At 39.9% G+C, this 62,169-nt stretch overlaps 2 protein-coding genes across 3 annotated transcripts; one reads left to right on the top strand and one right to left on the bottom strand.

Annotated features, from left to right (window-relative positions):
- The first annotated feature begins 3,727 nt into the window (after nucleotides 1-3,727).
- TXLNG (taxilin gamma) lies at nucleotides 3,728-31,765 on the top strand. Of its 2 annotated transcripts, none has more exons than XM_064646685.1 (10): nucleotides 3,728-4,039; nucleotides 12,732-13,044; nucleotides 13,729-13,820; nucleotides 17,115-17,285; nucleotides 18,030-18,224; nucleotides 19,655-19,774; nucleotides 20,772-20,846; nucleotides 23,476-23,568; nucleotides 24,129-24,224; nucleotides 25,216-31,765. In XM_064646685.1, exons 1-10 carry the CDS (start codon nucleotides 3,743-3,745, stop codon nucleotides 25,534-25,536), a joined length of 1,773 nt encoding a protein of 590 aa, XP_064502755.1. In that variant the 5' UTR covers nucleotides 3,728-3,742; the 3' UTR covers nucleotides 25,537-31,765. The 2 variants fall into 2 exon arrangements, with proteins under 2 accessions (XP_064502755.1, XP_064502756.1); XM_064646686.1 differs by lacking the exon at nucleotides 3,728-4,039 and adding an exon at nucleotides 5,344-5,629.
- Nucleotides 31,766-34,577: 2,812 nt separating this feature from the next.
- RBBP7 (RB binding protein 7, chromatin remodeling factor) lies at nucleotides 34,578-42,930 on the bottom strand. The gene is made up of 12 exons (XM_064646687.1): nucleotides 42,780-42,930; nucleotides 42,358-42,502; nucleotides 40,290-40,432; nucleotides 39,665-39,838; nucleotides 39,238-39,353; nucleotides 38,513-38,673; nucleotides 37,957-38,083; nucleotides 37,790-37,867; nucleotides 37,135-37,211; nucleotides 36,642-36,699; nucleotides 36,019-36,129; nucleotides 34,578-35,220 (listed from the first exon to the last, which is right to left on the bottom strand). The coding sequence occupies exons 1-12, from the start codon at nucleotides 42,793-42,795 to the stop codon at nucleotides 35,152-35,154; spliced, it is 1,275 nt and encodes a 424-aa protein (XP_064502757.1). The 5' UTR covers nucleotides 42,796-42,930; the 3' UTR covers nucleotides 34,578-35,151.
- Nucleotides 42,931-62,169: the final 19,239 nt, after the last annotated feature.

Here is a 62,169-nt window from a genome sequence, read left to right on the forward strand (position 1 = left end):
AAACCTCTGCAGATAAACTTGGAAGGTATACTTAATTCAAAACTACATGGGCAGATAGGTTATTTCGTCTCTGTGATTTTGGCAAAGTAGGGAAAGACAGAAGAAAAATGCATTTAGTTCAGGGTAATATATAAAATTAGAAGAATAAAGATTGATGCATGCTTTGATACATGATACTCTAAAGAAAACCATGCTTAGTGTGGAGGTTTTTTACTTGTATGCACGCACAAAACTGTAATTATGCGGTTGCTTTTATTTATTTGTTCTCTTGACTATGGTTTCCATACAGTGGAAGTGTGAAGGTTTCAGAGCCAGATAAAACCACTGCTTTTCTGCATTTCCTCTCTTTCCCAAGGAGAAACGAGCCCCATTTACCTCACAATCAAATAATGGCCAGAGAATTAATTGATTATACCCAGCTTCTTGTCCCACTTACTTCAGAAATGTTTTAATGATGGCCTTATGCCCATTCATGACTTTGATGCCTGCAATTTAAACATCAAACAGTTTTGGATGAGCTGTATCATCACTGCCTTTCATCCTGTATCATGTGTAACAAGACTTTCAGGACCATCGTGTTGGGTGGATGAAAGGTGCTGCTCTAAGAGTGATACTAGGAGAAAAGGATAGGATATTTTAATATCATATTTTAAGGGGGGCATTTTTCCATATACCACAAAATTCGTGGCAACTTTCCTTAGAGCTCATTCACGTTTGGAGTTTGTTTTCTGGGAGGGATGTGTGACATGCATGATGCATGTTAAGAGAAAGCACCACCCAGCTGACACATCTTGGTTTCATTTTCTGTATTACTCCTCATCCCATTCCACATGTACCCTGGCATCTTGTTTGGTTTTATTTATAGCTACATGGTATGTTCAGCCAAGCACATGTTTTCAGTATTGTCTACACTGGGCTCCAGGCAATTTCCCTAGTAGCCATCATTGAATTTTAGAATCCTGTGAAGTAGAAGAGTGGTGATTTGAGTTGGATCTTTGGTTTGTTTGCTTTTTCTCTTCCTGCCTTCATTTTAATTTTTGATTAGTCATTCTGTGAGAAGTTCCATTGGAAGAATTACTGTTCCTACTCAATGTCATGGTTTCACCAGGAGGGAAGTGTTCCAATTCTGGTAGTCCAGAGCTTCTTCAAACTTTCAGTAAAAGCAATTATCATAATAATCATGGGAAAAGGACAATTTGTTACTGCATTTCAGTATTCCCTGACTGCATAGCATGTAAGAAAAGAAATAGTATCTTTATTTCACAGTTGCTCAATTGTCATTGTTTAGAAGTTTGAGCATCTAGTTCTAGTTTTCACCTTACTAATCTGATTAAAACATAATGAAGGAACTCATTTTTCACCCAGTTGCCTGGGAGTTGTCATCCACCCCCCCAGTGAGGGTGGTGAAGTATCCAAGAGAGGTGTCAGACTGGCTAACACATGTACAGCATTCATGAAGTCAGACTACTCTTGAGTATGGTGATAACCACGTGACCTGGATGTAGTTCATAAAAATAGACTACCCAAAAAATTTGTAAAAAGTTGATGACTAAAGATTTTTACTAAGGGATACTTAACTCTATCTTAAATAATAATTAAAAAGAGCTTATTTTCCTAAAATTTCAGCTTCTTGCCTGTCAAAACATGAGACCACTCCGCCTTCTTGGCAATGGCCAGTTGGGTGGAACACCTACTTGGCAGCTCCTAGTGTGTAGGATTGCACAAGCAATCTCCAGCAAGGTCATTAACAGGGCACAACTGAAAATATGTTCTCAACCTCCTCTCAATACATGTACTTACTTGCAGGAGTGGAATACAAATTTCTACTACTGTTGACATGCACTTCCTTGGTAAGTGCATTTTTGAGGGAAAGCAGTTCACAGAAACACAAAAAGAGACATAGGGATAGCACCATTAATGCAATTGAAAATACTAAAAGTAATTTTTTTTCATTCAATTTCACACGTGTGTTCTTGAGAGGACAACAGCACAGCAGGCAACCAGTGCACCAGAGATCTGTGTCTGAGTTGTGAAGCTGATGGTACCTCTCTCACTACACCTTCATCAGCTATCCTCAAAAAAACCCGAACCTTCTAGGAAACTGACTTACCAGGAAGAGTCTCTTTCTTCACAAAGCAATTATAATTGATCTGTGTCACTGTATCAGAACCCAGACAGTTCATGTGTGAAAAGAATTACTGCTGGAAATATATTCTCTCACATCTGATAGTTTTTGAAGAAAACTCCCCCTTGACAGAATGGCCTCGTGTTTGCTTCTGCTGCATAATGTACGCTAACCTCCCTGGCACCCAGACTCACCAAAATAGGCCTCACAATGAATTTTATTACAGTAAAGGCTTACAGCCAGCAACAGCTCTTTGTGTCTTTATTCCATTCTCTCTCAAAGTAGCTCAGATTTTTAATTAATCTTCCTTCTATGCCAAAAAGTGCCTGAAAGGGGGAGAGTACAGAAGTAATTTATATTTTGCTACATATATATATACTTTCAAGTAATGCTTGGGAGATATTAAAAGTAAATGTTAAAGCCCTATTTAAGGATTGCATGAGCCAACCTGGGATCAAACACAGCATATTTGAATGGATCTCTTGCTACTCTCTAATGAAAAGGATGCATGGGGAAAATCCCAAAACACCAAAATTCTGCTGGGGAAGAGGAGGGATCCTTCTTTATTTTTCCAAGAATCATACCAGTATTATGCATGTTTGTAAAAGAACAAGTGTTATTTTGTGGAACAAAATCCCCATCTAAAGATCAGGGTGATACCCAAAAATGTAAAATTATTTTGCATCTTGAAACAAACAGTTGAATTGTTCTGGTAAGTATGGATTTAGGATGTAAGGACAAAATCATTTAAGTAGGTACTGCCTCACAGAAGTTACTTTATTCAACACTGACACTTGACCTATTTTCTGAAGTAACAAGTGCTTAGGGAGGTTTAGTGTGATATTTTTTTTCAGCAACTCTAAAGTTCCCGCCACATACGACATGGGAAGTGGAATTATTTCCCTGAAAGGCAGGAACATATGTATTTCTAGGATGCTTGCTTGCACCAGTTTTAAGTTACTCCAGAGCAGTCCCCAACAACCGAGGCCCACGTGAGCACATGGCACGGCCGGTGGTTCGCAGGAGTGCAGGTGACCCTTGGCAGCTCCATCCTCCCCTCCGTGTGTTGAGTCCTTGCTTCCACAGGCGCGATCCTTAAACCTGGAGAGGAGCCCCGTGGCGGGGCGGGCTCCGGGGGCGATGGGCCACACCCACGGGCATCTCCAGGAGATACGCTCCGTGCAGTCTCGGCTACCCCTGCAAAGCGATTTCTGGCAGAACTTCCTTGCGCACCTCGCTCCCCCCGCACACACGCCCTGCTTCTCCTGCAGGAGCAGCAACTCTGCTGAGTATCACTGAGGATCTCCAGGAGCCTCATTGGAGATACCCAAGGACCGTCTGGCCGCGATCCCGTGCCGTGTGCTCTGGGATGACCCTGCCCGAGCAGGTTGGACCAGAGGCCCCGCTGCGGTGCCTTCCAACGTGCGCCACTCTGTGACTGCTGACCCCGCCGCCACCCCAGGCCGTCCCGGGGGCACCGCCCCGCGCCCTGCCCCGTCACGGCCACGCCGCTGGGCTGGCCCCGACTTCAAAGTCGTGCCCAAGGCAGGAATACCGACAGGGGAGGCGGGACACAGGGCGGGGACCAGCCCCCACTGACGCCGCTCCCCTGCGGCCATGCCGCGCCCCCGGCCCTCCGCAGCGGAACTACAACTCCCGGCACACCTCGCGGCGGGGTGGGGCGCGGACTCCCACGTGGTGCGCAGAGCTGCGCGGCGATTGGCCGGAACCGGGAGGGGGGCGGTTCCGCGGGGAGCAGTTCCGGTGCCCCGCGCTCGGCACTTGTTTGGATGCTGCCGTCACATCATGGCGACGCGCGGGGGCGGCGGCGCGGCGGGAGCGACCCGGCGGACCCGGAGCCCGAGCGGCGGCGGTGGGGACGAGGCGGCGGCGGCCCCAAGCGGCAGCCCCGAGGTGAGGCGGCTGCGCGGTCGGGGCCCGGCGGGACGGCGCTCCGCCTCCCCTTCCCCGCCGGCTTGCAGCGCCGCGCTCCCCGCCTGCCCCGTCCCCACGCGGCCGCCCGGCCCGGGCGCACGGGGCAGGGGCGGGCAGTGCCCCCGCCGCTCCCGGCAGCCTCAGTCCTGGGCTGTCCCCGAGGTCGGGCGTGTGTCGGGGAGGTGCTGGCGGTGGCCCCCGGGGGAGCTGCGCTTACCCCGCGGGGCCGGGGGCGGCCCCTCCGTGCCGCCCGGGGGGCGCGGGGCGGTCCCTGCCGAGCGCGGGCCGCTGGGGGCGGCAGCACGTGGCGGGTGCGGGGGCTGCGCGGCCCGGGGGGAGCTCTCGCCGCCTCCCTGGGGGTCCCACCGGAGGCCCCCCCGTGTCCCCACCTGGTGGGACCGGAGGGTGGCTCTGCCCGCGCGGGCGGAGGGAGCGTTTTCTTACCCCCGGAATAGGTAAAAAAGGCATTTTTTCTCTTTTTCCGTCCTCTGCCGAAACCACACCGAAAGTAGCGATGTCCCCAGTGATTTTACAGTAATTTCTAGTTGCGCGTCCGCGTAGGAAAAGCATGAAATACAGCTACTTGGTCGCGGAGCGGCAAAAACTTAAAATATGCTGCAATTCAGTGGCTGTATGTAATATCACCCACTGGATGTTTTCCGTGACAGAACTGCCTTGGTAATCTCATGTGCTGCTTAAGTATCTCATCCTGTGTCCTTACACAAATTCAAATGGCTTTTTGCAGTAACTTTTTTCTGTGGTGCAAAGGATAACAGCATCCCAGAAATAGTAACTTCGTGGTGCTGGTGGTTGTTTACTTTGGCTGCTAGAGAGAGGTCTAGGAGACTTCAGAGCTAGTTTTCCCTCAATGAAAGCACCATCTTTTGCTATGTGTTTTCTGAAGATCTTTACTAAGAAGTTACTTGTAAGTAACTTTATTGTCTGTTATGAAATCAGATGATGATGATGTTTAAAAGAAAACAAAACCCCAAAAAAACCTGCATTCCATATTGTTTCAAATATTCACAGTCAAACGGAATTTCATTTTTAAATGCGGTGAAATGTGGCAGGCAATGTAAAGCAAATTTTACTTTGAACTTTTTTCTCTGAATTAAAAATTGTTCAGCACTCTCTTGCAGATTTCCCTCCCCCTGCCTTGATACACAGGAGCTTCTTTATTTTTAGGTTCCTTGTGACCTGTTTGCATTGGGAATTCAGGACTTGTCTACCCTGCTTTTTCCAGAATCATACTGTGGATGACTAGAAAAATACTGGGTTTATAGCAAGGAGGAAGCGAAACCTCATTGGCGGAAGTGATTCATGCAATATTAAATGTTTTCTTAATTAGCACCTGTCTTAGATGCTTACATTAAAAAAGGGTTGGTGAAATTCATAGCCCTTTGCCCTGCGTGTAAATGCACTAAAAGTTTCCGAGTAAATTTTGGGTTCCTGCAGTGAATTTTTTGCTAGAATTACAGGAAATGTTTGTCACGAATTTTTTAGGTCACTCAAAGAATCACCAGCAAAAGCAGTTTTCATATAAAAGTGAAAGGACGACAGAGTTCATTGGTAAGGTTCCCTCTACCACTTACTACATGGTTAAAGCACGCAGATTAAAATTGCACTAAAATCAATCAGTCTAAACTGAAATGAACCAAGAATTGTCTACTTGAAAGGCTTGGGAAGGGGGGAGAAATGAGAAGGATTGGAAAGAGTAAGGATAAAAAGGAGTAAGGGAGACCCTCCTGTTGAGCCACAAGGCTCAGAGTGGACCCTCCTGCCAAACTTAGCCCTGGACTTGACCAACAGTTTAGGCCAAAGGTTTTAACAGCTTAATCAATAGTTTAAGTTAAACAATCTAACAAAAGATTCTGTAGCATTTACTATAGCACAACAGTAACTCACTTGCAGGCCTCACTTACTTACTAAAGTACTTCAGAATCTCAGAGATTCACACGTTCCCAGTACAGATACTATAGCATATTCACATTTCCACATGCACAGACCTGAAGAGTATGTACCAGGTATATAGCTGGGAAAAATTCCCCTCAAATCCAGGGAAGTACTCACGTCAAATGCCTTTCCGTCTTCTAAGGGGGCAGAGAGTTGATCCTCGGGGAGTGGTATCGGCCCAGGCTCCATCAGCCTTCGGCAGCGGTCCTCCAAGGATAGCAAACTTGGGGGTTTTGCTGACTCTGAGAGGTGCCCCCTCAGAGGGAGATGCTGGCCACAGCCCACTGTGGTCCAGGAGAGCTCAAGGGATCTCACCTAGGACCGCTGTTTATAAGGTCTCAAGAGACTGGGCTTTAGTCATAACAATTTTTCATCCTAGCCACAGTTTTGGTTGGTAACTTTCTTTGAAAGTTTGGTAACAAAAATATTGTTCCACTTGAGTTGTTATTCAGGTAAGAAAACTAAGTTTCCAAGGCTGTTTGTTAAAAACCAGAAGCTTGTTAGACATCCCTAGTTCCTGGGAGCAGACAGTGTTTCTGATAAACTCCAGAGGAACTCAACCCAGGTGCAATTCCTCAAGGACGCATTTCTGAGATCATGCTGTGGCCTGGGGCCAGGGTGAGGGGGTGAGAGATGCGCCACCACAGTGTTCTAATGTCTTAAGCTAAATGAGGGAAGAGATCATCTTTTTTTTTTTTTCTCCTCCCTTTTGTGGTTGTGTTTGAGGTAAATAAAAAAGCTTTCCTTAAAAGTAGGCATGCCATCTGTGTCATGAGGCCACTGAAAGAGGAAGAAAAAGAAGTGTGGTAAAGGTAACAAGAAAAAGTAAGGACCATAAGCAGGGGTCATATGAGAATGTAGGTGTCTGAACCAATATCAAAGAGCATATCTTGAATTGTGCAGTATTAATAGTGGAATTCTGTTAGCATTGAGTCCGTGTTGACTTTTATAAAGGTAAAATAAAAATTTTGAAAGCAGGTATTTCTTAATTGTCCTCCTGCTGTGTTGGGACTTCTAATCTTGCAGTGCTTTGAAACTAGAGATGAGCAATACTGCAGGTGCCTCATCCAGTGTTTTGAAAGTAGATAAATGAGTGCATAGAACATAATTTTTAATGTAGTGACAGAACAGGGTGAAATGTTTGCTTGAGATGACTTTCAGATCTCACAACTAAGATCTGTGTTCAGTGGGGAAGCCACCTCAGAGGCCATTAGGTTTTCAGAAAGGTATAATTAGACTGCATGATCATTCAGGTCAGTGAGCACAGTATAGAGAAGTATTGCAGGGAGAAATAACTTAATAAGCTAGTCTTGTGGTCACATGCTTCTGAATAATTGTGTCTGAACCAGTGGATGAAGGTGTACCTGCTATAAAATTCAAACTTAAATTCTGTGGCATCCTAAAATGGCAGTTTTCCTGCAGAAGTTGTAAATAAAATTGCTACCAAGAATGACTGATTTTTCGACACAGTTGATACAGTTATGTTAAATAAAGACTTCTTGAGTATCTGCGCTGAAGAAAAGTCTATTACATATGTGTTTTCAAAGTAAGCTTTTCTCTGTTAGGAGGGAAAAGTAAATTGTTGGGATGCCCACAGCCTAAAATTTGGTATGAATCATAAACATTTATGAGAGATGCAACATACTTTTTTGCCACAATATTTTTTTTTAATGTAATTAGTCAGGATAAGGGATGTAAACCTTTTATGTCCAGTTGCATGTGCAGTAAGTTTGAAAATTTAGTCAGCTGAATAGTGTTGTCCAAATTGTCTTTTTTGGAGCCTCATGCTGAGCAAATGATTATGTATTTACTTGTGTAATTAGATGGTCTTACAGTTGTGAAAATCTGGTTTATGTACACTTGTTTCTTCCAAAGCTTTCAGGATATTTCTTGAAAGTATTAGCAATTACAAAGGCTAAGATTGTAAGAATCTTTTCACAGCACAGGCCAACTGCTACTATGGGTATGTAGGAGATGTTTTGATAGATTAATGCTACTGCTTATATTTTTTAGGATAATTGGCTAACATACAGGAGAAAAAAGATGTTGGTGTAGCTACTAATTATGGTTTCTTTTAATAAAAGGTACGGAGAAGTGTTTTTAGGTGGTTTAGGGAAAGATTGAGTATGTGTATACATGCAGGAGTATGGAATACAGGTGCACATAGAACTGACAGTAAGCACAGTATATTTTAGGTAGCATTGTGTTACAGACTTGTGTAGGTAGTAGAACAAAAAAAATTATGGTTTGATGCATTTTTGGCATGGTGGTAGGACAAGTTCCACCCAGGTGTCTGTTCTATCCGTATGTGCAGCGCACGTTGCTGAAGCAGTACTGTTTGAATGAAAGCTGGCTTAGGCTCTTGTGGTCATAGCCAGTTTCATAAATAGGATATCTGTCTTGTACTCTGATCTTTTAGGTATGAAGTGAGTAGAGTTTTCCTGATGTGCACCTTTTTTGATCAAGGTATAAGTTGCGATAACAGAGCAGAAGACTGAACGAAAACTCCAGGGTGAGCAGGAGCATTGTTACCAGTAATTTTCTAACAGCCATCCTGAAGTTGATTGTCCTATAACTCTGCCTTAAATAGCTTGAAGATGATATGCTTTTCAGAAACGTCAGCATCTTGTAATAGCTGGTTTCACAGCTAGGTAGGTAGGAAATATCTTATTTTTTAATGGTAAAATTTTGATAAATAATTTTTGATCTTATGAAGTTGCACTTTTCCTGTGCAACATACCCGTTTTGCCTCTCTGAAAATCTTTCTAGGCATATAATAATCTGATTCTGTTCTATCAGAATTATGAGCTACCTGAGGCTCAAGCTGACTGGAAGCTGAGAGAGCATGGTAGCAGCTAGAAAAGGTAGCAGTGATTTCAGTAGAAGGACTTTGCTGGGGTAGTTTTGTTTTTATTCAGTCAGTACTGAATCAGCGCTATTATACAATGTGCTGTGGGAAGTGCTCTGTTCTAGCTGGAATGTTAAACTGAGAAGTTCACTGATGAGCACACATTTGAAAAGATAAGAGGTAAGAGTTGGGGTTTTTCAAAACATTGCCTCAGTAAGGAGGGAGCACTTTCAGTGATATGATATGATACCATATGATACCGTGGCTTAGTACTTAAAAGTTCTTGGTGCGATGTTTATTATTGCTGCAATTTGAAGCTTGATACAGACCAAATCTGACACTACCTGTAGTTTTAGTGTTTTAATAATAGCATTGAGTATATGAAGGCTGTTTAGACTTTTGGTTAGTGTTTTTAATATCTAAAGTGACAGCTAATGTAGAAAATCCTTTGTTAGTCATAATAAGGAAATCATCTAGCTATTAGTGTTTGTGGCCCCTGTCAGGCAATAGCAGAACTTCTGTTTTATAAAAGAAAAACAAACCCTTTCTGATATAGGTTAAATAAATTAGAATTTTAATATGCCATGCCACTACTGTCAGATTTGCTAGAACTTATGGACTACAACTCGATAGATAAGAGTTTAACTAAAGAGGGGGTTTGGGGGGGGGGGCTGTGGTTTGGTTTTGCCTTTTTTTTTTTTTATGTTATCAGATTGTTCTAGCTGCTGGTAGAACCACTTCTTTAAATACAGTATTCTAGCCTGTGGTCAGTAACTTGTAATTGTATTTAAGATAAGAAAACTGGATATTTTTACAAAGCCTGTCTGATGCTACACTGAGCTTTGGTTTTGCAGGGAGCATACGTGCTGGTCAGTAAGCTTGGATTAGTTCCATGTTCACTGGAAAACTGAAAGAAAGTTGACCAGTTCTGTATATTTTAACCATCTTTACAATTTTCAAATATATTGGAGACTTGAAGGACACTTGTACACAAACATTTTTCTTCAATTTAGTATTCTGATAGGTTATTTCTAACTTCTCTGTTAAGACTTCAGAGAATGAGTCTGAAATTCTAAAAATCCTAGTGGGTTTTTTGACAAAGGATAGAGAATATTCAAGAGTTTAGAAATAATTATTGTCAGTAAAAAATTGAACTGACACCTAATTTGACTTCAACAAAAAGCTCTGCTGAATTAATGAGGCGGTGGTGTTCACTTCGTCAAACTTCCAGATGCTGTAGAATATGCATGTGAATTGCCAGCTCTGAATTGATGTTTAGGTTATTATGATGGTTTGCTAGAAGAGAGATGGGCATATCATGACTTACTGGTCACATGTATGCCCCTGCCAGTATTTGTTCTTTTTTTCCCCAGAAACGACAGAATTTTCTCAGATGAAAAGCAGTGACAATTTTTCGGTTGTCTAAATTTGAAGCAATGCTTCTCATGAACATCATCTTCTCAACGGTGTTCAGTAGCCAGTGTTTACTATGTACTTGTGGTGAGGATAAGGTATTTGATGTTTAGTTCCTTGTGCTTTGACTGTGATTAGATTGACTTTTATTTTTTAGTGGCTCTCATGCTTTGGCTTCTTTCCAGTCATCCTGCTCGCACTTCTGGTTGGCAGGATTTGCCTATTGCTGTGCAGTGAGCTGGGGTGAGGAACTGATCTGGCTGTAAATTGTGTTAGAACAAGTTGCATGAATGTTGTTGCTAGCACAGAGGAGGTGGGTATGAAAAAGGGGAATGAAATGATAGCAAGAGCTGCTTGGGCAGTGCTGCTGTTCAGTGTGTAACCACAGCCAGTCAGGCCTTGTCAGCTCCTGTTAGAGCTGCTGGCAGTTTTGTGCTCTGCTTTCAAAAAGAAACTCTTAAGTCTGTTTATGGATATTAAAAAGTGTGGAAATGCTGTGCCAAACCAGAAACTTTTGAGTCTAGAGCAGACTCCCTGTGTTTTGCCAGACTTCTTAGGCACATCAGTTCATGTTCTATGCAATGGAAAAACTGCAAGTTTCAGCTGTTATGTTGGGAGTGCAGGTGCTCTGGTATCATGTTGTGTTCAGAATACTCAGGTCTTTCCTGTCTTGTCAATTTAATGTGGCACACTATATTTGGCTTCTGTATGAATCATGGTTTTTAGAGAACATCTGTGCCATCGTTTCAACCATTGGCTTGTACAGAAAGGTTAAGTAAGCTGTGCTGTTTTCACATTTCTTGTCCATTTTTGTGAAGCATCTTGTTTATTTAGCTGACCCCAAACTTGCAGGGGTAAACCTTTTGCATGCCCATGGAAGACCCACAGTGTAAGACAAGGAAAAAAAATGCCCATTTTACAGTTGACTTTTTAGAGGTGTAAAACATTGGAATTGGTTATTTGTCACACCAATTCAATTACTGCATGACCTTTTTAGGCATCTATCAAGTGTGTTGTCTGACACGACTGGACAGTAAAACTACAGTGCATTTATATTTGTCCATAAAGCATGTGCATGATTTCCACACTTGTAAGGAGCTGTGCAATGTGAATCTTCCTTGGTAAGTCAGAAGTTGCTCCTTAACATCTATACAGATTATTTGCAGTTAAAAAGCTTATTGTCCTGTGTGAAAGGTACTGTGTGAATTCCATCTTCTCAAGGATGGATCTTACCTTAAGATAAAGTCTAAAGCAAGAAACTTGCTTTGAGAATAGAGAACAACAAAGCTGTTATGCGTGAACATTGCAAAAAGGATATATATTTGTTTAATGATTTTTAAATAACTCTTTCAAGGATGCTGAACAAATTGGAAGTCAAAATATATCTCACAATATGTTATTAGTGTGGCTGCGTTCCTTTGATGTTGGCAAATTCCTTTTGAAGAAAAAACCAGTCCTGTGCAGAATATAAAACGCAGTGTAAACTCCTGGCTTTAAGAATTAGCTCTTTTTAAAATACGAAAATGTAAGATAATCTGAAATTAATTTGTGCTTAAACAGCATAACTGCATATAAAGAAGCCCTGTTTTTATAATTCCTTGTGATTTCAAGGAAATTTACTTTAGGGTCACTGAAAAAAACGAGAAGGATCCCTTTATTTTGGCAGTAAAGTGAGTTCAGCTCTGATTATCATACTTTTAGCTATCAATGCACATTGTATAGCAGGGTTTCAAATGGACAGGAAAAGAATACCCAGGCACCTCCATATAGTTCCAAGCCTCTGCAGTGTAACAAAATGAACAAAACAAAACCACACCCAACCAAACACCCTTGAAGTTCTCATCAGCCTTAAATAAATTTAGAAATTGAGAATGCTGTTCAGGTGATTGAGAGAGGGTCTGTAGCTGCTTGATAAGCTATAGAGTGTTATATCAAGAACATCAGGTATTCTGCTCTAAAATATGAACGTATCACTGCAACATTAAAACAACTGGTGACGTTTAACTTTTTGGTTAAATGATTTTGCATTTTCAGAAGTCTTTAGAGAAAGTGGTGTTTAACTGAGCAGAATTAATGAATTGTTAAATACCATAGGTAATAGGACTCCAAATCTGACACCAGTTAATATTCACTTCTTGGATGATTTCACAGATGAAAATTTTACCATTTCAAAAACAGATATGCTTCTGATCCTGCTTATCATTTGTGTTATAACAACCCATATTCTCCCGTTAAGAGCTACCAGTCATATTTGGCATTGTGATTGAAGTCGTTTGAGCTCTTGCTCTCTGTCATTGAAGCAGTGCATTAATGTGTATTTCTTCAGACTTCCTAGCAAGTGGTTTTGGTTTTTTTAAATTTTACTCTAATTTGTCCATGCAAAAGAAGGCTGGAAGTTTTCATTTTAAACACATTTGCTTGACTGTTTACTTCCACTTCCTCCTTTCTGTTCTAAAGGTGGTTGGTGCTACCATGGAAGAAGCTGGATCTCAGGAGATGGGAATGAATAACCAGGATCAGCTGGTGAAGAGCAAATGCAGTGAATTGTCTGATACAGCACTGCAGCACACGCAGTCCAACTGTTATGGCCTGGAAAACACAGGCACATTGGAAGAGGCTGAGTATATCACAAAGAACAGAAAGCACCTGGGATCCACATGCTGCTCCCAAGAGTCTCGTGAGGAGACTCCTGGGAGAGAAGAAGCCCGTACTGATCCACCTGATGGCCAACAAGATCCAGAGAGTGAAAAACACAAAGAGAAAACTTTGGGTATGTTCTCTTTGGCATTTTGATTTTTAAATAGCTTTAATATTTTTGTCAAATAGCTAAACGCATTTGCTTTGTCTCAAATTTACTCTGTAGCCAAAAACTTGTCACCTTCAACACGATACTTTGAGAAACTCTGCACTTCTGCTTAGGAGAAGATAGTTCTTAATGCATATGTAAGACTCCTTCAGCTGTCAATGCTATTTTTATAGGAACTTTAATAATAATAACAACGTGGTAATTGCTAATCAACTTTTTTAATTTTCTGGTTTGAATCTGGGATTGTGGTGTTCAATGCTGCCAAAGCACAGCTGATAATTAAATTCCAAAAGCTTATTAAAAAAATTTGTGTAATTATCCTTTAATAGCAAAACTTAACCTTTTAGATTTCATTTTTTTCCATTTTTTCTTTTTATCTGTGCTATCGTAAAACTGAAATATTTTTGTGGTTTTAAGAGTAAAGTAATTTTTTGCTATGGAAGATGTTGAATGGCACATAAGCCAAGACAATTTTATTCTTGCTCTGATGATTTCCCATTTGTTATCAGTTAGGATTATGCAGCTATCAAACCAGAGAACAACTTAACTCACTAATTTCTCATGGATTTATATTTTACTTCTAAAGACAGGCTGCTTTTCTGGTATGTTTTTTTTCCTCAGTATCATTGTCTTTCATCCATTTCATAGGAAAAGAAGTGTTATTATTAATGCAAGCCTTGAATACACTTTCTACTCCAGAGGAAAAGCTGGCAGCTTTGTGCAAGAAGTATGCTGATTTGGTAAGTAATTTGTAAAGATAGCAGGAGTTATTCATGTGTTAATATTAACTGTGGAATGCAAGCACAAGTAATACAGGACAGTTAATGATTTTGAATATTTTTAATGTTGGGAAAAAAAATAGGACACTCAGGCTGACTATGAATATTGCTTTAGCCAAACTTTTTCCTGTAGTCATTTCACTTCTATGTGATTGCCTAAACCCAAATTAAAAATAGGTTTTGATATCTTGGTGTTGAAGCATACTATTAGGATTAACAGAAAAGCTAAGAGTTCTTTTGGAAGTAATAATTTTCCTAGTTTTGTCTGTTGATTAATGCTTTTGTGCTAATGTTTTATAGGATAATGTTTTATTTAAGACAAAGAGAACATATTGTCTTACAGAGATTTTGGGGGAAAAATATTCAGTTATGTTTAACTCAGTGATTTTTGGGGAATAGGGGACGTTGGAAAGATTTTGCTTTGTGCTTCCTGATCATGCAAAGGATGGATAGAAAAATATACATTTCTTCACTAACAAACCAAAAAGAAGCAGTTAATAAAGTGCATTCCTACTTCAAGTAGGCGAAATGATAATTTATTCTCTAAATTAATTGATCACAAAATCAGAGGGGTAGGGGAAAAGGCTCATAAGTTTCACTTTCTAGAATGTTCCTGGAGACAACAACGCTTGACTTGTTTGTCTTGAGACAGGGACAGACAGGAATGGAAAGACTGGAAATACAGTGTGTATATGCTTTCCCACCCTCTTTGTAGTTATAAAATGAATATGAACTAAAGACATAATTGAAAAGCTTAACAAAAGCATAAGATTATCTTTCTGTAGATGTCAAGTGTATCATATGCAAATGTTTCTGAAAATGACATAATGGCTGCACAACATGACATAATTTTCCTGAAATAAATTTTTTTCCTTTGAGATTAATAATGTCTCCAAAACTTTGAAGGTGATCTAGTGGGTAGTCTTTTTACTCACAGAGGCAATATTAATTGCTTAAGGACTGACTTACATTAGTTCTGTTAAGGAAATCCCAAGTCCTCCTTGGAGGTCTGTTACATTTTGGCTTTGTTTTTCTTGCTCTTTCTCACGTGTTCTTTTCACATGTATTAGTTTCCTTCAAAGCTAGCAGCTTCTCTAAGAAGTCACTTTCATTAAAATGAAAAACAATAATAGTTCTATAGTGCAACTCAAGGATGGGGGAGCCCACTTAAAAATGAGCTTTCATATTGTGAGAGAAAAATGCAATAAATGAGTTGGTTCTTGTGGGCAGTTGCTTGTGCATGTGATGCCTTTTGTATTTGAGCGAACAGCTCCCATTTCAACTCGCACTGGTGATGATGATGGCCTGCATGAGGAGCTAGGCCTGCATGAATCCCTCAATTTTGCAGAAAGAAAGCAGTCTGCACTATCTTCACTTTGAGTTTTACTGCTGAAGGAAGGATCTCAAAACAACTGGGGAACAGCTAGATCAAATGAATTGTAATTTCCTTCAAGCAGCTTGGCAATCAGAAGAGATGTGATCGCGTTAAGTTTTTTGTCCTCCCAGATGATCCACAGTTGATAGGTGCAGTAAGCATTCAGAGTCCATAGATAGTCACCACCATGGAAAACCACTTACTTTTCTCAAGATGCTCAGAGTGGCTGGGAATCTGGGTGGGAGCTTGTCTGGGTGTAAGAGTAGTTTTGTTTTGGCCAAATGAGTCTTAGAAGTACACCGGTTTCCCTTAGAAAGTTTAGGTTGGATCTGACTCTGTTCCTTTTAAGATGCATTTTTTTCTTCATGATTGTGGTGGTAAACCACTGGCATAGGTGTCAGCTTTAATGCCAGCAGAGGTTTGAACTGTATATGACAGTGCACCTACAATGCTTTTTTTCTTTTTTTAAAGATTCATCATCTTTAAAGCTCACTGTCAGGTTTTTCAGTGGTGTCTCATGAAAAGGACTGTACAATAAAGGTAGGAATGCCTCTCTCCTGGCAAAAGATCTTCAACAATTTTTTTTTCCTAATTTGGAATCTATCAGGAGATCAGTCTGTGATGCAGGAAGGTTTGCATCCATGGTGATGTGTCTCACACTGGCACGCTTTTACAGGCCTGAAGTTTCATAGGTATGCAAACAGTAGAGCCACTTGGAGTGGTGTTTTCTGACCACCCAAGGAAAGGGCTTTTTATGTTTGGATGTGAAAATATTTCTTTAACATTCCTCTTCCCTAAACTAGATTAAATATACATTTAATTTACTGTTGTCAGGGAGGTCATTTATTCGTTCTTCTGTGCTTCAGCATTATTTTGAGCTCTTTCAGAAAGCCAGCATTTTATTATTCTTCTATCATAGTGATGTTCCTCATTGCCAGCCCTCTTTTCCTGTGGTGTCCTGAGGCTGAGGCACTATCTAATGAGGAGCAGAGTAAGACTTAACATGGTTGCCTTCTTTGAAATAGAAGAGACTCTGAACATGGTTTCTCAGGGAGCCCAAAAATTATGCATAATGGATAATCCTGTCAATGGGACATTAATGCAAGAAACTTCTGTTCACTGGATATTCATAGATTAGATTTTGAAATATGTATATAGAGTTTAACTGTGTTATCTACCATCTAAACAGCCTAAAGGAAATAGAACAAAAATTTTGCTTCAGATGGTTGAGACTACAGATCTCTTAAGTCATCAAAGTCTGGGCTTTGTAGCTTTATTCGTATTTGGCTTGATTTGTCAGGGCAGCTAGTTTTGTCTGTTCCTTTCTGAATACCATAGCATTTCACAAACTTGTATCAATTACTGCTTCTCTTGGTAGGAGCTCCTGCTGATAAGAAGGAACTCTGCTCTGCACAGTTATGTGGTTTTTCTTTTTGATAGTAAAAACAAGACCTGCTGAATAAACGGCTGTGTGTACCTTCCAGATAAGAGTGGGAAAAGTTGTGACTTGTTGAAAAGCCAGTTTCAGTTGGCTTTTAATTGTATTTGCCACGTCCTCCGTTCTCAGGGCTACTCTTACCCCTGTAGCTGAATGCAGGCTGATAGCTCATAGTCAATGACAGGTCCATGGTGCCTGTTCCCCAAAGCCAAATGTTTTTTATTTTAAGTCGGAATTAGTATATTTTCGTCTTTTGTCCTTATACATTTAGAATTCTTTGCAGGATTACGGTAATTTCTCTTTAAAATCAACTTGGGTCTTAATAAAATTTAATTTCCTTGTTTTAATCCAAAATGTTTAAAAGTTTCTTCAGTCTGCTCATCTAGATGCATAAAGGTAGTTTCACCTATGTTTATTTAACAAATTTACTCTCTAATGTTAGTTGGAGGAGAGCCGGAATGTTCAAAAGCAAATGAAGATACTGCAGAAGAAGCAAGCACAAGTTGTGAAGGAGAAGGTCCACTTGCAGAGTGAGCATAGCAAGGCCATTTTGGCACGTAGCAAACTGGAATCTCTCTGTCGGGAGCTTCAGCGTCATAACAAAACTTTGAAGGTTAGTTTGTTTACATAAATTACAGTGCTGCTGGTGGTGGAAATATTACTTACTGGTCACTGCTTAAAATCAGGAGTGCTGCTTTTTACTTGCCACTTTGCCCATTACCTGTACCTGTAGGAGATGAGTGGCATGTGGTTTAAGTGTAGCTGATTTTAAGGTAAAGAATGTGGGGATAGTTGACTCACTGGGGTTTTTTCCCCCCCTCAAACCAGTTCATATTACTTGCAGTATTTGATCTTGTCGTATTTTTTCTGGGAGTAGTCCTGATGACTGCTGGAAAAAATAGCACAAGTGAAATAATAGCAGCATGAAATGACAGGGTATCAAAAAAGGCTTAATTCTGTCGGAATATAATGGATGGGAGTGAAATGGAAAAGAGCCAAGAGATTCTTATCTGTGATTGCTGTAGGAAATTTCATTATAGTATCAATGCTGTTTTTTACATCTGAGAAATTCTGACACTTGCAAAGGTACCTATGTAACATCTTAATACCAACCTCTCAGTAATGTTGGTAATGGTAAGGACAAGATTATCTAAAAGTTTTGGAATTTCTAGCTTCTTTGCTCCACACACTTTACATGGATAGTCAGCATAGCATATTATGATTGTGGCTTGTATTAGTTCTAGCACTCTAGAACTTGAAACAGTACAGGAGTGAATTATCACCATTGTTTCTGACTCAAAAATATGAAAAAGGTGCATAGTTTGACCTGAACACTTTTAATATTCTCTCATAAAAGGAAGAAAACATGCAGCAAGCACGTGAAGAAGAAGAAAGACGGAAAGAAGCAACTGCACACTTCCAGATTACGCTGAATGAAATTCAGGCTCAATTGGAACAGCATGATATACACAATGCCAAACTCCGACAGGAAAATATCGAACTGGGGGAAAAACTGAAGAAACTCATTGAACAGTATGCACTGCGAGAAGAGGTGCTTACACTATACTTCTAATGGGATTTTATTAGTTCCTTGACTTTAAGGATGAGATAATTATTGAAAGGGGAGCAAAACCTCCCATTCTTTACAGCCTTTGTATATGTAATTTTTATATTATTCTTTTTACTTCACTACTGAGAAAAAATTAATAGCTGTTTGGCCCACTGTCTGCCTTTCCTGCCTGGTTTTGAATATCTAAATTGAAGATGCTTTGGAAGAAGTCTTTCACAGTGAAAGCGAGCAAATAGAAATAAGTTTCCAGAGGTTGTGGAATCTCTGTCTTTAGAGATATTCAGAACTCAGCTGGGCAAGGTGTGCGTAACCTGACCAGGCTTTGAAGCTGACCCTGGTTTGAGTGGACTAAATGGCTTCCAAAGGTTGCTTCCAACATAAATATATATTAATAGTTGAAGTTGTTAAAAATTATGACTTCACATTATAATGGGGGGGATATAAGAGTTATTCTCTGTCTTATTTCTTTTGATTCATTAAGGTTGTGGTTTTCTTGGGAAGCTCCCTTATGTATAATAGCTGCTCTTGATGGCGTAGAATCAAAATAAGCTATCATGCTGTAAGAATATATTTGGCCTGGTATCATGGAAGTGTCTCTACTATAGGGCTAACCGAGCTGGCTTTAATTGGCACCAGGTTGTGAGCTAGCTGCCTAAGCTACAGTGGTGGAAAACAGCCAATTCTCCTTGTCCAAGAGAGAGCTGAGCTCCATGGAGTCCTACAGCTAAGATTAGTTGGCTGGTTCTTAGTTGGCACAGGAGGTTTTGGAATATTATTTCTCAACTGTTTCTGAGGGGTTGTTTTTTTGGTTTGGTTTGGGTTTTCTGTTTTGTTTTGAATCTGGATCAATTAGAAAGCTCTCTGTAGACTAGTTCTCCACCTTTTGCGATGATGGAATAATATTCATATCTACCATGAGAGTATATGGGGAAGAGAAAAGGTAGGAAGCTGCCTTGTGCTACTTAAGAGATGGAAGTAAGACCACAAATATTCAGTGATTGGTGGAATTTCATCAGTTAAATAAACTTGTTGCAAACTTTGCTTATTTTGAGCTTTTTTTAATTATGAGGACTAGAGCTTTTAGAAGTAACAAAGTACAGTAAGGATTAGAGGTAGATCAACCAACTTTAGAAGTAAGGATGTAGACTGCTTGCTACAGGATTTTTGTAATGTCTGGTGTGAAGTGATTGTACTGATTTTGTAAAAACAGGCACCTGGCTTCTGTGAAGGGTAAAAAGGGGTGATTATAATGTATGGAGATAGAGGGGGAAAAAAGCATGTAAAACACTCTTCTGCTGCTTTTTCTTTTGCGTGAAACTTCTAAACAATGTCCATCTCCCCAAACACTACACTTGCCGTCATTGACTAGCAGATTCTGTATTTGACTACTGTAGTTTTCTTTTCTCCTTTAGCATATTGATCAAGTGTTCAAACATAAGGAACTGCAGCAGCAACTTGTGGATGCCAAACTTCAGCAAACTACTCAACTTATTAAGGAAGCAGAGGAAAAACATCAGCGCGAACGGGAGTTTGTAAGTGAATTCTATGTTAAAAGAAATAAAACCTACCAAACCAGACTTTCCATGATTTAAAGCAAATACATGATTTAAATACAAATTGAGGGAACTGTCTTTTGAAAGTTAGGATAGAGTTCAGCAATGAGACTGAAATTTAAGTTTTGTGTATGATGCTTAAAATATTAATGCCCATATAATAGGCAAGTAATGTTACTGCTTGCATTTTCTCAGCAAATGTGCTGAATGTCATTTAGATTTTTCTTGGGCTGGGAAACAGGCTGAAACACCAAAGGTACTTTCTTGCAGTCAAGAGTTGTAACCTTTGTTTTTATGCCATAAGAAATAAAAAATGCAGAATAAAGCATGTGCTCTTCTGCATTGTCTGCCCCCCCCCCCCAAACTATGGATGATATTTTATTGGTGTGTTGATATCAGCAATTTACTTGCAGTCTTCTAAGCAGTTTTCTTACAATGTATCTGTAACTTCTAGGCAACAGCCTTGCTTTTTCTGTACAGTCTTAAAATGATCAGTGTCGGATTGTTCTATTTTTTAACGTAATTTCTGAGTCATAAGCTGATGAAAATATCTTCAAAGATGAACCTACAAAATGGTGACAAGTTGAAGCAAAATTAATTTGAACTAGTCCGTAAGGGTGCTATTAGTGACTAGAGAAATGAAAGTTGAAAATAAGTTACAAAACAGTTATAAATTACGTACAGTTTGTTAATGAACTGTTAATAAATTTAGTGATTCAAACTTGCTACAGAAATAGAAACATTGAGACATTTTTCTAATTGGTAGCATGAGTTAATAAAAATCTCTGCATGGCAATACATGCTTTAAATTGTATATATGAAAGTACAGTATAGTAGTAAAAAAGCCCATGTGAGAAAACATGGTTGAATAGCCCTTAGGTGACGTTAATGTTTATTTATTTTTCATCATAGGTCAAGTTAAGCCATTTTTAGGAATACTTTTTTCATTATATGGCTTTTTTGCATTGTTTTTTAGCTGCTAAAAGAAGCTACAGAGTCCAGACACAAATGTGAACAGATGAAGCAACAGGAAGCCCAGCTGAAGCAACAGGTATCATTTTTAATGGAGAGATCTTCAGCAACAGTTCTGAAAAGAAAATACCAAGACTGCAGTGAACATAATGCAACATCTGAAAAAACTTTAAATTCATCAGATGCTTGTGAAAAGTACTTGGTATTTTTTTAAATTAAGTCTTATATTTAATTTTCAGTAGGTAGCTCTTCAGTAGTGAAGCATGAATGATGATCAGTAAACTTGCTGTTTAATACATCTGGAGAGTACTGTTACTGGAAGGTGCTAAACACTGAATTTCTGAAGTTAGTGTCCTTTTAAATTAATAGCGTTAATATTACAAAGACGAGAATATATGAAATCTTAAGAAGAAAAGTTTAAGAAAGTTTAGCTTCTCTGAAGCTGTTGTTCTCTCTTTTTATCTTTGTTTTTTTTATGTAGCTGTTCAGGACCAGAGAGGCCTTTGTGACTATAAAGAGCTGGATGGGGATTTTTACCCAGGCATGTTTTAGAATCTGTTTCTTACTGTTTCCATCTCATCCCGGAAGGATGGAGGATTGGGAACAAGCAATGTCACATTTATCCCTGTAGTTATTCGGATTTAGTAACCTGAATATCTCCGCCCACAAAAAAACCCTGCAGTCTTCAAATTACTTGTTTACTGTAACATAAATGTTACAGCAAAATCCTCTGTGAGAGAGGAGAGATGGGCTTTGGTTCTGGGTCTGACCTGCAGTCACTGACCACACATGAACTCAGCACATATAGCACAGGGACATGGTAGTTTCTTGCAGCATCAGAGCACCTGAGAAGCAGTAGCTATTCCGTTCACTGCATGTCTGTTACTGCTTTAGTTGAGGTTTTATATGAAGTCTCTGTCCTGGTTTCAGCTGAGATAGAGTTAATTTCTTCTCTGTAGCTGGTACGGTACTGTGTTTCGGATTCAGTGTAAGAATAAGGCTGATAGCACACTGATGTTTTGGCTATTGCTAAGTTGTGTTTATCCTAAGTCAAGGACTCTTGTGTCTCATGCTCTGCTACTGAGGAGGTAACAAAAATCTCCAAAATAACTGTGAGGGAGCATAGCCAGGACAGGTGACTCAAACTGGCCAAAGGGATATCACAGACCATAGAATGTCGTACCCAGTATATAAACTGGGGGAGTTGCCCATAAAGGGGCTGATGGGGGTTTGGTTGTGGGGTCTGGCACTGGGCAGCAGGTGGTGAGCAACTGTATTGTGCATCACTTGTCTTTTCCTTTTTATTATAATTTTTATTATATTTTACTTTGTTTCAATTATTAAACTGTTCTTACCTCAACCTACAATTTTTACTTTTGATTCTCCTCCCTATTCCACTGGGGTGGGGAGTTGAGGTGAGTGAGCAGGTGCATGGTGCTTAGTTGCCAGCTAGGCTTAAACCATGGCAGTCTCTTTGAAAGCTGTTCCATGCCCTTTTTTTCCATGCTTACTGTATCTAATTCTTTTCTAGGCTTTCCAGGAGTTATGTTTAAAGTGTGTGTGTATGTGTGTAGTTCAGTGTAATCATGCACATCTTCATCGGACTTGAACATACGAGTATCCAGATGCTTCCAAATAGGTCCTTTTTTTCCACACTTAGTCTTTTATGGTTTTTTCCTAGTTGGTTACCCTTTATTTAAAATCTCACTGCTTTTTTTGTTGTGCTTTTTCAGTGAGTATAGTTTGTGGTTTCCTGGGGCTGGCAGATATTTTTTGTAGAATAAGACGAGCTAGAAAGTTCAGTGACAATAATGGCAGAGAATCAGGATGTACTGCTGACAAACTGGGCTAATTCCTTTTGTGTAATTTCCTTTGCTAATAGAGCAAAATACAATATTTCTGTGCTCTGAATTGTATTGTCCTGTATCCCCCGATGTAAGAATTGAGAGAACTGATTACTCTTCAGTAAGAATAAGAAGTTTCTATTAAATGGTCATGTATTCTTAGAACATCAAATCACACACTAAGTTGTTTTAATAAGAATCAAATTTTTTTAAAACTATGTTATTAAACATATTTTGCAGTTCTTTCTTGATGCAGGGCAAGAAGTTTTCTGTCGTCGAATGTTAATGTTCTTGACTTTTTAAAGTGTAATGTTTTTCACTGTTACATTAATTTCTTGTCAATATGCACTTTCCATGATTTTTGCTCAGTGGGTAAATTACATTGGTTGTGAATGTGTATTTTGATTTCTGGAATCAATCATGTTTATTTTGTCCCAGCCTTGGTTATTAGCTTTGGCTGGTTAAGGAGGAAAGGTAGGTATTTCCTAAATTTTAATTTCACTAACCACGTGCTGAATTTCCTGTAGATGTGTATGTCCACAGATCATTTTTTTCCAGTGGAGAGGTAAAAATAAGATAACGATGTACTTTGATGTCTTCCAACATTTTATTAAACATAATATTCTTCATACTTCAGAATATGTTGCTGTTCTGTAAACACAGAACTCTACTTCACATATAATATAATTTTAATGGCATGTTTTCAGACAAGTTCTGCGTGTTCCTCAAATGGAAATTATAGGATAGTTAAAAAAAGATTAAGAAATTCATGTTTTACTATTTCCAGTTTAATTTTGCCTTCCTTAATATTTTTGTATTTGTATACCACTGTTCATATTAATGTTCTTGCCTCTTTTCCAACAGCTTTCTCTTTATATGGATAAGTTTGAAGAATTCCAGACCACCATGGCAAAAAGTAATGAGCTCTTTACAACTTTCAGGCAAGAAATGGAGAAGGTATGTATAGGATTACCTATGAAAAGTAATACAAAAATAGAGAAGTACTATAGAAATATTATTAAAAGTAATATAGAGATGCATGCTGTTAGTGGTTTGCATTTTAGATTTTTTTTTGCCTTCTGAAAATATATGGAGTATTTTGACATTTAATTTGGATCATAAGATAGGTCATAAGAATTTGTCGTATTATGGAAGAAAATGTAAATTTTTCTATTTTTTTTACATACTTGCATGATATCTAAATCCTAATTTCAGTGTTTTACCAAATAATACTTCTCGTTCTCTTTGGCTGTGCTTATGTTTTAAAACTTTTTTTCCTGGAGCCTTTTATTATTTGTACTTGGAAGTTGCTAGTCTGTTTCTTTTAAGACTCAATTTTGTTTTCTTTGAATGCAGAATATGTATTTGTGGGGTTGATTTTATGCAGAAGCACTTCTCCAAAATAACTTGTTGAAACTGGACTTGGAAAATAATGCTTAGAAGACAAATTACTCATGTAAAACCACCTACGTTGCAACACAAGCCACAAAATTAAATGTTTTTTTTATCTTTTGTAGATGACAAAGAAGATTAAGAAACTGGAAAAGGAAACCATTGTGTGGCGTACAAAATGGGAAAACAACAACAAGGCTCTTCTGCAAATGGCTGAAGAGGTAATTAACTTCTAAATAGCAGTATGGCTCAGCTTGAGTCTGAGTCCTAGAGAACTTCATACAGTTTTTCAGTTTTAGAGAATGGGAAGTAGTACACAGTAGCCTCTTCTTGGATTGTCGGCTTTATATTTTTTTGTTGTGTAAGGTATTGTCCTCAGGCATGGAAAATGGAAGGCTGCTATGTAAATCTAAACCAATGGCACACTGGTTACTGTTTCATTGGTGGGATAATGTGTATGAAATCACAGGAGCTGAATGAATTGAATGAATTTTAATATTCTGAGTAAAGTTCAACCAGTGCTGCAATAAAAATCTGTTTTAGACATAGAAGACTGACATGAAGGAAATAACCCACGTGTGAGGGATCAGTTGCTTTCTGGCATTGCTGCTGCTTTTGAGGTCATGAGGTGCCATTACTTGTAGTTGGTGAGAGTGATGCTGTTCAGTTGTGCCTGCACTGCCTAAGGCCTAGTTCAGGTGTGTGAGGTGTGACATTGCCAAACCATGCTGGGTCGTGTAGGTTCTGCTTATAGCACTGCTTATCTTTTTGTTCTTATAAGGAGCTAGTTAATAGAGCCAGGAGTATGGTACCTTCTGACCTGGATTCTGCTGCTGGATTGTGGATTTCCTACTTCTATGCCCTTCTCCCACCTGTAGTTGCCATTATATGGGTTGTAATTGACGGCTTTGTGGGATAAATTTGAAAATATCAGGGTCCTGGTTGATGCCTAGCTTTCACATAGCATTAAATAGTCATGTTGTCTTCATTGCTTGTTTTTGAAGGTGTCCATTGCCACTCCAGCTCAGACAAACCATCTGAAGTGTAGTTAGGTGAAGTATTCCGAGGAAATTTGCTCTAGTTCAGCTGGAATTTGACCTACTGGATTAATTAAGACTTAATATTTGGGATTAAATAGTGGTGATTCTTTTCATTAATTTAGGAAAAAAAACCCAGTTGTATCACAGAGCTTTTATTTCTTTTGTCCTTCAGAAAACAGTAAGAGATAAAGAATACAAAGGCTTTCAAATAAAACTGGAGCGTTTGGAGAAGCTATGCAGGGCCCTTCAGACGGAAAGGAACGAGCTGAATGAGAAGGTGGAGGTGCTCAAGGAGCAGGTGTCTCTTAGAGAAGCAGATGTGGATCTAGCTGTGCAGGTGTTGCAGTCCTGCACACTCAACTCCCACGAGGAGCTGGGAACTCCCATTGACACGGAACCAGGAATCCAACCTGATGTGGAATCACGTGCGGCAAATAGCTCCGAAAAGACTGTCTCAACAAGTCCTGTTCCTGGCACTGAATCTGTAGACTAAAATGAAGTGTAAACACTGTATTGAGAGATATATTTTGTGTATAACTTTCTCTGTTGGTGGTAACTATTTGGTTTTGTGGTGAAAATTTTCTTACTTTTTCTACCATATCTGTATTTTCTTAGAACTACTGGACTTATGTGGTACAGGAAGCTGCATAGCAGCTTCGAATAGCTTAAACTATAAATTTTCCACAACTGTGTTGCACATCTGCCTCATTTTTTAAAAGAAAATATTTTTCCATAAAAGGATGCATGTGCGTTTCCTCCCCACAACACAAATCACTGTCATGAAAGACTGTGTACAGATATAACATCGTTTGGGGAAAATGGTGACAGCAGGTCACTTTTTTGTTTTAAAGAACAGCACTCTGGTTTTGTTCATTGACTTTGCCACTCAGTATACTAAAGATTACCAATTTTTCCAGTAAATTTATCTACATAAGGATGTCTAATGGCCAGTAAAAAATGTCAACTTTTCCCCCTAGTATGTTTTCATATATATGAATGAGAAAGTAAAGGTCCAGAATATAGTAAAAGATATGTGTAAAGGGTTTTATGTCCTTTGTGGTATGAAAAACACAGCTTTGAAATCCATTAATTTGCAGCTGGTGAAACAGGGTGTACAGCTTGTTGCAGACGTCTCAGGGTTGTGTCATAAAGGTTAGTTTGGACTGTTTACCCTACCTGTGAAAATGTTAAATATAAATGTGTGAGAAAATGTACAGCGACATTACTGAGTGGGATTTTGCAGTTGCGGAGCCTGTTGCACAGATGTTGGTCACATCCTTCCCTCTTAGCTGTAGTGTGTCCACCACATGGTTTTCCTGACTAGGAAAATCCATTACTGTCTAAGCAAATATCTGGATTATCTGGAGGGCTGGAAAGTAGGAACTCACTGCTGCAGGTGTGGAAGACAGGAGTCTGGCAAATAGGCTTTCTCTAATAGCTGGATTGTGACAAATATGTCGCAAAAAGTGTTAGTTAAACGTATTCTTGTTATAATTGAACATGAAAATTCACGTACTTTTCTTGAAGTACAGTGTGGAACTTCCTGCACATTCAACCCCAAAGCTGTACCAGTTGGCAGAGTGCCTTCCCAGTCAGGTTATCTGGTAAAGATGGTACTTCACATTCTTACACTAACATACCACAAGCAAAGCTTCCTTGTTAACCTTAAACCATATTGTATTTTCCTAGAAAATTTGATACTGTCACTATGACTTCTTCTGAAAGAAACTAGGACCAACACTTATTTTTTTGGCAAGGCAACGTGTGATATAACTACAAGCTACCCTTAACTTTAGTTCCCACGTATTTACTTTATAGTTTTGGTTGCTGTCATTTTAAGAAATACGAACATGTATAGCCTTTTCTGGTACTTAAAGTTCTTTGCACTTACTTGGGAGGGAATTTCTGAATCAAGCACATCTCAACAAACTTCCCACCCCAATGACAGTTCAGTGGCTAAATTACTTGAATGTTCAGGCTGCACTGAGCTCCTGATTCTTTTCCTATAGTAATGTAAGTTGAAATAACGTAGCTGTCTTTGAGAGAAGGTAAGGTTATAAATGTGTTTTAGCTCATACCACTAAGAGGAACTGTGCAAAACTGACATTTTTGAAATGAAGCAAATGAGAAGCTGACCGTCTTTCTCCTAGATTTGTGTGGGTTTGGTGTTTGTGATCCAAGCACAATGCAGGAATGAAAAGAAGGTAGCAGTGAGCAGTCAGTCAGGTTAGACTCAGAGCTCTGAAATGTTGATCATGCTAACCATATGGCATAAAAAATAACTGGAAAGAAGTGTTTCAGACTTGCTGTCCAAATTACGTGCTTTATAGAATCAAGCTTGAAAAAATAGTTTTTCTGAGAACTGGCTTTCAGCTTAACACTAAGCATGAAGTAATTTTCCCGAGGAAAGGTGAAAAACTTTGTATTTGATGCATCATACCGTTGGCAAGGTAGGACGTGCAGTTTTCTATTTTTACAATTTATTATTTGGACATTTATATCCTGAACAATTCTTTTTATAGTGCTTGTTCTATATGGAGGCAAGAATGAATTTTTGGTCCCTGCTGCAAGAATATTTTAAAGGGCTCATTTAGAGAAGTGACAGATGTATAGAACAGCAATACAAATATATTTGTTACTGACTAAACATGTAAATGAAGCAGAACGCCCCAAGGAAAAATCTTTTAGAACAGGGATCTGTTTCGTCTTTCCTACCCTCAACATACTCATACCATAGCAACTTATCTGGCCAAGGCAAGCTGTACTTTGCTTCCTGAAACCAGTCAGTAGAGTTTCATTGCTTAAAAAGTGTTCTTTTTAAAAAAAAATTGATGTAAGGGATAAGCTTAGCACTGTCACTGATCTGCCATACTGCAGGCTATTGCACTGCCAGGCTGCAGCCAAATGGGCTCCAGTAGGGTTTTTAAGTAAACTTGTGTTACTGCCTTTCTCCCACTACTACAGATTGTTTCACTTGGGATGTAAACTGATGTAGCCTGAGATGAGTGTATCTAATTGTCAAAACTCTGGGGCCTGATTGACAAGTTTCACCACGATTAAGATGCAAAAAGCTAAATTGTATGCGATTCAAGACCCAAATATGTGTATACCTACACAAGTAAGTTAGGGCTGTATCTTTAATGTTTTGTCCTTCCTTTCATTACACCTGGTTACGTTACAGTTCAATTCTCAGGTGTTGCAGAAAATCTACCTCTTTGGACTGTAGATGGAAATAACTGTGAAAAAAGTGATGCAGAAATCTAGTTTGTGCTAAACACACTGCTTTATTTTTACAACCCATGTCTGCTTTCATGAGGAAAAATGATAAATGAACAGGCAGTCTTTGTTTTGCTTTTCAAAAACATTTTGTAGAGATTTTTCACTAATGTGAATCTGAAATTTTATCTACTCGATTCTGTATAGATTAAGTAAATAAGTATGCTTAATATACTGGACTCTGAGTTTTTCTTTAACATTATATTCATGTCTTCAAACTGAATCTACTGAAACTGTATTTATTTTAAAAACCAAGCGTGAAAATTGAAGATGTGAAATTCGAATTCAAGCGTATTGTTCAAGTGAGCTGCCCTGCGAAGGGGCTGTTCTGGGGTCGTGTCAGTGACTTGCACATTCCTGGCAGTAGTTCCTGGCACTGCACGGGTTGAGGAGTAGGTGAGTCCTGTGCTCACCTCACCTTGGCAGTGTCCTAAGGTGAGGGTCAGTCAGACCACAGAGGGCAGGAGCTCTGGCTGGATCTGATGCACTTGCCTGCTTTGAATTCTGCTCGGGCCTTCTGTCTCCCAGAATTTATCTATCATAGTTCAATTGGTGCAGTGTGAAAAATATGGGAGTTTATGTTAAAAATCAGTTTTTTCAGTAAGTTCATCAAGTGCTCCCCATTCTGTCATACTATGTGGGGTCATTTGTTACTAATGTGCGCTCCCTCACAGTTTCCTAATACTAAAAAGTGTTCTATTTGCCTTTTTTGGCATAATCCCTAATGTTTACAACTTCCCTAAACTTGGTTTTTTTTGGAACTGGTTTTGAGTTCAGTTTTCCTTTGTGTCTGTTTTTTCTAGGTAGCATTTAGAACTGCTCTACAAAAACATACTCTGATGTCTCTCTGACTCTTTGAAGATAGTATTAATTTTTTAATTGAAAAAAACTTGTTAACTTGTTTGAAGATAACTGTTGTGTTAAAGGTGAGCAACGTAGGTCCTAGCCCTGAGACATTTGTAGAGCTGTGCCAAGTATTTTGGAAATCCAAGTACACTGCCTGGTCTTAGATGCTCTACTTGTACTTCAGAGTATTCCCTCACATCAGAGACTTGCCTCCTCAAAAGATGCTGTTTCTGCTCCTGTGTAAGCACCTCTTTTTCTCTCCTTTCTTTCAGTGTATGCTGATACTGGAGTTAAATCTCTTATTACTTCCTTGGATCTCCCCAGTCTTCCTAAGTTCCTTATGAAAACTGGTCGTATTTGCAAGCTTTTGCTAGAGGGAAATTTGTTTGCAGTTAATAGCATGGGATTTTGGCTTTTTCCTTTTTCATCAGGTGCTAAGTCTCTCCTGTTAATGCACATGCACACACACGTTGAGCTGTACTTCTCTTGTGTAGATTAGGTCTGAGGGGAGAACCTCTTTCACCAGCTGCATTCTGAGCCCTCCAGCCTAGCTGCCAGGGCATCTGCTCCCTGGCAGACAGACACATGTTTGATGTACTCAAAGATACTTGCTTTTAGGCCTTTAGAAAGTTATTCCTCACAGGTACTTTTTGTGTCTTTCTGGTTTTGTTTTGTTTGTTTTTTATGTTTTACATTTAAATTTTGATAATTCACCTTCTTCCTCCTGTTTAGACATTTCTTCTTGAAGGAAGGTTGTATTTCCTTCTAACAGCCTAACTCAGTCCCATCTAACTGTGCTAGCTTTTATGGATCTTGTTGACTCTGGCACCCATCTAGCCTGAACTTTTAAGTAATTTAAGAATATTGTGCTGCCTGTGAAGACTTTATTTTAATTTCCTTTAAAACTGTTCATTATCTTTAATTTTGAGGTCGCATATTGTTTTGGATTTCTTGTTCAAACAGGGATCTGGGGTGTGCCTGTCTCATGGACTGTGACAGTTGAAGCAGGCCTTTGTGTGATTCCAGACTGTGCCAAGAATGCTGCTCCTACAGCTCTGCTTCAAGAAAGTAACCTCTTAGAGCCTCTATTTAAATACCCTCTCAATTTAAATAACCTGTTATATCTTGTGATATTTGTTCAAGCTGAGGAGATGAATTTTAAGTCACTCATTTTTAAACTTTATTTAACTACATGCATGTGACAGATACTCCATACTGGTGTAGTTCACTGTCACTTCCACTGAATTTATGGCCTGGTGTTAAGGGTCAAAATAGCTACCTCAGTTCTGCCAAGTCCAAGGTACTATATTGGTATTTAACCCTTGTAATATGCTGGAGTTGTTTGGTTGGTTTCCCAACATACACACTTATATTCATATAAAAACATTTGATTTTGGTCATGTCTGTTTCATAAATCCTGCTCATCAGAGCTTTTATTGGCTTTGATTGCACATCTGCTGTTCCCTGCCAGCTGGTTACTGACTCTTCTAACCCTTTTCTCCAGGATATGGATTTTGTGCACAGTTGATGTTTTAAAGGAAAGATACAAAAGGGGATGAATAGTTGAACAGTATAGTTGAATAGTATACATGTTTGACTATCTGGGTTGGAAATTCACAGGACAGAAGCTGATGTTGGGAGAATTATGAAGGATCTACCACACTGGACTTTCCAGTGGCCGAGAAGCAACAGGTGAAACTGGGTGTTGACTTAAATACTTGTTCCCTATAGAGAGTTTACACAGCTTTGTTCAGCTGTTTCAGTACTGAAATGAAAAGGCATCGTGTGCACATGGATAATAATAATAAAGTATAGTATGGGTACAGGATAAGCCACGTAGAAAAAATTGCAACCGTTAATGCTCTCAAGAGTCTTGCACGCTACAAAAGCAAATGCAGTTCTTCATACACAGTAAAGGAAAAACACTGGAATGCTTTTTGTCACAATGAAGCAAAATGCAGGAATGTTCTTAGAATGGGAACAAAAATTTGTGATGCACACTAGTAATGGCCTTTGGCTTTATTAGCAATAAAAGACCAGTCTGTCACAGTGCGAGAGTGCTGCTCTCCAGAAGTACAGCCATGGTCTGATGGGAGAGCATGGCTGAAGATTTTTATCATTCAACTTCCAGAAAAACACATCTGTTGAAATAAAATATCAGGTTTAAAATGCAGTTTATGGTTTCACTGTCATTCATATTGTATTTCAATACAAAGATGAAAGAATTTAGATTTCCTTGGTGCAGGCTGAAAATCTTGGAGAGAAAAAATACCTTTTATGCTGAAAAATTGCATCTAATACATAGGTGTTGAGAAATCACCCTAAATTGGCAGGGTTTTTCAATTTAAATTACCTTCTGTAGTTTTTTGTTATAACCATTGTTCTGGCAAGAGCCAAAACAAAAAGGGAGGTCCCAAAACTCCTGTACACAGTTCCCTCGAAAAGAAAGGCCAGTGGATTAAAAGCCTGATGCTGTTTCCTCTCCCCAGCACGTACTAACGTGCAGGAATAATGCATTGAACTAAGTATGCTCCATAAGTACTATGTAAGCACACCTAAAGTAACTGTTGACTAATCCTATAAATAAATATCTTGCTGGAGGTGTTGTTCAGGTTGACTGTTTTATTACTTTTTTTTTAAAAAACTTCAATTTCCATTATATTTACTACTAATGAACAGCAGTGCATAAGCAGTTACCTACTTCCTGTGGGGGGCACCAGTTTTTAAAATCGAAATCTTAAGGCACTCAGCCAAATAGCCTTAAAAATGTTCTTCCAACTTTTCACAAACATGCTACTCAGGCAATAAAAGTATTTAAAAAAAATGATTTGCAAATTAAAAAACATATTGGTCCCAGCAACACATTCTCACTCAGTAACAAAAAGCTTTAAGCCAACAAGATGTAGGCTCTCCTAAGTAAATACTGGCTGTGAGACTGAGCTGTCCTAGAGCTGCCTAAAAAAGGCAGCTGTGAAGTTGCTGCTACTGAAGGAGGCTGTGTGTTTACACAGGTCTTGAGAAAGACAATTCAGACCCAGGGAAAATAAAGCATTCCAGAAGTTGTATTAATGGTACTTGTAGTTTAAAGTGCTGCAGTAAATGAAATTATGCTCTTATTTTGTTCCATAATAAATTAACCATCCTGCTGCCTTTTGGCTGTAAGAGCAGGTACTGGCTGCATCCCTAGGCCCCAGCTCCTCCATGCTCTATGGGGAAGCAGCAGGACTTTGTGGGACATTCAAGGTACCACTGATGAGTGACCCATACAGCTCCACATCTGAGCTCCTGGTGTTTCAGTAAAGAAACTCAAGAACACCAACAAACTTTTCACAGTGTCAGTGTCAAAGAGAGACTTTTCACAAGGGCATAAGAGTGACAGGATGACTGTGGTGACTTTAAACACCACACTTCCCGTGCATGGCATCTTAGTGTTTTTACACCCAAAAATACCAGCTGGACCAAAGCATGGTTAATCAAGTAGTGGCCACACTGTCCTTTGGCAGGTTTGATCTTTCATGCTGTTTAGCACATTTTGCCCAGCAGCCACCTATCTCCTGAACTCCCAACAGCATCTCAACCTTCCAGGGGAATGTTCAAATTCTTTTGCACCTACCTGCATCACTTTAATAGGAACCACTCTTAAAAAAGATGTGGAGAGACACAAGTCTTTGCATGGTGACTCAGTGCCTACAAAGCAGGGGGGGTCCTAGCAACATCAGGCAGGAAATTAAAAATAAGTAGCATTAGAAAAGCAATGAGAAGAGCACTGCAAGTAGTACACTCCACCTTCCCACTCCCGTTCAGTTAGTGAGGCAGTAAGAAGACTTGAGTGAACAACCCCAACCACAACAGACACACAACGCTGGAATCACCAATTCTAGGGATGAGCTGTGCTTATGTGCTGGTGCCAAGCAGCCAGTAGGTCTCCTTGAAGTGAGCACTGACAAACACCAGCATCAGGAGGGGTTGTGTAAGAGACTACTGCTCTATCTGTAACAGAAGGAGCCACCAATGTGCTCTGTGGGAAGCACTTTTGTTTTTCCAGTAAGTCAGGTCTTTGATATCTTCATTTTCTACTTTTCAAGAGCTGCATGTGTCAGAATGACTGTCAAAGGAATATAGGGCCTGACCAAAAACCATCTCTGAACTCAGCATGTTTAATGCTTTTCACTTGCTGTCACTTCCATTTCCCCAGGAGGGTGGGGGAGAGAATAGGAAGAAAATCTCATGGGTACAGATGGAAGACAGTTTCATAGGTGGGTGAGGGGGGAGTGAAACCACTTGCTACCTCCCAGAAACAGGCAAGGGCCTATCAGCATCCAAGCAATGGCCACCACAAAAGGCCCCCTTCATCCTAAAGCAAGGAATATCCCTTTGGACAGTTTGGGTCAGCTGTCCCTGCTGTGTCTCCTCCCCACCTCGTGCCCAACCCCAGCCTGCATGGTGTGGTGTGTCAGCACTGCCCAGCAAAAGCCAAGACACAGGTGCCTTATCAACACCATTCTAGCCATAAATCCAAACAACATCCAGCACCACATACACTTCTGGGATGGACATGCACTCCATCCCAGTTAGACACAGTACAGGAAGCTTCAGACATGCAGCTTGAGTCTAGTAGCCTACTAACTTGCTACAATTCCGTGGAGAAGAAAGCAAGGTATGTGTCAAGAGAATAACATTTTGAACAACAAAAATCACATTTTCAGTATCAGTCACCACAGTCATCTCCTTTTTCAGCTTGAGCAGGAAGATCAGGACAGTCAGAAATTCATTTATTAAGACCTGTCTTAAGTAACTAAGAGCTTTAATTTAAACTCCAGTTAGATGCTGACTTAGATTTGTCTGACTGACAGCTCCCAAGGTAATCCATAACTTCTCTGTAGGTCCATAATAAATATGGAGAAATTTTACTTCTACACAGTCCAAAGTCTCCACCTTTTCAGACAGCCAGAGGTTTAGAAGCAAACTGTATGTTTCTCGTATTTGTTCAGATATTAATGTATTTTAGACACCTGCCCAATTGCCTCAATTTTAATCAAAAAAAAAAAAGCTACAAGAGGGCTCTAACCAAATACAGGTGACACCAATTCACTGAGAGGGCACTGGCACCTTAGCACCTATGACAAGAAAATATTGAAGGGCATGCTTCCACCACCACTCAAAAAACCCCCACAACACACGCACACAGACAAAACCCACCAAAAATACTAACAAAAACCAACAAACAAAAATAAACCACTAATCACCCAACCCAAAGAAGTTATTTGCTTCTGTTCAAGATTTATACTTGAACTTCACAGGAGATTTACTGGACATGCCCATGGATTCCCTAGACCTCTTCCTATACCCATTCTCTTTGTGAAGGAGTCAAATTACCTATTCCAATTTTTTTTTTGCATCAAGACAACTCTCATCATTCCAGACATTTAATTGTAGGGTAAGTTATAAACTAGAAAAACACATACCTTTATCACCATGCAGCAGATAAATTATATTCAGGCACAAAGGTGTTCACCTTATGTCAGTGCACATTAAACACATCAAATTTTTTTTAATAAATTTTATTTATGCAAAGCCAATCCAAAAGTGGTGTGTAAAAGCAAAAAGCTCTTTTTACATATTAATAAAAAGGGGGGGGTACACTTTGTGTGAAGAGTGAGGATTTGACTGTCTTATTTACAGGAACCAACTAAGTTTGTTTAAAAATATAGACATAGTTATTAAGTCATTCTTACTTTCTCTAAAGCTATTTGCTGTACAGTATACAACAGCTCAAAGTGCGCAAATAACCAAGGGTATCCCACAAAAATTTTACTATACAAGCTTTTTTTACCCAATTAAGAATATTCTTGCTTTGATGTACAGCTTCTGCCCAGTGCTTGTTTATTTTGTTTTACTTTGTTTTTTCTTAGGGGCTTTGTTTTACGTATACAGTAGTTGAATTATATTATCATGTCACTCCCAGTAGCTCCTTGAGAAAGAAAAGTTATATTCCTTGACCCTCCAGTTCAGCTGCTGCTATATCTGGGTCTTCGTCATTGTAAATGTTCTCTGCCTGAAGACACAAAACATTACATGACAAGTGGTAGACACAATCGTTTTTAAACAATCTTCTAAACTTCATATAGAAAAAACTTTGATAATACCAAGGTGGCACAGCCATCATCCCCTCCTTGAAGGGACCTTCTCCCTGCCTTTTCTTGAAGGGCAGCCAAATTTAGGAATGTGCACACAGTGGCTACATTTTGGCAGTTGCTTTCTTGCACTGTTCTATTTCAACATCATAATCATTAGCTATTTAACCACTAGCCTTACTATGAACATTTTATTTGGAATTATTTCAACCTCAGCCTGAACACACAAAACGAGGTATTAAAAAAGCAGAAGCCTGACTTGTGACACACATTTAAGTCCACTACAATTTTTTAACTTAATTTATTCCCAAATTACTTTATTCCCCATTTATAAGATAGCTGATCAGTCTCCTATAATGTAAAGTAATCTGAACTAATGGGTGAGTTAAAAGACATCTTGCTTCACAGCCAACATACGGGGGAGGGGAGAAAAAAAGGAAGTCTTGGCTAATATTGGCTATAAGTTTGCAACTGCCACATTTATTCTTAATATTAACTAGTACCTAAGACTTGGACTCAAGAATTAACTAGTAGTTGCATTTATTCAAGTTGTTTTAGTCTTGGTTTTCTTTTTAAAGTCTTACATTGTTTGACTGGAGAGTAACAGGGGACAGTACTTTCAGTCCTTGAAGGCACAAGCTGCCCTAAGAAGAAGCAGCTTTTCAGTTTCATTTATGCAACAAGCTTCAGAGCAACTCAAGAGCTGTTGTGACACTCACCATTTGCCATATCTGCATTATGTTGTCCTCTGATACAGAACAGATTACCCAAGGCTCATTAGGATTCCAACTGAAGTCTGAAATTTTGGCAGTGTGTCCTCCATGAATAAACTGTTAAAAAACCCACAAGCTTCAGTAAGCCATTTCAACTCCAAAGAAATCTGTTAAAACCCAAGATTCTGAAGTTAAATTCATCATGCTAATGACTACACACAGAAACACTTGCTACTAGAGGTTCACAATACAGAGATAAGGAAGGTGTGTGTGAAACCACTTCCCATTCATTGCTTATGGACACAGATGCAGTTCCTGAGAGAGCATCTGAGACTGTATTATTATAGCAACAAATGACATCCTCAAAACGGTGCCTCTTCACAGAAGGTTGGGCTGTGAAATCCAGCCATGTTTCCTACTGATTACCTCTAAGAGCATTTCCAGAGTTACACAGGAAATGGGGAAACCTTCAGAATCGAACAGAGGAAGCCTAGAGCAAGTTAGAGCAATGGATTGGAAAACAGGGAGGTGAAAAGATTTATGAACTGCTGCAGTTTTAGCAGCACAGTGTCGGGGCATCATGCTGCCACACAACATGTCAGCGCACTGAAACCTGAACAAAAGTGTACCAGCAGCTCAGGAGGCCCATCTTCTGCATCCTCTGCAGACTGCTCTTCTCCAATTTTACTGTAAGAAAATAGTTCATACTTATTATTAATGACAATTGCATTCTATATCTGCTTAACTGAACAGTTCCTGGCCTTCGTTTCCAGTATTTGCTTTTGCTACTGGTTTTTCTCAGTGTGAAATAACTATAAGCCTCAGGTATAAAACATCAACTGTTTAGCACTGTCAGTACTGAAATGGAATCTTAACTTGTGAAACACATGGAGGCAGAAGTCATTTATTACTAACAATTCTATTAGCAAGAAATCCTGATGGACAAGTAACATTAGATGAACTGTTCTGTTTCTATTTAAACACAAAAGACCAGGCATGAGGTAGGCAAACAAGCAGGGCTAGAGAACAGCACAAATCAAATCTGCCAAATAATGCAGGCCTGCAGCCCTTTTTCTTTTGCCATCTGTTCATATATACTAACAGAAAGAAACTGCTCTTCACCTTAGATCCCATACATTAAGCCGACGATCAGTACCACTTGAAGCAAGAATTGTTTCATTATGAGGAGACCAGTGAACCTATTGAAAGAAAACAACTTAAGAGAAGCAGCTACTGATTTCTAAAGCATAACCTGAATAACCAGCACCCTGGCCACTAATTTTCAACAACTATACTCCATAAGTAATTTTTTTCCAGCACAAAGGATATCCAATAGCTCAAACAGACTGTTTTCAAGTCTTAAGATTTCTCAAACTGAGAAGACGTTATTTCACTGTTACAGATTTACCATATTTTATGAAATGTCTAAAAAAATCACTGTTACTTGCATCTAACTAAATAGGCAGAATTCACAAAATTAGGTTTGAACCCAAGTCCTCTCTATAGCACATCATTTTAGAGAAACCTTCTACCTGTACTGAAGGTACTTGCAAAAGCCCAGTATTTTTTTAGCAGTCAGTTGTTGACTACTTGCCTCAAAGTCAAGTGGGGAAAGCCAGAAAGAAACTATGTGCTACTGTCTGTAATTGTTAAACATAAAATAAGGAATTTGGGTTCAACGGACTTATTTGTGTTACAAGAACACAAATCTACAGGTTCTTCTCCAAGTCAGTACTCTTCTCGGTTTTTTTCTACAGGTTGTGAGAAGTTTACCCACCTGAAAAATCTCATCTTTATGAGACTCAAAAGAATGGAGTTTCAACTTCAAGTTTCGAAGATCCCATAGAGCCACCGTCTGGCAGACAGAAGTAACAAGAAATTGGTTTTATTATAATGGCTTTCATCTAGAATATTTCAGAATTTAAACTATACATGAGTAAAAACCTTGTCAGCAGAACCAGTTGCCAGAATGAACTCGCTGTAAGGATTGAAGGACAGACAGTTGACCTCAGCTGTATGAGCATCTATGGAATGACTTGGCTTGGATGTGGCATTAGATCTTGTGTCCCAACTGTTGCAGTGGAGGGTTTGGGGAAGGGTTAGGGGCAAGGAGGAAAGAGGGAGAGCAAATAAACATAAGTTTTTACAGGAGGTTCTTTTTCACTACACCTTAATATAAGTAGACAACATTATTCTAAATCCAACTCTGAAGCTACAGGTTTCATTCCAAAACCTTCCGTATTTTGTGTCTGTTGTACATGAGCAGCTCACATCAGTAAGCTGACATAGATATTAGTTACAACTTCTTTTCAAATGAGGTGGAAACATTAAATAGCATGTAGATTTCAGTGATTCAGCACCACTACTGTAGTTAATTGCCTAAAAGGGCTACATGAAATGATTCCAAAACTCAGATTTTTTTTTAATCCAAGTGCTCTGCACTAGGTACACCAGCAGCACACAGAAGGCACTACGTAAAAACCTCCTAACCCCAACTTACATCATAAGCTTCTGATCATCCGCTACAGATCCAAACAGAGATTCATGAAGCAGATGCCATGCCACATCTTCTACTACTGCAGAGTGCCCAGTAAAGATGGTTTTTGCATCCACAATCTTGCCTTCTTTTGGTCCAGCACTTATATCCCATAAACACACTGTCTGTAAGTAAGTTACAATCTATTGAAATGCAGACTCTGAATGTATCATCTTTCAAAAAATAATCAATCACACTCTACCTATAAGCAGAGAGAGAAACTGAAGCAGTTCTTTGTTTTTGAAAAGAAACACTTAATGTGCCATAAGTGAGAAGAAAGCTAAGTTATCAATCAGTTTTCTGTAAGTTCAAGGTCCACGGATTACTCGTAAGGTCACAAAAGTAATTTACACTTTTAAAGTTCGCAAAGAAATTTATAAGCAATTAGTTCAATTAATTCTTGAGAGTCTTACTAATTTATGGTCTCCATCCAACCCAGTTTAAGGGGCTTCTACCAGCAGACAACTATAAAAACATTCCGTTCTTACTTCATCAAGAACCTTAAAAGAACGTGTTGATTACAGCCTAAAGCCAACTGACAGCCTTTAGGAATATAATTACAATATGTGAGAACTTTCTCACATAACAATACACAGCTGCACTAAGCCAGATTTTTTCCAATTATCTATTATATCATAAACTAGGAGGAGTTAGGGTTCTTTAAGTGGGGGAAAAGATGAGGGTTTTACATGATCATCTGATGCACTGAGAAGATGCCCACTCAAATTTGAGTTCCATGATAAACCATAGCCTTCCTTCTGGTGCCCTCTTAATCTAAGGTCAGGATTACACTCTCCACTTGGGTCTGAAAGACAGAAAATTCCTTCCATTAGTATCACCTTGCACATCAATCCAAAAGAATATCATTATCACCCAAGAACTTTGTTTCTGTTGCAATAACTGTATTTTATATTTGAACCTCTTCAGAGGTTCTGCTACTTCTGTCAAGATTCTCTTATGACATTGAGGATAACCACCCAGTTAAAGTCATTGAAGATATGGGCCTTCTCATGCAGATTCCAGAATCCATCAACTATCCTCCCAATCACTGTTAAACACAAGCTTAGCCCTTGATAACAAGAGACATTTTGATTAACTTTGAGGAGCCTGACCCACCTGGTTTTGATGGATGTTTAGTGTAGTCAAATACCAACACATCAGCAGACGGTGTTTTTGTCGCAATTATGCAGGGATTCTGCGGCATGTAACGAGCACGGTTCACTTCACCTTCATGGTTAATTTTAATCTCCATTTCGATTTTGCCAGTCACAGATCCAAAGCCACCAAACTCTACATTTGTCAGAAAATGTTCGTTTAGCACATCAATTATTTTAGACTCCTCAAGCAGCATTTCACAGCATCTTCCCCACTCCAAGAAACAGTGGTAAGCATCCTATCAAACACAAGAAAGCCTAGGAAAGACTCGCACCATGTGACACACTTTTGATATTTGGAATCCTCTTTCAGAACTTTAGTTTCTATTTGAGGTAGATGTGTACCAGCTTTTATCACAACTGACAAAGCTGGTAGAAATTCTAGTAGGGATTGTATATCATAATGCTACCTGAGTTCTTCTGAAACAAAGTTTCCTCTTTTAGTCACAGTTAATGATCTAGAATTAGTGTGGACTGGTAAGGATACATCCATGCACTTTAGTATTTAACAGAAAGTCAGAATATCATTATGAGAACAACTAGTAATGATATTGCTAAAACAGAATCTAAGAATGCTGAATGCCCACCTCCTTTCTCACTGCCATACTGCAGAGCATCAAACTGATCATCGTTGGGAATCTGGACTCTGGCAACAACCAGGTGGTTCTGTTCATCAGACGTGTGCGTTCCCAAAACCAGCCAGTGTAGAGCATAATCCTTTCCTTCTGGCCTGTTTAGAATAATAAATGCATGGAATAAAATGATGTGCTCAGTTCCAGAAGTTTCATAGCTACAGCATCAATAGCCCTCAAGATCCGTACCTCTTCAGGGAGCTAGAAAAGAGATACTCGTGTAAGAAATCCTTCCCTTTGTCGCAAAGACTTGCACAATAAAGCAAACTAGATTCTGACATGAGCAAGCCAAAAATACAACCAGCAAGGGTAGAGTGACAAAACAAGCCAGTAAACATTGTCACTGTGCCTTGAAAGGGATAGTTACAGTTTGCACAGCAGTTAAAGGTAACACCAATATCTACTTGTATCTAATTTCCCTAGCAGTCTCACAGTATTGATTTAGGAAACAACTGGTATGACTTTTCATAAAACACAAATATTGAGGGGACAAGTAGCAACCTATTTTAGTTACTTCTCTTAGAAGCTTTTACCAGTTATTTTATTTCAGACACTCATTTTTTAATACTGTACAAATCCTACTTAACTAGAATAAAATTTCTCTTCTGGTGGTTAAATGCAACATTTAATTAAAAATAACAGGCTGATGGACAGTGTCATTTATCTCTGAAAGTAAAAATCTGAGCAGTCAAACTCAAGCAATTTCTGCATTCTTGAAAGCAACAAACTAATTATGTTGCCTGAATCCAAGTATTCAGGAATCATTTGGGCAATTATAAACCACAATGTTTTAATACCACCAGGCATTACTACACCACTTCCAAGTGTAGAGGGGCAAAAATACAAAACAACACAAGAAACACGCAATGCACATGCACTTACTTGCATCAGGAACAGGTGTCCCATCATGTCAGGTGCCATACAAAGAGGCAGTCCTTGCCTTAAATGGCTTACATATTTTGACACTGGATAATTGGAAATACCAGGTTTTAAACTGAATATTAAGTCAATCTGCAAAATATGAGGCAAGCAGAAGTGTTCCTCATAAGGGCCCCACAACCTCAAATCCCCACTTCATTTTCTCCATGCCACAAATAGTTAGCTCACATATCATCATCATCTCCAAACATTCTGGTATACTAAACTAAGTGATCATCTAACCACCAACTAAAACATCACATATATTTGATGGAATTGTATAGAAGAAAGAGACCATCCTCTGGTAATTGCAAGAAGTTTACACAAAAGATATTTTAAAGCCTAGCTGCATCCAGTCTACACCACCACATGGGACCCAGTCCTTGTCCACTACCTCAGTGAAGCCCTAAGTGGTTATTGCAACAATTTAAGTTCTATGGTGGCTGGCACACGAACAGATTCTATCCCCATGTTCACGATTCTTTAAGAAATTAACCCGTGAGCCCACGATTTTCAAGGGAGGTGGAAGAATGGTAAACTTAGTATGTGTGAAGTCAACAATGAACCAGGGACAAAAGCTAGACTTGAAGAATCAGTTTTAGAATAATAGACTAGTCCAGACTTAAAAAGTATCGGAGACAGATACTACAGCTTAGATAGAATAGTAATCTGTAGCACAGGATGAAAAATGGTCTTCAAGAACAAGCTAATTTAGTAGATAGATTTCTCTGATAAGAATTAACTACATATGAGTGCTAGATCTCTTATTTAGTAATAAACTGAGAAAGATTTCTCTGTTCACACCTCACAACACCTTCTGCTAGGCTAAACTAGAGTTCTGTGAAGTATCAGCTTGTGACTTTTTTCCTCAATGCTTCTGAATACCAAAGGGGTTTTTAAAGTTGTAAATAAAATAAAGTGTTACAAGCTCATAAAGGGTAGCCTAACCCAAATTATTCTGATCTGGCCTGGATTTTACCCTCATGTTACTCAGCAGACATGGTTAACAGAAAAGGCGCAGTGGGACAAGGAGCTGCACAGACTCAGCTCCCGCTGAGCTCTGCGCCTCCCGGGCACTTCTCCGGCCTCTTTTGCCTTCTCTCACCTGGTCACATCAGGCAACCACTGCACCGTGAGGCTGGGCCACTCCAGGGCGTGTGTCATCACCAGGTCGTACAAGAAGGGGGTGTTTTTCTTCCAGATCTTGTACTCCTCGCTGATTACGCGCTCCTCGACCGTGTCCTCCAGCACTGCGGAAAGGGAAGGGATGAGCTGAGGCACGGAGAGGGGAGAAGCGGGGTGCCGCCCCGGCCCGGGCCACCCCAGGGCGGGGACGGGGCAGGAGTGGGGGTCCCGCAGGGCCCTCGAGGGCGGCTGGCGGCAGGAAAAGTGCAGCCGCTCCACCCCCGCGGAAGCTCCTCGGGAGGAATCCCGGAGCGCCCCAGCTCCGCCACTCCCGCGCACACGCACCCTCACACCACCGCCCGGCCGGGGACACGGACGGGGGAGGAGGGAGAGGTCTCCTACCGTCCTTGCACGCCATGTCGGGTGAGACCCAGCGCCGCCAGCTCAGCGCAGGAGGACGCGGGCGGGAAGGGAGCTGAGGAGGCGGGCGGCGAGGGAGCGGAGGAGGCGGGAAGGGAAGGAGCAGAGTAGAGGGGGCGGGAGCTGAGGAACCCCTGCAAATACTGTCGGGAGGCGGTGGTGCCGGGGGACCGCCCCTGCCCCGCCCCGAGATCCCCGGCCCCCAGCGGGGCCGCCGGGCTGGGGCGGAGCGGAGCGGCCGAGGAGGGGCCGAGGAGGGGCCGAGGAGCGGCCGAGGAGGGGCCGAGGAGGGGCCGAGGAGGGGCCGAGGAGCGGCCGAGGAGGGGCCGAGGAGGGGCCGAGGAGGGGCCGAGGGGGGGCCGAGGAGCGGCCGAGGAGGGGCCGAGGAGGGGCCGAGGAGGGGCCGAGGAGCGGCCGAGGAGGGGCCGAGGAGGGGCCGGGCGGGCCGCGGGAAGGCGAAGGCGGCCCGGCCCTGCCGCGCTGTGGCCGCAAGGTGGGGCTGTGGGTAAAGCAGCGCCGCCGAGGGCACCTGTATTAGCTATGTCTTAGGTAATAAGCCCTAAATCATATTAAAAACTTAGATATTGGTCCCACTTCGCAAGTAGAAATTATGGAATCATGGTATCATAGAACGGTTGGAAGAGACTTTAAAGATCAGCTTATTCCAGCCCCCTCTGTCATGAGGACAGAACCTTCCACTAGAGCAGACAAGTAAATCTATAAGTAAATATGGTTCCAGAGGCCACAGCTGAGCAGTTACTGCTTTTCAGCAATGGAACTGAATGTTGCTTAATTTTCTGGGAGAAATGTAGATTTAAACTATTTTTTAGTTGCAGTTGTGGCATGGAAGGTGCTGAACTGCATTACTGAACCCTCAGACATGCAGTATCACTCAGTGTTACCAGGGTTTTAAATTCTGTTGCTCTCTAACAGGGTCAGTGGTGGTGTCTCATACTGTGGCGAGTGACATGTCTGAGCAGCCATGTACAAATCAAACATACAACCTTACCCTCGTACAAATCAAACATACAGCCTTACCCCCGTACAAATCAAACATACAGCCTTACCACCACACCTGCCCAGCCTTGCTGATCTCTCCTTTCAGCTATCACTAGAGAGAAGACCAGGTGTTCAAGGTCAGGCTGGATGGAACTCTGAGCAACCTGGTCTAGTGGGAGTTGTCCCTGCCCATGGCAGAGGGGTTTGGAACTGCATGATCTTTAAGGTCCCTTCCGACCCAAACCATTCTATCATTCTCTGATTCTATGATTTAATTTAACTGCTTTCAATTCAGCTTAAGTGACCAGTGCTTGCCACAGGTAACAGCCTTAACCAGGGTAAATCTTTCTGGCCACTAATTACACTTTCCAGCATGGAATGGAAATAGAAGTAGTTAGGAATCAGGTTAGATTGTCCCAAACGCCCCTAAAAATTCTAAGGAACTTTCTGTCTCCAAATTGCAAGTGTTTTCTTGCCATATTGTGACTTACAGTCTTAAAATGAATTCTTGTTTCAGTATTAAACTGACCGAGATGAATCCTGTATCACTGAGGCTCATATGCCTGGAGTCCCGGAAGGGGAGGAAATCAGCTCTGTAGTGGAGCTTACTGTGCTCAGCTAGAGATAGTGGCAGGAGAGAGAGGGAAACAGCCAAATAATAGCTGGCATTAAATTTTAATTTCCCCTCTGTGAGAACACTCTTCATGGGCTGAGCCTTCCAGGGTCTGGTCTCCAGTTTTTCAAACAAGGAATCCAGTTATGGGAAATGTTTATGTGTAGGAGAATCTGAGGCTGGCAATAGCAGCCAAAGGCTGTAGCATGGGAATTGGGAAAGAAGGCTGAGGAAGGCAGCCAGCTCCTCCAACAGAAAGCTTTCCCCAACATTGCTTTTCTGGCCAGCATGTTAAAAAATAGAAATCTTTCAGTGAAGTTAAATAACTATATATTAATCTTATTCTTAACCTGCACAAATTACAATTAAACCTAAGCATGGCTTACCTATTCAAAATGAGAATCCTGTTAAATTACTTGGGAGCTGTACAAGAATCAGCTCCATAGGAGTACACGACTGAGTGTGTTAACACAGACACAGGGCCTTGGTCATGCCAGATGTGGCACCAGCTTCCCTTTGGCAATGCTTACTAGTTGCTTTGGAATTTGCTGCCAAGTATGCATCTACTCCTACAAAGTGCTGAGGCCTTTCTAAAACATTTGAGAGTGAAGACAGAACCTTCTGGAGCCTGTACGTTTTTACAGAGAGTTGATCACTTAAACCTCAGATACTGGACAAAGGAAATCTCTGTCATGCTTCCTGGCTTTAAGTGACCTCTGTTATCTCTCACTGAAGGGTGATTTTACATGGCCCCTTGAAAGATGAACCATGTATGAACGTTTGGATGGGATGCTGTTAGTCCTTTTGCTGTAAACAGTACTTGTAACCACAGCTTACCTGGAATATGATGGGGAAAATGTGAATTAGTTTTGAAAAATAATGGATGAAATTACCCTTCAATGACGTCATGTAGGACTTAGCTGAACTATAAGTGAAGAATTACTCCCCAACCCTCCACAAGTTTTTGCAGACTCTATTTAGGATCTGGAAATCGAGTTGGATTATAATAGGCTTCCAGGACTAGTACTAGCTTTGGTGAACAAAACCTGTCTTGCCTAGCTGTCAAAATAGCTGGTAAGTGACCAGCACAGTTCTCTTCTGCTTGTTAACAATTACATTCGCATGCAACCACATTTTCTTTTCATTTAAATCCGTGCACCGAAAATCTTATTATTAAGTGCTCTTCTCCTGTTGAGATTGTCATGGAAAAGATAATTTATAACACTACATCTATCAAAGACAGCACAACATCGTCTCTTATGTTGGTTATTTGCAATTCATCAGCCTGGTCACATCTGTGACCACACATCTAAAACATATCCTTTGATGACCACACTCTTTAAGGAAAGCAATTATCCAAGGCTGTTGTTCATCACTTGCAGTATGTGTAAAATGTACCACAAATTAGTTTTGAAGTAAAAGTGACTTGAATCATAAGCTTTATTTTTGTTAAGCTATACTTCTTTCAAACCTAAGCATGAAATATTGCATTTTCATTTCAGTAACAAACCACCACGTCCTCCATCCTCAATTGTATGTGCTGCATCATGCTTCAAACTGCCAGATATACTTATGAAGACTTATATGTACTTGTTAATTTCAGCTTGAAGACAAGTATGCTGATTTATTACTCCGCAAAGAATCAGCTGGCTTGCTGTTACTTACGTCTTTTACACATTATGCAGAGCTGATGGATGTTTGTAGCACAACTCAGCAAGTAGGTGTAGGTATTACTGTGAATGACCATCTCAGTCAGAAAACTGTATAAAGGAAATTAAGTTTGCACAAAAACTCAAAATTGCCCATTGCAAAAGTAAAGTAGCAGCCTCAACATTTATTATTCTCCAATATATCTGCTATCATTGCATAGTCTCAGTAGCCTGTTTGGAATAAAGCATCATTTTCATCAAATGTAGATAAGAAAAGCACACCTCAGTTTAGTTGATGCAAACATCCACTCAGAATTTCTTGAGATATGACCATGTTTATTTTCCCCACTGCTCACCCAATATTTCTTTGTATGTACCCAGCAATTATCATCTCCCCGGTATCAATAACACCCAACCAATACCCTGCTGTCACAAAAAATCTTGAGCTGTAGCAGTCTTGAGCAATCTTGAGCTGTTCTCTGTGACATGCAGTTTGGGATCTGTCTAATGACAGCACATCTCTGATGGTTCACTTCTAAATAGCCGTGGCTGTGTTTTATCCTGATGTGCAACATCTGTGGGCTGCATAGCCATGTGCAAATGGCATCTTTCACTTTGCAATGAACAAAGTGCATTTGTAGGAATGTCAGTACTTAAGGGAAGGCATGACACACTGGGATTTTATCCAGCATTGTAGATAAATACTCCACTTGCACCTTCTAGGTGGGATTGTTCCCACATTGAGGTGCTGTAGCAGGAAATCATGAGCTGGAAGTTTCGGATAACTAGCACTGTTTGTCACAGTTCCAGCTAACCACTGCAGATTGCATTGAACTTCATGCTGCAAAGGAGAAGAAATCCTACAGCAGTCTTGTACATTCCTTCAATATTTGGAAATATACAATGTTTTACCTTTGACGCTGTAAGGTACAAACTGAGCTTGTTCTCATATAACAAACCCCTCCCTCCCCTCCTGAGGTAACATTAACACTGCACTAAGCAAAGACTAATAAATCCAACCCTGCTGAATACTTTTTTGTTGTTTGCATGGACAGGGCAATATTCCTTCAACAACTGGGCTTGCTGGGCTATTTCTGTGCTGCGTGGTATTTCTTTAGCATTTTCTATGATTTTTTAAAAATAATGCCATACAGAATGGCCTGTAAATGATTTGAGAAATAGATATCAACATTTGCATAACTTTCTTGGCACACTTTTATTAATTTTGCACAGAGTAGAGGAACTGGTTGAATTACAGAAGGCCAGGGGAATGTGTGAGTAGTTTTTAACAGGTCATCTTATGAAACAGTGCTGCAATATGTGCTGGTTTGCATGCTATGTATTTCGAATGTGTGTTGTCATTGTATAGTCTGCTGTAGTTCGGCAGGCTCTGGCCTGGACAGGTTATTGCCCATATGAGGAGTTTGCAGACCTGTAGGGATATACAAAGAAATGGCAGAGAGTATTTTGCTCGGCAGAAAATAATTTGGCTTTTTGATAGAAGTTGCAGATGTGCAAATCTGTACAACAAACAATTTATTTTCTTAGAAGTACAAACACTTAAATGAGTGCCAACAGGGAGATTTTCAATAAAATGGAAGGAGACATCGGACTTCTGAAGCTTCCAGGATTTAGCTCAATGGAGCTTCTCATTGCTTGTTGCTCCTTGTGATCTTGGAGGAACTTGGGGAGCAGGAATTTGATAGTTCCAAGCCTGTGTCTGGGTCACAGGAATCAGAAGAAACTGTAATCCAGAAGCTGCTGTTTTCAGTTATATGGAAAGGAGTCGAGGCAAACTGCTGCTCTCAATGATGTGCTGAAGCATCGTGAAGCACAGGAAAGCCTAAGCCTTCTGTGCCAAAGAAGGTGAAAGGGAGTTGTTTATTATAATCCATTTCCTCTTCAACTTCCACTCTAGGGCTTAAAAGCCTCTTCAAGAATTCAATGAAGGAAAATGATCTCTGCTCTTGCCTTCTAATCTCCAGGAATGTCTCTCCCCACCTGAACTGCCTGGTCTTCTTTTTCAGAGACTTCTCTGAGAGGTCACCATATGGTTTCCTTTTTTGTTCTTCACTCTTAACTCTTTTGAGAGTTGAAGCAATTAATAATGGCATTATCTTCAAGGTTCTGGATATCTCAGAGGTGAATCCACTGAGACAGGAACCATGCCAAGCTGTTTCAGCTCACTGATCAGTTTCTGTGGTAATGAAGATTTTTGTTTGTGCTGTTTGATTTACTCAGTCATTAGGGCAGAACACCCTCATGTGTAGTCTTTGGAAGCTCTAGAGATCTTGATTTTTATACGTTGTCTTCTTTCCAAAGGTTTTAAATACTGAGAACCATAGTCCTGCAGAATGTGTATTACTGGATATATGCTACATCAGACATCTGTGCAGCTTTTTACTTTGGGAGGCAGAGGCTGGGGCCAGAGGAACTGTGGGTTCACAGCATGTTACAGACGTCATGTAAGGAAAGAAAGAGCAGGCAGATAGAGGATCTGCTGAGAACAGGTTGGTACCTGTTTACATTTCTGCAGTCAGTTCTAAAACTGGTGGGTACCCAAGCATCTTACCGTACCCAGAAAATAAACTTTTCTGCTCTTTCTGCTAATTACTCCAGCAGTATCTGCAGCTAAAGTGGCACAGCCATGTGTTTAGAAATAGGAGAAAAAAAGATAGTGGCACTGCCCTGACAAGTCAGTACTGTACTTGAACATACCTTGCAATTAGCAGTCTGTCTGATATCCCTCGGGGGCCATTTCAATACTATTAATGCCATTTTGCAATATGTTTCAGAGTGTGTTTTAATGAACAGTTTAAACCAATCTAAGACCATAAAAATGTTAAAAGGAGTAGACCTGGTCTCCCCTCTTGCTCGCCACTCTCTGTCCCTGCCTTGCCTAGCCCTAACAACCACAAGGTCAGTGAGGAGCTGAGTCAGATCCCCAGTCTAGATGATTTATTTTTTTTTAGTAGAGTTGTTTTTCAGCCTCTGAGGATCAAGCTGAGCATACTCATTGCATGTCTTCCTGGTCTTAAACCTGTGCCAAGGGGAGTACATGGCCATGGGCAAGAGCAGAGATGGCTCCATTGAGGTTCTGGTTTCAGATTAGCTTGCACCAATCGTGAGGCTGCACCACAGGCCATGGCAAGTCAATGTTTGCACTCTACTGCTGGTTCACTGCTGCATCTGGAGCATTCCCTGAGCAGCCAGCTAGTAGTATTGTCTCTCTGCCACTTGTGTGTCTCCCGCAGATGAAGAATCTGAGAAAGAAGGTTGAAAACTCCATTCACATGCTTTCATTTACTGTCATGGGAGGAAAGCTTTAAAATTTCTACTTAGTTACTGGTATAAGCAGGATATATAATTAGGACTTCAGGGGGAGACAACTGAGGTAAATATGAGTACAGGAACTCCCAGTGTCATGGGACACCATTAAGACCTTATTTGACATGCATTTAAAATATTCTTCAAAGAGTTTTTTAAAGGAAAAGGTTTTAACAAAATTGTTCCTTTGCTGAGAGGCAGCACAACTGGATCAAATTAAATAAAACCTGAATTTTAAAAGCATCTTGTGATTTGAGATACTGCAGAGAGCCTCTTTAAAAGGTATCCACGACTAAGCATCCATCAACTGAGGAAATCCCTAACACTAGGGGTTTTAGAAAAATCTAAGCATTCATATTTGAACTATTTCTCCATACAGCTGGAAATCTAATGTAAACAGCGCCAAAGCAACTTGGCCAAAGTAATTTAGGACATCAGAACTGATGACTGCTAATACAAGCTCAGGTTTCTAGCCAAATGCCCAGAATGCTAACGTTGGCTTTACTGTTTTGTGTTTTTCCTTGATTCTCCGCTGTGAGGTGCAGTGGGGGAACAGTAAAGCGCTGATGACTTTTAACATAACACTGCTGCCCTGGTTCTTAAGAAGGACCTGTTTTTTGCTGAAGCTTAGGGATACAAGTACAAACCACATGATACCATATGAGAAGTCATTTTTGGGTCTCTCTCGCTTTAAGAGCCCGTTGCACATGGGAGGTTAAGGAGGGTGTGAATAACCCTGTTTCTTTTTTGGAGGAGTGACACAGTTGCAGATGTTGGATGCCAGAATGGCTCTGTTATTAGTTGTCTGTTACTGTTACATCTGCATACCACAGCCATAGGTCAGCACCCCATTCTGCCAGTGCTCTGCACTGTAGGAAGATGCCAGTTACTGACCTGGAGATTTGTCTTACTCTTAGATTTTAAGAACAAGATAGTTGGATACAGGAAGACAGGACTGTGCAAGACAATAATTATTGATGAGCAAAATAACCAGTTCTCATGGTTGCAACCTCCCTGGCAGCAGAGAAAATAGAGAATTTGAATCTGAAATTTGAATTTGAAAGAGACACAAAGTGGCTTTGTGAATGCTTATGGGAGAGCTGTGCCTAGATGAAACAAGTAAGTAGGAAAAAAAAAAAGGATAGATAACTTTTCAGATAATTTTTTTTTTAATTAGCTACCTCCCAAAAGAGTTACTTCAGAACCCTGATTGTAAGTCTTCTGGGGCTAACATCAACATTTCAGTTTGGACCAGGAGTGAGCTTTCGAAGCAAGCCTTCTGATTGTCTCCACTTGGAGCACATTGGTTTACAATGCAGAGTGGTCACCGAGCACATGAACCGGATCCTTCTTGAGTGAAACTAAATCAGAAATATGTTTCATCTGCTAGTGAAGGGAGTAGATGTACAGAACCAGATAAAAGATAATCTAAAATAATTACCACTCCCACAAATATATTTAGCATGGAGTCAAAGTCCTCAAAACCAACTGTTTTACTTTACAGATCCACTCCTATTGCATGGTATTACTTGCTAGTGGTAGACATAAATTAACTTGTTAATTTGATTTTTTTTGCTGAAAGAAATACAGCTTTTGGGTAGACTTTCAAGTACTCTTTGCTTCTATTTCTTAAATATGTTCATATCCAATTATCTGTAATGCTTCAGTGGCATTTGCTCAGGTAGCATTATAGACTTTGCTTAGTATTTGCAGTGAAATTGCACATATTTCAGGACAAAGTTTCTGGATCCACAGTAAGCATCTTGTAAGCTAAAATGATGTATTGAAGGTAAATCTCAAATGCCTACTCAGCATTTTGGCAGTGGGACATATGGAAGCACACAGTTAAAGACAGTGAAGGTCAGAAATTCTGTCTCAGGGGATTTTGAATTGAAATGTGAGAGTTTTAAAAAATATGCTACAGGTTTGAACCGAACATTTGGAAACACTTTTCCTTCTTTCCCATGTGTGGCCATGGAGTCATTCATCAGTCTGTCCGCCGCACTTACTTGGCTCCGCAATGGAAATATCTAGGGGCAGTATACTGTTGATCTTGTGTGTGTTTTATTAAGGCCTAGCACGCTCTCAGATCCCACAGAAGAGTTCAGAAGAGAAATATTCTGTTATCATGGGGAACACAAAGAGCTGAGCTGGTGGACTGAAATGTGGAAACATTCCGCTGTCTCCACACACTCAGGGAAAGGGAAGGGAGGAATTTACCGCGAGTTGTTAAAGGGTAATGTAGCACACTCTGACAATCAACCACAAGGAAAAAGAGGGCCCCAGAGAGGTAAAACCTCGTTTTTCCCTCAGACTTTTCCTTGGACTGGTACAGCTACCCACAGCCTCTCCTGTAGTGCTGTGTCTTAAGGCTTATAAATGTAGGAGATGGTAGGTGGTCAGAGAGGGTGGTCACAGAATAATCCCAGTTTCATTGGAACTGAACTCCCACAAGAATTAAGGGCAATAAATTTCACCACCTTTTACCACAAATCCCAGGCACATTTATTCAACAAAGCTTTTGTAATACAATACAAATAAGTAGCAATGTGGGCATTTAGTAGCAAGGAAAAACAAAAAAGTAATGCCACAATTAAAAGCACAGAACCCTCCTCTTAAGAAAGGATAAAAGAACACTAAACACCATTTCACAGGATTCACACCACACTTGTAATTCATTCTTACAAGGACTTAAAAATGTGCCATGAAGACAATAAAGCTATTTTCATATATGAGAATACTCAAAATACATTATATTTAAGTAGTATTTTTCTAAGTAACTGATAATGGCATGTGTGTGTTGTTCACATAACAATACAAAATTAAGTCTGTGTAAAGACCTTTTCTGAGTGGGGTAGGGCAGCATGTAATAATATGCCGTGATGCCTGGTTTTTTTTCAGACATCAGCTTGTCCCTCTTTTTTTTTTTCTGGGATAACAGCAGCTTGCAGGAAGCCTGAAATAGTGCCATAGTACATACTGTCTCAGAGGAAAGTGAGCAATCATCTGCTGATACTGAAATCTTGCAAGTGCTGGGCAGTGAGCTGATTTGGAAGTTGGTGTCATACAAGAAGGTGCAATACTATTCAGGATTCTCATTTCTTTGCATTTAGAATGCAGCAGGACCTTGGTAATGCCTACTAAGTGATCTTTCTGCATAAGGCACAGACTTCCAATGGGTCTTTCACCAGTCTCCTGCTAACAGGATCATGTTCAATCACTTCAGAAATTCTTACTAGCAGAGGGAATTTGTGTTAAAAGAGAAGGAAAAACAAACTTCTTTTTGGCACAGGTGTTGCTGTTGAGCTAAAAGAAAAGAAGACTCCTTACAAAAATTAGTGAATAAACTGTACACCAACTGATATGTGGTTGATTGCATAGAGTAATGCTGAAATACTCATAAGGGTTACAGCATTCTGCAAACTGTTTTTGTCATGGGAAAGTGAAGGCTAGAAGCACTCAGAGTATATCTGCGCTGGCAGCTGGGTGAAGCCATATCTAACTAAGTTTTACTCCAGAAAATGCTGTGGAGTTCTGTGGAAGTGGGAAATTGGCTACATTTCTAGATATTTTTTAAAGATAGGAAATATCTAGGTATGTGCATGTGTGCACATTGCCTTCCACCAAAATTGTCCTTTTCTCCTCAAAAAGAAGCAGAAATGAAAAGAATAAGCAAAGGAACGTGGAAAAAACACATTTCATAGCTAAAAGATGCTGTTTCTTGTGATGTCCTGAGTTACAGTTTGTTTGCTGAAGGATGAACTGTGAAATAATTTCTGTGCCATTTTGCTATACACAGCTGTATGATATCATCTGAACTGACCACACCAATTCAGGATATTGATTTGCAAGGGATTAACAGAGTTACCAGAGCCAATTCTTATTCTGCATAAGCAATCATGCCATACATTTCTATCCAAATTCATCAGATTTCACTTTCAAAACCATTAACTAAGTTTGACTTGCTATTTATATTGGGAAACCTCCATTTGCCCACAATTACCCAAATTTGAAATATCTGAATGAAGTGCTGTGAAAACAGAATCAGAATTTCTGGACCATTCAGCTCAAGACAACGGCAAACCTGTTAAGTAAGTCTATAGCAAAGTATTACACAACAGGAGATACACGGTCCTTGTAGGTTGTTAGACCTTTGGCAGGCAGAACATTATTTTAATTTATAATCTCCTAAGTAAGCTGATTCTACCCATTCACACTCTCATGCCCCCATACTTTCAAGCACCAAGACATATGCACGCCTGATCAATTTTGCCAGGATCACCTCTATGTCATAGGGATGGCAACAGCAAATAGCTTTCAGGTCCTCACTACATCTCTTGGGTTCCTCTTCATTAGAGATGATAAATTTCGTTTGGACAGGTTTTTATACTCTCTTGGCATCAACAGTTATTATGGGTCAATATTTTTGCCTCACAATCTTGTTTATTTTATCCTCCATAAATTGTCATCAAGATTGCAGCCTGTTCTGTTTATTTCTTCATTTCACATATCTTCATGATTATGGTCTCTCTCAATGCTGAGATAACAGGAAGAGGAATGGCTCTTCCACTGTGCTACAGCTTTGCTGCTTTGCTCCATTGTTTCTACTGGTGCTTTTGTGTGCACATTTCCATCCAGACCAATTCTAACGTTTCTGTTACACAGCCACTGAAATTGCAAAAAAAGTTTCTCTGCCATTTGCTGTAAAGAAACTCGCAGTACATATGAGCATACTAGACTGAGGATCAAGGGCTATGGCCCCAGAAAACTTGGCACTGCATGCCAGAGTTACTCTCCAGTGCATTACCTCAAGGGCCATCATTTGAGTGTAACTAATTATCACTCTGCAGTTAAGTCAACTGAAGGTTTTTTCACATGCCTGGATACTTGCCTTTGACCCGAGGCTACTACTCCTGCTTTCTAACCAGTGTTTCTCTCAGTATCCCAAAGAACAAGGTGAGTGAATGTCTCTCAGCTTATATAAAGATACAAAGCTTATATGAAGAAGTATTACTTTTTATTGGCAAAACTGAAAAAAAAAAAACAAGCCCCCCAAAAAGAAGCATTCAAACTCAGAATTGTTTCAGCAGGTCACTCAGGGTACAAAAACACTTTAATGATGAATAATCTAAGCCTTGCAAATACATATTCCAAACTGTTTCTTCTTGCTGGATATAATCAGGGGTTCAGATGTTAGGTCAGCTGCAGAATAAAATGAAACCTTTCATACCAAGTTCTCCACTTTCAGTGCACATGAAGAAAGTTTGATAATGACCCTTTAAAATCTATACTTCATTATTTTCTCCTAACATTAAGCACACTAGGTTTTGACACTTTTTCCGTTATTATAGGTTATTCATCATTTCAAACTGACACTCATTGTCTCTGAAAATAAAGAGTACTCAGTTCAAATTCCAACAAATTTTAGTCACAAGACAGAAATCGCTAATATGAAAGAGATCTACCTCTGAAACATAGCCTGATGGAAAATATTGTGTCATCTGGAATATGTTTTTTTATCCTGGCTTGGAGCTCTGTTCTCAACAAACGCATCTAGCCAAGTAATGAAGGACTGTGGAGCCAAAGGGAGTAGTTTTTCTTTTATGACTCTTACAAAGGTTTGGTTTATTTGATTAGGTTTATTTAAGTGGCTTGCAAACAGTTAGTAATCACTAAAGTTACACAGCACTTATAAAATGTTTGTGCAGTAACTAACTTGGTGACCAGCTGCAGAGTTTAACTCTGCATTTATTCCCTTTTGTTTTGCAAAATTGTAGAGTAGGTCTAAGATACACATTCAACAATACACATGCAACAATATAAATTGTTATTGACCAGCTCTTTGTTATTGTCCTTTTGCCAGAGGTGAACATAACCACATTTTCCATGTCCTCCTCTATGGAATCAGTAAAGCAAAATGGTCCTTCATCCAGTTTGCTGTGAAATCTAGTAGTTTAGTAACAGAACCCAAATTACTGTGAGAGGCAGTTGATGCTGAGCTTCTAGATTTCATATGATATTGGCTTAGAGTCACATAGACATTACTTGTAAGAGGTTTGGAAAACATAACTGGGTCTGGGCAGTGAGGAGAGTAAGGACTGGCAGCCTCTTAAATCACTGCAACTGTTTCTGAAATGAAAAAGCACACAAGCCTTGGAATTCTAATCTGCCATCGCAGTAATTACTGTACCACAGCTTTTTGTCATCCTTTACAAAACCCCCTGGAAGTGCTGATAAGAGTGTTCAGAATAGATATGCTGCTCACTTACATCTGTTCCAGAAGTATGGCCATTAGTCACTCAGGAGATAGTTTAGGGAGAAGTTTGGCTTTTCTTCCATATCAAAAAGGATTAACTATTTGATATTTGCCTTGAAATGCAGCTTTCAAAATGTTGAGTCAGAAGGTCTGCACAGAGAATGCAAAGCTGGAAGTTTACTGATTCCAAAATTTAACAGGTGCTAATTTTTTGTCCCATAAATTGTCAGTTGTTCTCAATGAGAGATAAAAGAATGTGTAAAGTATGCCCTAGGATTTAATAAATTGTAATTGATACCATGTTAGGTCCATGAAACACCTTCACAGAACTGTAGCTAGGAGCAAAAACAATCACCACAAAAAGGCACTAGACCAAAGAAATTTTGAGGTTCAGTGAAAAAATGAGGTGCTCTATTTCCCATTCAGCACTACATATGCACAGCATAAAAGCCACAGAAAACTGAGGAGGAAAACTCTGAAAAGACTAGCAGTTATCTTCCACTGTATTTTTAGCATGGGAACATAGCCAGACAGCATCACTCAGCAGCCTCCCAGAGTGTTCTTTCCTTCAGCCAGACAATCTGAAAACCCAAGGAATGACTTTGCACTTGTGCTTGAGTGCAAGCTGCAGGAGGTGTTCCACCCTTGCTTAGCAGAGTCAGTGGTACTAAAAGCTGTATTTGTCAACAGCTTTGTATTGCTCTCAGTATCGTGCCAGTTATCCTTGCTCCTGAGGTTTCTGCTGGCAGCACTGTCCATGCTAAAGCTGCTAACAATGCTGCAGCTGAATCACTGTGAGCAAAATTCTTCACAGTGCACCAAACTCAGGATGACTCAAAATAGCAGTGATGCACTGTAATCAAAAAGTGTCTGCAAGCAGAAGAGCTCTCATTAAAGCTGGCCAAAAGCTTCTCAGGTGTGAACAGCTCTGCTTCTTGTATCTAGCTGGGGTAGAGAGTAATTTCTCTTTTTAATACAGTAGCTTTGTCTAGAAGGCTGCAGCTATTTGTAATATTCACAAGTACACACCACTGAGGCTGGAAATGTGAAAAAATACTTAGTGGGAAATTTTTAGTGGTGCTATAGTCACAGCATCCACAGTATTCACCTTTCCTTCGCCAGCTGTGGGACCATCTGTGGTCACAGGGCTCATGGCATCTCCACTCTAAAGGCAAAGACATAATATAACCTAAGTAGATACACTGAAGCCAGCCTGAGGCTGGCTAGGGACACCATAAGAAGGGATATATGTAGGTCACTACAGCCGGCAAAGTTCATTTAAGAATCCAGGTAAACATTTGTGGCTGGCCATACCGAGATGCTGAAAGATCTTTTCTCCAAATCATCTGCCCAGAAATTCCCTCCAGACTGTCCCTGCAAGCTGCAGTCACATCCCGATTGCAGTACGGACACCTACTCTGTTTTATTCAGTACTTTTAGTGGTCAAGCTCTCTACATGTTCATCAAGGGTAACTGGATATCAAAAACTATTTGGTAAGGTGGATTTTACATCCTCTCCCTGGGGGACCTACTGACACAGGATTATTCTCAAATGATGTGTGGAAAAACACTGCCTTTTTCTGCATTAGTATATTCAACTTTGCTGGTGAGTAATAAAACATTAACAAAACATTCCTATTTCTGTAGTAATTGTTGTGAACACATAGAATTCCTCTGAAGAACTAGCCTGCAGATTTTCACCCTATTTTACTCCAGATTTGTTTGCAGCTTCCCCAGGTGGAAGGAGGTAATTCACTGTTACTTCTCAAACTGCTCCTGAAAACTTTTCCATTTCTTTTAGAACACCTTGATAGGACTTCCTTCATATTCTCCCTCTTGGCAGACCCTGACTGAAGGTCTGTGTCTCTTCTGTTGGTAATTCAGGTTCTTCTTTGCTGCAGGCCCTGTCCCAGCTTTTCTTTCTGTGCAATTTACTAAATGCAACATTTACTACCCAATTAAGACATTTGCCTGCTCCCTTACACCTGCCAACAGTAATATTTACTTGCTATTTGAGCTTCAGGAGCTTGCTTGAAAGCTGAGACATTACTGGGTCTGAGCAGGCAGGTATTTGGTAGGAGAACTGCAGGCTCTGACCTCACTTCAGATCCCCGCAGCCTTCTCTACCTTCCAGAGAAAGACTCCATGCTTCCATCCTCATCCTGTGCCAACCAGAGCCAAATTGGCACTCCTGCTCTGCAGCAATTAACTGAAGTGGCATCTCTCATGATGCTGCCAGTGAGAGAGCACAAGGATGTTAAGTGCCTGCAGTTTATGCTCTGCCTTGTATGTGAGTGTGTTGGGGGGCAAGAATGCCAAAGATCTGGCTGGATCCTAACAAAACTCTGCTCCAGCAGGTGCTGGAAACCCACAGATAAGGAGCTGAACCACCCCAGGGCACTGACCCTGCTGAGCCTGCTCTGGGAGGAACCCCAGTCATCACTCAGGAGAGCATCCAGCACCACCTCATACTAAAAAATGGATTAAATACCTTGTATGCTGCAGTATGTGATTTTAGCCATATGTGTAAACAGGCATAATCTGTTTTTTTTCACTGGCCATAAACATTTGTAATCTACATACCTGCTGAATTTTTTTTTACTTTGCATTACTTTCCAGAGTATTGAAGTAATTTTTATATTGAAATTATCTAAAGGCTAATGATAAACAAAAAGTTGCAGAATGATACCGACATTAATTTCCACCTTGCCACCATCATTCTCTGGGGTCTCAAGTGGAAACAACTTTGCCTTCCTCCGAAAACCCTCTCACTGCCCTTGACAGAAGGCAATTTTATTTAATGAAGACACACGTACTTCAGTATAAAGGTGTCAAGTGAATTTTTCATGAGCTCCTTTGTCTCCAAAGCATTCCAGCTGCTTCATCTCACTGTAAAATTGTAAATGAAAATTAAAGTTTTTTGTGGAAGTGCAGCTGTTGCTTTGAAAAGCATCTGTTTACCAACTAATACTGGAAGGCAGTAACACCCTCAGCTTCTGCTGTGAAGCAGCAGAAGTAAAAGACCAACAGAACTGGGCAAACAGACACCCTGGAGAGAAATGAGCATAACTGATAACATCAGCACTGTGAGGAAATCAATATTCAGATATTTTTAGGTGCCTCATTTTCTGCAATTAATGTCTTGAGCAGTATTAAAAAAAAACGAAGCAGCTGAGCTTTCCCCCCTCTATATTCCCCTTTCTTTAACATAGAACTGTTCTTTACTGTGAGGAATTTCATTACAGACCAGCCCTGTCATTAGTGCAGTATGTTGGTATTTACTCACAAGGAAACCAGTATAGTCAGCACAGCTATACATAAGTCTGCATTTTATCTGATTTCAGAGCTAAGATCCACATACACTGATTCAATTACAGAGTAGAGTTTGCTGCAGCAACTGTGGCCCTTATTCTTACCTCACTGGCTACATGGTTATTTAAATTTGCACAGATGTGCAAAAGTGTTGCAAAAGATGATTTTTTTTTCCCCCTTGCTGATATTTTAGTATTGTGGAAGTACGAGGAAGCTGTATTTAGGCATATGGTTAAAAAACCACCATACCCTTAGAATTCAGACCAGACTGTATATAAGCTGCTTGCTGAACCTACTACAGCACTCTAGAGGTTTGTGAGAGCAGACACATTGCAAACTTTTGGCCTTTATTTCACCAACTATATCCTGCGACCTTGTGGGGAGAGTTCTGGTTTAAAAGATGAGTTACCATGATTTATACTTTCACCTCTTCTTATTGTTAAGAGTTTTCTCATAATCATTTAATCATAAAGAAAGTGGAGCTCTGTGCCTATGCATATTTTTACAGAGTTAGGTCACATTTACCACATAGCAGATAATCTTGTACATGCCATCACTATTTAGCAAATATAGCTGAATATTAGGAATTTATTTTTACCTTTCTCTTTTCACCTTTGTGCATATAACAGGACAGAAATAATGTTGTGTAGGCTTCTTGCTTGTGACATTTCCTAATTTTGAGGCACTTTATTTCTTAGTCTCAATATTTATTTTTGTGTAAGATGTGTTATCCAGAACAGCTCTAGTACAATGGCATCTATCCTCAGATATAATTTTCAGTTATCAAACCAAAGTAACATTTAAAAAGTGATCATAATCTTAAAGGCTCAAACATAAAGATAAGAAAATATATAATCATAAAAAAAAAAATCACTCTCTTCAGTGCAGAAGTAGATTTTGATTACTCCTAATTAATTCTGGTTCTGCTGAGATTGGTATCTGGTTTAATATAGCTGCCTTGCCAACTGGATGTAATTTCATTCTCCTGAGCATAAAGATTTTTCTCAATTTTAATTTAACTGATAATATACGGTTTGACTAATAGCTGCTATGGCAGCTATAGTGCTTTGTATCCCAGTAATATACAATCCTGAATTATACAGATGATCCAGAGAAGCTACAAGCAAGTAGTTTTTGAATTTGAGCAAAACATAGCTTAGAACAGAACTTCCAGAAAGGAATGAAGAATCAACAGGCTGATTATTTTCCATCAATAACCACTGGACTGCAGAAAGCAAGAAAAGAAACCCTGATAGATCTATGAAGGAAGAAGAAGATGTTTCAATAATGTTATGAGATTGCTGTCCACTGGCTTGAGTGACTGCACCGAGTAAAAGCTAATGCCAATGCCTTCAAGCCTTCAGAGGAGAAGAACTTTTTTTACTAAGGATTTCTGTCACTGTTGTGAAGGTAGAGACAGACCAAAATTAGTGCTCCCAGAGGGGACAGTCTGTGGGCACCCAAGTATCCAGAAAAGAGAGAAATGTGGGAAAGACACATTTCAGAAATTCTGCTTCTCAAAATTTTGGGGTTTTTTTGGAGGCTTTGTTTGGTTGGTTGGCTTTGTTTTCTTTTCTATTTTTTTTACAGTAGGAATGCTGATAACTAAATTACTTTCCATTGGCATATCTCTGCTGAGTTTTCTCAGGGTAAGATATTAGGATTTTCCTGAATCTATAGGATCAAGGATTACTAGAGCTGACACTTAAAAAAAATCCACAAAGGAGAATCTGTCCTTCCTGCAGACATGAGCAACTATAATATTTCTCACATGGTTTTGATTTGTAACTACTCCAAGCAGCAGATTCTCTGAACGTCTGTTCACTGAATGTCCCAGAAAGATTGGTTTTGTATTGCAAATTTCAAGCATCTCCAATATTATCCTGCAATACAAGTGTCTTGGCTCTCCTTGCTGAAATGTTTTTAATGTGGATATCTTAGATGAAATATACTTGTCTGAAAGCTGATAATTACCTACATATTTTTTTAATTCCTACACATTTTTTAAATATTGAAGATTTTGCAAAACTCATATCCAGTGATCTTGCTTAGCCATTCTTTTTTGCTTTCTCTTTTATTTTTATTTCATTTTCTTTCTATGGCATTTCTTATAACTGGAAAAGTTGTTTGACTTTTTAGATGATGACTTTTCATTTAGATGCCTGCTTGGGATGTACTCTTCCATGAAAGCCTCAATGACAATTCACTAAAATAGAAAATCATATTTAACATTTGAGATCAGGCCTCATCTGGCACGCTCATTTATTACAAATCTTTACAGAGCTATCTAGCTTACAGTAAATTTTCAGACCATTAACCTGCACATGCTTCTGCAGAACCTTACATGCACAGAACCTTCACGGCTCTGTGTGTAGCCCTCTGTAAATTCAGTATTCTTTCATGGATTTTAAAGGTGAGTGCAAAGTACCCTCAGGATACAGGATTACCTGACTGTGCTTAAGCACCAACAAAGCACAAGTAGTTATGCTACAAAGCATAGTAAAATTCCATCCCCCCTAAACTCCCATACTCTGGTTTTGACTGTAGATCTTTATACTGTATGAACTTTTTCATATTGATTTATCCCAATATTACCAGCTAATAAATATGACATTGACAGCATAAGCTTTTCTAGAAATGAGTACACTTTTCTGTAATTATATTAGAATACATTTCATAAATGTATTTCTTGTTTACCTTGAAAGACCAACAGAAAAATAAATTAGCAACCAAAAATCTTGAAAAAAACTCAAACCCGGATGTCTGAGCAATTCTTACTCCTTCAAATTGATTACACTGTAAGTAAATATGCTCATTAAATGATAATCAAAACATTGGAAATGTTCCTCCCTTAAACTATCCATGGTTTTAGACACGGCGAGACTTGACAAATGTTTATTATTTAAACTGAGTGCAAAGTACAACAGTGTTCAAAAATACAACTGTTCAAAATTGTTTGTCTGCTTGCTAAGAAAGAGGGTAAATATTCACTGCAGTGTTCCTGCACCTGAACAGGGGGGATTGAAATATCGGTTATGAGCTGAATTAGAGTGATATTGCAGGAAATATTTGTAAACATCTAACTGACCAAGCACAGAGAGTAGCTACACATCCTGTGGCCCAATTCCAATTGTTTTTCTAATATTAGGGCCAGGAGCAGTCGATGTACCACACCCAGGTTAGTAAACAGGAAAGGCTACATCTCTTGCTTTGTCC

Source organism: Pseudopipra pipra, chromosome 2, assembly GCF_036250125.1.
Source record: "Pseudopipra pipra isolate bDixPip1 chromosome 2, bDixPip1.hap1, whole genome shotgun sequence".
In the NCBI taxonomy this organism is placed as follows: domain Eukaryota; kingdom Metazoa; phylum Chordata; class Aves; order Passeriformes; family Pipridae; genus Pseudopipra; species Pseudopipra pipra.

Coding starts and splice junctions, on each gene's coding strand:
- RBBP7 (XM_064646687.1), bottom strand. Junction 36,700..37,134: donor CTTAATGTATGGGATCTAAG/GTGAAGAGCAGT, acceptor ATTTTCTTACAG/TAAAATTGGAGAAGAGCAGT. Junction 36,130..36,641: donor ATGGGCCTCCTGAGCTGCTG/GTACACTTTTGT, acceptor GTTTTTTAACAG/TTTATTCATGGAGGACACAC.
- TXLNG (XM_064646685.1), top strand. CDS start 3,743: ATGCCGCGCCCCCGGCCCTCCGCAGCGGAACTACAACTCCCGGCACAC. Junction 13,045..13,728: donor ACACAAAGAGAAAACTTTGG/GTATGTTCTCTT, acceptor TCCATTTCATAG/GAAAAGAAGTGTTATTATTA. Junction 19,775..20,771: donor ATCAGCGCGAACGGGAGTTT/GTAAGTGAATTC, acceptor ATTGTTTTTTAG/CTGCTAAAAGAAGCTACAGA.